Genomic DNA, 72089 nt, shown 5'->3' with positions numbered 1-72089 from the left:
TGAGGTATCTGGTCCAGTAAATGGCTGGGTCTTGGAACTTGGGTGACTGGGTACATTTCTTCCTCCCTCATCCGCTGCAGTGACACAATCTGCTGTGCCATGCCCATGGCCAGAAGGACCCTGAGGCTGCCCCGTACACTGCCTGAAAAAACATCTACGATGGGCATGTGGCTGTCCACTGCCACCACAGGATACTGGGCCTGAAGGAGAAGGTGAGTGATTTTGTTGTCCCTGCAAATCAAAAGAGTAAACAGGTCAATATTGCATTGTACTAATAACTCTTTCTTATCTTTGCAACAATATATCATTATTACCTGTTAATATGTTTTGGACTGTTGATATTAAACATTTAATACCTTTTATTATGTTTCATTAACTAACTGTATGAGTATTATAATGTAATCATGTAATAACAATCTTCAACCAGCAATAGCCCACATTTTCAAACAATGCACCCTTACATAAGTCTATGAAACAAAAAAACAAACATCATAAAACAACAGCACCAAAAACGTAAAATACTGTCCTGTACATATTTTATGGTAACTGATATCTTAATGCGTTACTATATCTAGCGGGTTGCGCTGTGTTGACGGGTCTGAGAGAGGTGTTCCCGTGCTGGGCCCTGACCTGAAGGACATGTAGAACTGGTGCAGGGGGAGTTTGACCAGGCCCAGCAGCCGGTCCTCACTCTGACCGCCCGCCTTCAGCCACACCTCAATCACCATCATGTTGTTCTTCATCCGCTCCAGCAGACGATGGGTTAACGCCACAGGAGCTACCTGTACCACACACACACACACACACACACACACACACACACACAGACAAATACACAAACAAGAATTAGTGCATTAAAATAAACAATAATAAACTAACTAAATAATTATACAAAAATAAACAAGCAGATCAAAAAAGCACAGAAACAATTCATGAATTACAAACTAATGTACGAACACACACACACACACACACACACACACGCTCGTGCACGCAGAAAATAACAGACAATTCGCACACTAATACTGTAGACAAGCAGGGACACATCCAAACGCATTCATTCATCTGTGATGAAAAACATCTTAAATAATTTTCATTGGCCGCGTCCACCGGAGTATTTTGCATTACATCATATATTCCAATGTTAATGGAATATTATTTTGGAGCCCCACTTGGCCACATGCTGTACTGCTTGAGCAGAACTTTCCTGGCAGGAGAGATAGCGCTCCGGGGGGAATATGAATCATAATCCTCCATCATATGCTGCCAAATGGCAGTGGAGCAGAGGAGACCAATTGCCAGCAGCGAATACAGCAATGACACAAATTGCACGATAATCCACTGACGTGCCACTCATAATAAGTGGTAATTAGGTAAACAGCACTGCTCACCTGTATGAAGCTGAAGGCGGGGTTGGTTTGACCCCAGCTGACTACCGATCTGGCGGTCTCGTCCGACCCGAACAGCTTACAGTTGAGGTAAACGTTGGGAGGCTGAAAGGAAGGACCACAGCTCAAGTCCTTCCCATCAGGCACCATGAGTAAGGCGTGCAGCAGCACCTCGTTCTCCTCCTCCTCCACCTCCGCAGGCCCCCGTGAGGAAGCCCTCATTCCCGGCCGAGGTGGGCTGCTCCTGGGGTGGGCTGGCTGGACGCCCTGGGCGAAGGTGACGATTGGCGCGGGGCTAGCGTCCCTGCGAGATGTCCTGCCGCCCTGCTGCTGCTGCGACGGTGCTGGAGGGTCGCGCTCAGCGCCCAGGGCAGTGGACTGAGGTCTGGAGAATGGGTCTGGGTCCGGGCGATGAGGACTGAGGGGTTTGTGTGGGCTGAGAGTGGGTTTGGAGCCTGCTGAGGGCTTCTTCTTGGTGGTGAAATCCTGACTGTCCACAGCCAGATGAATGGACACCTGAATGGACAGGGCACAAAGGGGCTGTGACTCGCACTTGGGGAAATGCAGTGTTCCTACTACATTATGAGTCACTGCTAGATTATGAGCGCCGCCGCAAAGTGTTCACATGATCAATAAAATCATGGACGAAGTAATGACATTAACTTGCACACTTGTGAAAGCACAACAGCCATTTTGAAATTGTTTTTTGTTTTGTTTTGTTTTGTTTTGCATCCATGAGTAATAAACACCTGTTGTATTTGATACATTTCTGAAGTGTGTGTGCACACTGTTAACAAACACCAATGTTCTTATTTACATCCCTTTCCAGTACCAGGATTAAGCCTAGTCCTAGACCAAAAGCTTTGTTTCTCCACTGAAGTGCCCTTTTAGTCCAGGACTAGGCTTAATCCATGTACTGGAAATCAGGCCTTAAAGTCTAAGACAAGTCATGCAGAATAAATGCAAGTGCATGAAAGCATGCCAGTGAGCAGACACTCCGCTTTAATTTCAGGACTATTTGGCACCACCTGAGAAACCCTGGGACACTAATGCCACTTCACCGCTCTTTAAAACTAACGGGCTAAGTGTTAGGGTCTAAGAGAGTGTGTAAAAATGAAGAGGGTTCATAAATAACCTACTGAGGCCATTTTGAAGACACACAGAACCAATAATGGGAGAGTAATCTGTCTGAGTAGCCTGATACCTTTAGAGGGCCAACTCCCTGTTTGGCAGCAGATCCCTCGACACTTTGAACAGGCAATGAAATAATATGGCCAAGGTCTTCACTCTCTAATACAGGCCGCAATGGAAAGGCTGCTGTACCTAGGAGAACAGGCTGGAAAAAAAAGACATGAGAATTACTCAATAAATAGGTCTCTTTCAATATTTCCAGTTCTATAGTTTGTTCAAAATGCCCTTATAAAGGGGTTATGTTGGGTTATGAAGGGGTTATGAAGGAGTCATGCTGGATTATAAATGGGACGTGCTGGGTTATGCTGGGTAATGAAGGGGTTATGTTGGGTTATAAAGGGGTTATGTTGGGTTATAAAGGGGTTATGTTGGATTATGAAGGGGTTATGTTGGATTATGAAGTTATGAAGGGTTATGAAGTCGTGCTGGGTTCACCAACCACACCTTCATCTGAGAGCTCTTCCTGGAGTATATTTTGAGGGTGAGGTCTGTCTGCCACCACTGCTCTAAGGCAGCTCCGCTGAAGTGAACAGGAAACACAGTGCGCTGCAGAAACTTGACAACTGTGACAAACAAACAAACAAACAAACAAACAAAAATACTTTTATCAAGCAAGTATTTTAATCAATTATGACACTTCAACACCACATGTTTCACCAGAGGACTTAAAAACAGATACAGAGCAGCAACCAACTACAAACAGAAAAGAAAAACAGCAACTGTAGGTAACCAACCCACTTAAGTCAGAGAAGGAAGGTGCCGCAAACTTCGAGTAAATGAAAACAAATGTTTAATAGGCGATAACGTTTCGGCCTACAAGGCCTTCGTCAGATCCAGAACCAACCCACTTAAAACAGTTTCAGAGCAGCCACTACCCGGTAAGGTGGAAATTAATTCATAAAAGGCAGATGAATCGTATAGAATGCGAACACACTCACCTCCTCCAGTGACTTTGCTGGAGACGACTCGAGTGACCTCTGCTGGTGGAGTCTGACTAGATGGAGACTCGGGGAACACGTACTCCACAGAGTAGGAGCTGAACCAGGAGGGCACACAGACAATAAAACAACAGGGTCACAACTGAACGCAGATGTCACCTTTTTATGGAGATCGGCCTGCTGTGTGCAATCTACGCTATTAGAAATCAGAAACGCACACAAGGATAGCTACGGGTTTCATTTTCCGAGTTGACAGGGTTCTACTTTTCAGCTGTGTCTTCATGGCTTCATGGCTTTTAGCAGGGACTTCTGTACTGTTATGATTGTGTTGCTGCATTGTACATCTGAACTGTTGTACAATTTACGAATGGTGAATACTAATTAGGCTATTAGGCTAATTAGGCTATAATGTTTCTTACTTTATTACTATTTATCCTATTTATTGATTTTTACGCTATAGTGTATGGATGCTGCACACTTCATCTCGTTGCACTTGGGCAATGACAGTAGCGATATTCTATTCTATTAAATGACTGAAATCAAAGGGCAGTACCATCTCTTGCTGGAGACTGGTCTGGGTGGCCTCCCTTTGCCCGTCATCTTCTGTGGTGTTGTGACGGAGCTATCTGCCGGAACCGCCAGGGAGTGGACGGTTACCCGTGCTAGTCGCATCCCTCCCAGCGTGGTGATCTGATCCAGGCTGAGCCCGGCCAGCACGTTCCTGCCCTCTGGAACCCGTTGGTCCTCTGGGACTCTGTGTGGAGTTCACATAGAAAACATCACATCAAATGTATGATTTTTTATTGAAATCCGTTGTGTTTTTTTTCATGTTTTTCTATGCGCCATAATTACTCATTAATGCCCTCTTCGTTCTATGCTATGTTTTAACGTTTTTACAGAAATGTTTTCACAACTGACCTGCCCTGTTTGGTGCGTTCTCTCTTGCCTCGGAGGGACTTCCCACCATCCTCCAGTTCACCATCATGGTCACTTGAGTCAGAAATCTAGAAAAGACCAGCCAAAGCAAAGTATACAGTTTACCGTGCAAAGGGCCTGGCATGGCATACTATGCTCAAAGTCAGAGTATGTTTGGAGACCGTATAAACGTGCTTGACGCTACATCAGTCCCATTTACTGACAGGACATGTTGTATACTGCCCAGAGCTTAATTAACTGACTGGAGCTTTGGCTTACTGACCAGTACGTTGGTTTACTGACCGGAGCTTTGTAAAACAGGTTCTCCAGGAGGCTCTCGTCATACTGCGGGTCGTTGAGCTCGCTGTCCAGACACAGGCTACTGTAAGCGGACAGTGATGGAGGAGGGGAGCCCTCTCCATCCCAAGCATCCAGCAGCGAGCCATTTATACTGTAGAGAAAAACCAGGGATAGATCAGGACGCAGGAAGTTGCTCCATAATCTCAAAACGTAACTAATAACGGGAATATGCATTAATCATGGGAATACGCATAAACACAGAGTTCATTCATTCCGTATATGAAAACAAATTAATTTCAGTATTCCTTTAACTGTTTACATAATGCAGTTCCATCTCGATCATCTCACCTGCCCAGCAGCAGCTCCACAGCTCTGTTCTCATTGTCTGCGGTGCATTCTGGGATGTCTGGGGCAGTGGGACTGTGTGGGCGTTGTGGCAGGCTGATGCCAGAGCTCAGGAGTTCATGAAATAACTTCCCAGAAGAAGGCAGAAGCGGCCTGAGAAGGAGAAACGCAAGAGATACTTATACACAAGCTTTACACCTAAACCAACTGCACTGTACTCACTGAACTGTACTAATCGAGAAAGGTAATCGACTGAAAATCTAAACCCAAAACATATTTCCAATTTCCTGTGTAGCACTATGATTTTTGTTTAGCATTAAGTATCCTGAAAAAATAAAATAAAAACATCAAAAGTCATCATGATCAATACAGCCTTGGAAGATGCCTGACTAGAACTATAAAGCTGTGATTCTACTCACGGTAAAGAGGCAGATCTGATGTCTTTTGGCAGGGGTAATGCTGTGTCCTTCAGCACTGGCTCACAGTCCAGCTGAGTCCTCAGTGATGACATCACCATGGCTTCCCGCAGTTTGCTGCCACGCTCAAGCAAAGCTGGACAAGGAGAGATCATTTCAAGGTGAAGCAGCACAACACAGTTTGCCTACACCAGTGAGTGACATAACCATTATTGCAGCTACAACAATACTCTAACATGTTCAATTTCATGATGGTTCACATACTACATTGCATTGCATGTCTTTATTGTATTATGAACTGCACTGTATGAAATCACCTACTGTAAATCATTTGTAAGTGAGGGATCACATTCTACTGTGCCACTGCTGTGACCAAGTGCTCATCTAACCCAGCAAGTGTTCTGTTAGTGTATATCAAAACCGGTACATTTAAAGATGCACTGAATGTATCCATGTAAATATAACATATATTATGTCCATGTAATTGGCACAACATGTATGAAACACATGCGCTTTATGATTTACATGCAGCATTACTATTATGTTACAATTAGATTACAATTACGTTACTTTTACATTATTATTACGTTTCACTCTTGCAGCCTAACCTGTGAGGAGGTCGTTTGGTTGTTGGTTCTGAGCAGAGGCGAGGGGCCTATCTGGAGCTCCTGTAGGTCTCCCTTCCTCTGGTCCGAACTGACCATGACCCAACAGACCTCTCGAATTTTCCGGAAAGTATAGGTGATCTACTCCCCTGTAATGATCCACAGCCAAAAAAGGAGTCACGATAACAATAATCATCAATAATGCAATAAATAACATAACATTACTGGTAGTTCTGCTTACTAAAACAACAATAATCTTCAGGAGACACTAGCTGGTTTATAGTAATGCAATTTCCACCATTCATATCAAAATTAAGATTTCTTCACATATGCATTTGACCTACTATATGTCAAACTATAACTGAAAAGTAGTACACATAAACTCTTATTTCACATGGTAAATAAATCTATATCAAATACTCTTCTCTGTCATGTTCTCTGCTAGATGCTATCGTCCCTCTGGATTGCTTACCGTGGTGTATTAGTGCCGCTGGCCAGTGACTCCTTGCCGGAGAGAGAGCGAGGCCTGGATGGCACCAGCAGGACATTCTGATCAGGCAGGGTCTTCGGTGCAGCGTCCAGGCTCATGTCAGGGGTGGGGAATGAGCTGCTGCTGTCATAGGACTCCGCTAGAGGCTCCAACGCAAGCGCCACCTGATGGAGGATTCATCACATCACATTGCATAACTACATGTAGCCGTTAAATAAGAGAATATTTGATTTGCATACTACTGTAGATGTTGAAACGTAATGTGTAAATCAGTTCTAAATGGAACTGAATGCACGGAATGCTTTGAGTGACCCCATCCTCAGTGCATAGCACGCACCAACACTGATGACAGCCAATGTGTAAGGCACAGATTTCTTCTTTTGGATATTTGATTGAGTACACTATTTTTAAAACATTAACATGTAAGAATAAAACCATTTTCAATGGGCTGTACACGGGAATTGACTGAGACCTACACACGGTAACATATCAGTACACTAAGATTTCTGAGATAAAATAGTCTAATCCCTCATCCTCACACACCTGTAGTTCTCCCATTTTTTCCGATGTAGGCGAAACCACTGTGAAGAATCCACCAATGGAGTTGGACAGGGAGAGACGTGACAGTCCAGTGATCTGAGCTCGGGCCACAGGCAAGTGGTCAGGTTTGATCACAACATCCAGAACAAGGGTGCCCATATCTGCATCGAGACAGAGTAGAATTAGTTCAACAGGTTCAATCAACAGGAGTTCCCAGCATTTTACATATGAATTCACATCACTGCAATAAGATAATAACGTCCACAGAGCACGAATATGCTTGCACATAAGTGGAGTGCAGTGATGTACAAGCACAGAAAGAGAGTGCCCTTTCAGGTTTACCTGTCAAATAGGATGCGAACTGCTTTGGTCCACAGCGAACAGGAAAGCGGGCAGTGGACTGAATACCCTTCTGTGCCACAAGAGACCCATCCCTTGGACGGAACAGGGTTCCGGAGGACGACTCTCCCCACCATCTTATCCTGATCTGAGGGTTCTGTGGAGGCTTGGTAATCGTCCACAGGACCCTGCTCACGGTCACTCGGAGAAAGCACCGCAACTGTCCCTCCACAAGCGGTGGGAGACTTGTCGAGGGAGACACATCACTGGGAACTGAAAGGAGAGGTGTCATTCGTTAATGGCAAAGGCAGTGGGCGTACAAAAAATGCATTCGTCCATTTATTCTGAACCTAAGCTTACAGTGAGGATTTGTCTTCTGCATTAACAAAGACCATAGTTTAGATGGCTAGCTTCTAACTCCTAAGCCAGATTCAACACTGTTGGTATACGTTACGTTAGATTTTGACAAACTTAGCCAACACTCAAAGAAGTCTAGTAAGCTTTTTTTGAGGTCTCGTTACGATATAAACTGTTTAATGTGATTAAACTATCCTTGAAATGCTTCTCACTGCAGATTATTTCTATCTATAGCATGTTCGTTTGTTAGCTTGCTATCACTTAGCTTAGCAACTTAGTTACTTTACCTAATGGCAACAGCTAAACAATCTCAACTGTTCAATAGCTAACCGCTACGGATGTTGGATGTCGAGGGTGACGAATGTTAACTTGCCTTTCTTTCTGTTGACTCCAGTCTTTGTAGATTTAGATTTTTTATTCTTCATTCCTTGCAAATATACCTAACTTGTGTAACAATACCATAATCCTTTAGCTTTTGCTTATCGCTGAGTGATGTGACAGTTCATACAAACACAGCGCGCAACTGAGCAACAACTTTTTTTTTTTCTGGTTTCGTCCTCCAATGAAAAGACGAGCTTTTCACTCAAGGAATTATGGGAAAGGCTCTTTCAAAACAGTCGCGCCAGCTGATTGTTGTGTGACTGTAGGCTAATGCAGATTCGTGATTTAGTCAATGATTGTTTCTGTTTAGCCCACTATAATCGAATATAAATGAAGATTATAAAGATAACTGTCTGAATCATAGACTGTATATATAGAACAAGCAACATGTCATTACACACTTCCATTTCCAAAGCAATGTAGGCTGCAACAACTTAATATCGCACATATTATTGTTAATATTATTATATCAATATAGCTCAAACAAGCAAGGCTTGTAAAAGGGCATTATGAGAATGTAAAAGATTCAATGCGCTTAAAGTGACAATGAACCATAAGTCAAACAGCGTTTCTTCAGAAATTAATGTTTAAAAACACACAGTAATGGTCTGTAAATTATAGGCCTTTTATTTTACTTAAGGTGTTTGAGTTATCATTTTAAAGTTTTAACAATTTAAGATTCATCACAATCACTGATGTTCCGGATTCAAATCTTAACAACTATGCAATGTTGTGTAGCTATGTGAACATGTTTTACAGGGGGTCGTTTCTAGAAAGCATCATTTGCTAACTTGCGTCGCAACCTTGGTAGTTCGCTGCATCGTTCTTGGATTTGGTGTTTCTAGAAAGGGTAGTTCGAACTCTCAATCGCAAACAAGGACGCAAAGTTTGGTCGTTTTAACCATAGACATAATATACATAGACGCCGCATTGGCTGCTGGAAACAAGAAATGCGGCCGCCATCTTGGACCTGTCATACTCCTCATTGCGTTGCAGCAGAAAACACAAGATGACAGCACTGTGCAGCATGTTCCTGCTCAAATCGGCGGACCATACTCGGGGGGATTTACTTTTCACAAGTAAGATTTAACATTACCGTACTATTGGTTGTATTTTGTATTTTCGAACAATGTGGCCTGTATCATAGCTACATGTATGACCTTTGCAGCAAAAAAAACCGCGTGAAAATCTGTTCGGTATTCAGTGAGATATGATTAATTAAGTGTGCTGACAGCTCATTGCACCGGCCAAACAGATTACACTGAGTGGAGTGGATGACCGGTCCAAGATGGCGGCTCCAAATCTCGTCAGCGCTAGTAGGGAGCAGCGGTCGATACGGCGTCTATGTATATTATGTCTATGGTTTTAACTACTGCCCCTAGGCAGTCGCACTTGTGTCGTTCCTTGGTAGTTCCTGTTGGTGTCCGGAGCGCCTAACCAAAAATCACAACCGCCTAACCAAAATTTGCGAAGTGGATGTTTATTTCGTGACTCAATGATTAATCTATCCTGTAGCTTAATTTTGATGAAGACACTGCTCCCCTACTTGGCTCATTCTTGCTATTTATGTTAATTAAAGTATTGCCTTGCTTTTAGTATTATAATCTTCACAGTCCCTAACAACAGCAGTGTTAAGTGGTGTAGTGGCTAAAGCAGCTGACTTGTTATCCCAACGTTGTAGGTTCGATTTTCTTATGATGTGAGATTGTCCTCTTGCTTCTCGCTACCTGCAGGTGAACTAGTGTGACACGTAGACAGACATCCCAAACTGCAAAAAGTCCTTTCAGGGAGGTATCACAACCCCCCCCCCCCCCCCCCCAAAAAAAAAAAGTAAATTAATTAATTAATTAATTAATTAAAAAATAACAATACTAAAAAAAAAAACTTTAACCTACTTAGATACTGAAATACAGATTAATATGTTTGTTCAATAATGTATAGTCAGTACACCAAATTGGGAAGGCCTATAGATAGTCATTGTGAAAATAAAATATGTAGATCTTGCAGTTTGGTCTTGTAACCTTGGCAACTAGCCATCTAGTATAGGCCTGAATAATATTCACATGAATTGACACTAGTTAAACTCACCTCAACATGTTTTTGCAATCATTTAACCCACCATGGGCAATGCTAACACTGTTACAAACAGTGCATCGTGCAAGACTAGGCCTATCATTATTTTTTACTCTTATAAACAAGCACTTTGAAATGGGTCTTACATGTTCCTTTTTTGGGGGTGACTCTGCACTGACTCTGCCGTGACTCTCCTGTTCCTAGATACACTGAACTGATTTAGTTCGGGAGAAAAGAGATTAAAAGCCCGCTGATTGGTTGATTTAGCGAAACAGGCCAATCAGGATGCTCTATGTCTTGGATGCGCTCAGACACACACGCGCCACCCCTCTCTCTCTCCCCTGTCGTGTGCGCGCTACACTCAGAAGCACACGCGATTTTAGGTCTCCCTCTCGCTTGCGCGCTCTTGATCGCTCGCACTAGATTCCGGGAGATTTGATCTAATTTGCGGGCGTCAGGGAGACGCTATCAATATGCGGGAGACTCCCGGAACTCCCGGGAGACTTGGGATGTCTGCGTATTCAATTGTTTTTGACTGATGTATACCTACCTATTGTACTCTCGATGTAGAGTAACTATATACATTAATATGTATGGTCAAAAACTATTGTTGTGTCTCGTAGGCCTACTCAGAGATAAAAAGAAGAGCTAGGATGCGAACTCCGCGCTGCCGTTAAGCCACGAGACAGTTGATAACCTATGGGATACCCAGATATTTGTCCAGGCTATATATTTTTTTCAACACAGATATTTAACACAAATAATGACTCATATTGGTCTGCTTAAGTTAACTGTTTTATATGCTTGCAATAGGTTTAGGTTTTGGCTGATGGCAATGACAATACCAGCATTAGTCACTCGGTTTAGATTAGAAACATGTCGACATAGGCCGTGACAGAACATTTCTAGGGGGTGGGGTATTACACGTTTCCACTGTTTCCACCAATGATATGTATCGCTGCATCATCAACAACGTTGTTGGAACTATGGTGTTCGAACGTCGGAGGTAGCGACTTGCGACACAGGTACGATGCTTTCTGGAAACAGGTGCAGTGTCGTTGTTTGGTCGCAAGTTGCGTCGTACCATGGTGGTTAAGCAACGTCGTTGCTAACCTTTCTAGAAACGACCCCCAGATTGTGAATGATTTTTTACAGGGGTTGATTTTGTCATATTCAAGTTTCTTGGTGTTTTATGCCCCCAACGTTGTCTTCAAGGCAGCGCTGGCTGGAAGGCGCTAGGGTTAGGCATGGGTTAAGGTTAGGGTGGCAGCGCTGCCTGGAAGACGACGTTGGGGGCTTAAAACACCATCGAGCCATATTTAAGGACAGCAAAAGTTGCCGAAACACCCAATTCTGTGAATTGTTTTTTTAGCTGTTTGACAAAGCCATCTGTTAAATAAAAATAGTTTTTAGGGACATCTGTGATCCAAGAGTGGTGATTCCATAGCATCCCTACTGTAATGTCACACTTATTCGGAACGTCACCAAAACACATCACAAACTTGAAAAAAAGCTATTTGGCTTTTAATCATGCATGTAAATTAACCTCATATCTAAGTATGCCAAAAGACAAATACAACCTCTCAAAGTCCTTGACACGTATGGGCCCTATTTTCGTGACGCAAAACCTGGTGGAAAGCGGATTATTATCCCAACGCAAAGTGTATTCCTATCTTGCACGTCTCTTTTTTATTGAGCAACGCGCCAAGGGGTGTGGCAATTAACGACCTAAGGAGGGTCTAGCGCGTTATCTAAAAATCGCTATCGTACACTTCCTAAAATGCATTACTGTACATATTGTTAAGTTTTGCTGTGGTACCATTCTCTCCATATTTGTGAGCTCAGAGCTGTGTGCATATTTTGCATAGCAAAAGCTACTATCACCAGATCAGTTCTGGTAATTTTGATGGAGGATGAATGAACTCCTACTGCTCATTAAACTGCATGTTCTCAGTTGTTATACTAAAATAACAAATTTAATCATAGACACCCATAAAGATTCCCACTCAGTAGTGCTCAGTGATTCTAGTTACAGATTTGAATGATTTTCCAGTGCATGATATTTTGTTATGTTATTGTTTTTTTGTGGATTCAATCTCAGAGCTTAATACATTCATCTGTTCATCTTCAGACTCATCAGGATCTAAAGACTCATCAGGGTTGTCAGACTCTTCAGGGTCATCTCCATTATTGTCATTGCTTCCCGCTGTTCTGCTTCCCGCATAGCCATTGTTGGGAGTTTTTTTATGGTTTGCACCTACAGCCAGGAGTCCGCCCACAATAGCCCCTATAGTACCACCTTGGGGCAGCCGTGGCCTACTGGTTAGCACTTCGGACCTGTAACCGGAGGGTTGCCGGTTCGAACCCCGACCAGTAGGCACGGCTGAAGTGCCCTTGAGCAAGGCACCTAACCCCTCACTGCTCCCCGAGCGCCGCTGTTGATACAGGCAGCTCACTGCGCCGGGATTAGTGTTTGCTTCACCACACTGTGTGCTGTGTGTGTTTCACTAATTCACGGATTGGGATAAATGCAGAGACCAAATTTCCCTCACGGGATCAAAAGAGTATACCTGCAGTTCCCACGGTGCACCTGCTGCAGACAACCCAACTGCTCCTGTGCCAGGCAGGAACCCAAACACGCATTAACACACATAAAAGAAAAACAAACAAAAAACAAAATGTAAGGAAATTGCTTTCTTAACATCACGGTTAGATATGAATACGTTTTACTCAGTGGGCCCTATCATGATCTAAAGCGCAGCGCAAAGCATATAATCATCATGACGCAAAGCTTATTCCTATCGTACACTCAAGTTTTTCGCCATGCGCTCTTTTATTGAGCAATGCGCTAAGGGGTGTGGCAATGAACGACCTAAGGGGGGGGCTAGCGCATTATCTAAAAATCGCTATCATACACTACCTAAAACGCATTACGCCACTGACCAAGAGAAACCTAGTCAGAAATCTATGGCGAGTTGTTTATATGTTTTAAGAGCTTTTTCAACAGTGATATGGGCGGGTGCATAGCTACACCCTGCTTCTCTCATCCACAGAAACGCACACCAGCGCACATCCATGCAACACATTACAAATTACACAAGATTACAGTGTATTACAGCATTGTCACGAGATATAATCAGCAACTCCTCTGCAGGATAAATGTCCTTAGGTTTTTTATTACACTATCATACAGTTCAATTTCTAACACCACAAGTTTTCAAATGCACTCTTTCAGAGGCATCATTTGACACTACTTTGAGTAACTTCAACACCCGTAATAGTAACTTCTGCAACACTGAAATAATAAAATGAAAACTCTGATTCAGTGTCCTTTCAGCACCTGATAAGGTAAAATGTACCACTTTAAAGATAAATATTATCTCCAAAATATAAAGAAATACAGATTTTGAGAGTACAACTACTCTTATGCAGAAATTATGCAACACTGTTAGGTTTGTACGCTCACCAAAATAACATTTAACACCTATGACTACAAAACAAAATTAATTCATTTAGAAATTATTTTACACCAATACATTTAGACAACAACTCAAGGTTCAACATATTTTATTTCAAACCTGCAAGACAGTGTCAAAAAGCATTATAATGTTTGGATAAAATCCACAATCTAGTTTGAAACAATACAGCTGACATTCATAAAAAGCAATATACTAAAGGCATTACATTTGTTCCTCATTATTTAAAAAAAAAAAAATCCATACATGAATTGTAACAATCATGTCTAAACATCAGGAAGTTCTGGCAAAATATAAAAACATGTAGCCTACGTACTGGACTGGCGTATTTATGTGATTGTCTACAGTGCACTGGGGTAGTGTATCCACATCTCAGCACCTTCCGTGGCCAACAGGCAACATGTGAATACATTGTGCCAATCATGTGATGTGTTGTGAATACACGGTACCAATCATGGGTTGTGATCTCGCCGCTGGAGCGAGGTCGGTGTTGTGAAGCCTTGCACACACGCAGTTCTGCCCGAAATAGATGCCCGATAAGGGCCCAAAATGCGTTGCATATGGCCGCAGATCATAAAGTGGTGTTCGGAAATCAAGAGTCCAACATGGGTGTCTTGGTGAGGTTCTTGGATCCTTTGATGATTTCTGGCTTCAGAAAAATTCCCCACTTCCATAAATTGAGAGGAAATATCTTCTCCAAACAGTAGCTGGAAGTCCTGCATACCACCAATTTGTGATTAAAGTCAAAATATGCTAGACCAGTGGCACATCCGGGAACTTTAAAGGGACACCAGGCAACGTTTTCGTGTTATTTAATCATCTTCGTAAGTCAGTATATGGTTAAGTGACTCATTAGGCTACAGGGTGAATGAAGGCTCTCTCGCCCGCCCCTACTGCCTGTAGGAAGAATATCCCACTTGCAAGTTCAGTGTATCTACCCGCCGACCTTCAGTCTCACAAAGTCTCAGACATCGCGAGAAGCAGGATCAGTTTACATCCTGCATCCCCAGCACAGAGGCAGGCTAACGAAACGCTAGCAATTGTTGCAAACGTGTGTAAAATGGCAGAGCCGGAGAAAAAGCATGCGAAAACCCTTGACGGAAGATGCAAAAAAAAGGAAAAGAGCTTCAGACCGAGCGATGGCTCGCACGCGTACAGACGGTAGGGGGAGCTTCGTAGAGAAAAAGCATCAGGCTTGCCTGGTATCCTTTTAAATTTGCTGCACCACGTCCCCGCCCCCTTTTCGGGGAAAGCAGACCGCTTGGATTGAATGGAAACCTGTGGAACTGCATCCCCGAAATAGAGGCATGGTGCAGAGAAGTAAGAAGTTGTGAGAATGAAAAAAAAAGCAGTAATTTTTATAGGTTTCTCACCTGCAGACTGGAGCACAGCCACTAAGCTCCCGGCTGCGACTCCACCTCCATTTAAGAAAGCGGCCGCTGACATCATGCTGGTGGCGACAGAGCCTGCCGAGATGCCAGCCGCCGTGAAACCAATGGCTGTCAGAGCTACAGGTGTCGCGGCAATAGTAACAGCTCCAACTACAAACCACAGACAAAACTCACATTTAAATCAGACATTAGGCCTACTGTATTTAAGTGTTCATCAAGCCAATCCAACTTGTGGGAGGTGCTTCAGGAAGCGTGGGGTGACATTTCTTCAGATTACCTCAACAAATTGACAGCTTGAATGCCAAAGGTCTGCAAGGCTGTAATTGCTGCAAATTCTTTGACGAAAGCAAAACAAAATTATTATTTCAAATAAAAATCATTATTAGGGGTCCGAGCAGCGTAGCTGCAGGACCCCTATTGTTTCTGTACCGTTCATTTTTGGCCAAAATTCTGTAAAAGTCATACTGCTGCCTAAACCGTAACTCCAAAACTCTTCAAATTTTCAGGTATGGTTACCAGTACCCCCCTCTGCCCATAACCCAAAATTTGGGGTACTGCACCCAAAGGTGGCGCTGTTGGAAAAAAAAGTTAATTATGCTAATTTCTCCTTACCAGATTGACCTAGACTCAAAATTCTTTCATAATATTAATCTCTAAACTCAGATGCATCTTTTTGGCCCTGGTCTTATGGTCTAAAAATGTTTATTTTTGACACAATTTCATGGAAAAGCCAAACATTATAAAAAGTTTCACACTCTTCAAAAATAATCAAATCTTCACCAAAATTCTCACAGACAATGTTTAGACCAAGCCTCACAAAAGTTATGGATCAGAATTTTGATATTTTGTTCCATTTCAGAGATATAGGCTAATAAAGTTAGACCACTTAGGCCATTTTTCCTAGATCACCTATATTCCTATAAACCGTAAGTCCTAGAAACTAAACATTTTCAAGTATTGTTACCAGTACCCCCCACTACCCATAACCCAAAATTTGGGGTACTGCACCCAAAGGTGGCGCTCTTGTCAAAAATGCTTATTTCTCCTTACCAGATTGACCTAGACTCAAAATTCTTTCATCATATTAATCTCTACATTTAGATGCATCTTTTTCACCCTGGTCTTATGCTCTAAAAATGTTTACTTTTGCCACAATTTCAGAGAAAAGCCAAACATCATAAAAAGTTTCACATACTTCAAAAATTATCAAATCTTCACCAAAATTCTCACAGACAATGTTTAGACAAAGCCTCACAAAAGTTATCAAAAGAATTTGGATATGTTTTTCCATTTCAGAGATAAAGACCAATAAAGTTCGACCACTCAGCCCATTTCTCCTATATCACCTATATTCCTATATGAGTAATTTTTTTTCCTTGGTGAACAACCATACAACCATCATTATGTGGATACCATTAACAGTGCACATTTTCAGATCTGTACTCTTTTTTATAAAGCCCTTAATTCTATTGTCAAATGTATGCTAGGAATTTTCTTGATGTTGTGTGTTTGCCAACACACCTTTTCACCATGTGAATGTGACTGCCAAATATGTAGGATTGTCAGTGGCTCAGTGGGATAATGCCTAGTGCTGATGTTTGTTAGGTTGAGAGTTCGAATCCCTGGTAGTGCTTTAGGCTCTAGCTCGAATACTATTGGTTATTGAAGATTCACATCATTGAACAGCACCTGAATGACATCAGGCAATCAACATACACAGTCATTAGTTGCCAAGAATCAGAATGCCGAGACACTCTGACATTTAGGGGAACTTCTTTGTTCACTATTTTTCCTTCATCATTAAGTCTATCATATTTATATTTCATCCATTAATGTTCTTCTCTACAAATGTCTAATTGCCCCAGAATTTCAAAAAGATTTCAGGTGTACTGTTTTAGGAAAGCCCTTCATTTTATTGTCAAATGTATGCTTGGAGTTTTTCTTGTGTTTACCAACACACATTTTCACATGTGAATGTGACTGCCCAATGTGTATGATTGTTAGTGGCTCAGTGGGATAATGCCTTGTACTGGTGTTTCTTAGGTTGAGTGTTCGAATCCCCATTAGAACTTCAGGATCAAGCTGCACATGCTATTGGTTATTGAAGATTGAACAGCACCTGAATGACATCAGGCAATCAACATACACAGTCATTAGTTGCCAAGAATCAGAACACAAGACACTCTGACATTTAGGGGAACTTCTTTGTTCATTATTTTTCCTTCATCATTAAGTCTATCATATTTATATTTCATCCATTAGTGTTCTTCTCTACAAATGTCTAATTGCCCCAGAATTTCAAAAAGATTTCAGGTGTACTCTTTCAGGAAAGCCCTTCATTTTATTGTCAAATGTATGCTTGGAGTTTTTCTTGTGTGTTTACCAACACACATTTTCACATGTGAATGTGACTGCCCAATGTGTATGATTGTTAGTGGCTCAGTGGGATAATGCCTTGTACTGGTGTTTCTTAGGTTGAGTGTTCGAATTCCCATTAGAACTTCAGGATCAAGCTGCACATGCTATTGGTTACTGAAGATTCACACCATTGAATAGCACCTGAATGACATCAGGCAATCAACATACACAGTCATTAGTTGCCAAGAATCAGAACGCCGAGACACTCTGACATTTAGGGGAACTTCTTTGTTCATTATTTTTCCTTCATCATTAAGTCTATCATATTTATATTTCATCCATTAGTGTTCTTCTCTACAAATGTCTAATTGCCCCAGAATTTCAAAAAGATTTCAGGTGTACTGTTTTAGGAAAGCCCTTCATTGTATTGTCAAATGTATGCTTGGAGTTTTTCTTGTGTGTTTACCAACACACGTTTTCACCATTTGAATGTGACTGCCCAATGTGTATGATTGTTAGTGGCTCAGTGGGATAATGCCTTGTACTGGTGTTTCTTAGGTTGAGTGTTTGAATCCCCATTAGAACTTCAGGATCAAGCTGCACATGCTATTGGTTATTGAAGATTCACACCATTGAACAGCACCTGAATGACATCAGCCAATCAACATTCACACTCATCAGTTGTCAAGAATCACAATGCCGAGACACTCTATGACATTCAGGGGAACTTCTTTGTTTACTATTTTTCCTTCATCATAAAGTCTATCATATTTATATTTCATCCATTAGTATTCTTCTCTACAAATGTCTTATTGCCCCAGAATTTCAAAAAGTTTTCAGGTGTACTCTTTTAGGAAAGCCCTTCATTTTATTGTCAAATGTATGCTTAGAGTTTTTCTTGTTGTGTGTTTACCAATACACATTTTCACCATGTGAATGTGACTGGCCAACATGTAGGATTGACAGTGGCTCAGTGAGATAATGCCTTGTACTGGTGATCCTTAGGTTGAGAGTTCAAATCCCACTTGAAGCATTAGTGTTAGAATACTGTTGGGTTGTGGATGTTAGCATACTACAATAGAATGCTGTTGGGTTGTGGAGGTTAACACACTATTACATTACAGCTACTTGTCAATATGGACTTGTAGTGTAACTGTATAATTATAGGCTGTTTTTCTTATTGACTCCGACACAGCTGTAGCCTATAATTATTTGTTATTCTTATAATATTTGTCATTTCTTATACATATTTAGTCGGCAAGTGTGTTGTTCCACTTGACAGAACAACTCTGTATCGGTTAAGGATGTCACGCATGAAACAATGCTGCAGAAACACGAAAATACGACTTTGAGTTTAGTAGGCTATAATTTTCAGTTCCTGTTTATCTATTGCACGATGGGTAATAATTTAAAGGAATCGTGTTGCAGTCTTGTAAATAGTGACCCTGCAAGATCCCTAGTCATTGCAAAATCATAGTCTGTAACTTAAAACTCTACTACTTGTCTTTAGATGTGAGAGGGTCTGAGACTGTAATCTTTCAAAAATCTTTTCCAAATCTTTGCAAATCTTTCCAAAGTCTGTCAGTGTAAGGAGGGCTTGTGGTGAAAGTGCTGTGGAGAAATTGCAGGATCTAACCTAACCACACCCAGTTTACCTGCTGGGAAACCCTGTAGCTCCGGAGCAGGGGCTCAGACCAGGATAAATTGTTTGCTCGCCCTCAGTTCACTCTTTTGTTCATCTCAACCCAGCACTCCAGTGTGTCCTGCTTTGTGTGCGTCTTTGAGTTAACGCAAGTCATCACTTTAATGACCCTCACTATGACTTTTGTGATGTTTATCAGTTTGTAGAGTAGCTCTGCCATCATGTGTAAAGTTAAGGTCTTTGTTTGTTGGTTAGGTGATGTTGGTTGACTTGGGATGTCAAGTATTGTTTAGTTGTACCTTATATAGCCATATGATTTTAGTTTATTGTTCAAATGTCAATTGGTTTGTTTGTGAGTTGGGATCTGTACTGATTTACCCCATTTCACTGATTACTCCATTTTCTATTTGTTTCCTCTTTGATGCAGCACACATACAAGTAAAGAACAAAAGAACAGATGAATTGAAACTCAAAGTTCACTTGTGTTGCACCGAAACCTGCCATCTCCGTGTCATCACTTCATACCATTTAGCCTTCTGACCGAGGCTCTGCCTGCTCGCCACACACTCACTCTACCTCGACCCACATCGCCCCCTACAGTTCCTTCAGCTGGGTTGTGGAGGTTAGCATACTAGAATAGAATACTGTTAAGAATACTGTTGGGTTGTGGAGGTTAGCACACTATAACGTTACAGCTACTTGTCAGGACTTGTCGTGCATGGCAAGTATAACTGCATAATTATAGGCTGTTCATCTTATTGACTCCAACACAGAACCCACCCCCACCCCCCTTCACCTACCACCACAAATACAATTCCATTCTGTGGGAAACACTGCCTTCCATTAACAGATAGCATAGTCCTGTAGAATAGAGTATTGTTAGAATACTATTGAGTTGTGGAGATTAGCGCACTAGAATACTACTGTTAGAATACTGTTGGGTTGTGGAGGTTAGCACACTAGAATAGGGTATTGTTAGAATACTATTAGGTTGTGGAGGTTAGCACACTATAACGTTACAGCACAGGGTAATCCTAATTTTATGCATCAAATTTATTCCAATCCAACTCAAAAGTTTTGAACAACACAAAGTGAAGGTTTTATCCAGATCAAAATCAAGAATAGATTATGTGATCTAATCCAATTTCAGGATCCTTGTTTCCCTTTGAACAAGCCATTTTCAAGATTTGATCCAATCCGATAGCCGAAATCCGGTAACTGAAATCCGATAACCGAAATCCAATCGCGTTTCTTTTGAACAATTGGGCCCAAACAATCAAAGCATATGTAAAACTAAAAAGCTATGCTACCTCATGTTCGTTTTGCTCGGACCCCGTAAATCACCGCTTGCGGTTATATTTTCTAAATAATGTTCTATTCATTTTGCAACTCATTTGATGAATAAAAGTGTGCTTTCATGGAAAACATGAAATTGTCTGGGTGAACCCAAACTTTTGAACGATAGCGTATATGTAAAAGAGGAAGTTTAATAGGGCAGGCCAGGCAGACAAGGGTGGGTGAATATGGCTCTGGAAAGAAGCTGTCCCTGAGTCTGTTTGTCCACGCCGTAATGCATCTGAAGCTTCTTCTAGAGGGCAACAGGTCAAACAGGTGGAAACCGGGGTGAGAATGATCCTTTGCAATATTTTTAGCTCTGTTGCATGGAAGGGAGTGGGTAGCCAACGATCCTTTGTGCGGAGTTAATTATCTCTGGAGATTCTTCTTTTCTGCATTGGTGCAGCTGGAATACCACACTGTGATGCAGTAGGTGAGCAGACTTTTCACAGCCTCATCCTCATCAGCGGGACTGAGGTGGAGCGTGTCACCAGCTTCAAGTTTCTGGGTGTCCACATCTCTGAGGACCTCCCTTGGACCCGGCGGTCATATAGGTTTAGTCAGATTTTTTTTTTCCTTTTTCGCATGGCAAATTTTCCGTCAAGGATTCCCGGAACACTGAAAGACCGGGGTACACAAAACTTGGTGGGCATGTAACCCCACATGGATAGCATGGACCCATCATTTTTCATTTTGATCTGTAGCCCCCCCGCTGGACTGGACCCCCGAAAGGAGGGTAGGGCAGACACAGTTTTCTGTGAATATCCCGAGAACCTTAGGGTTTAGGAGGACCACCTTTTTTATGTTGATCTTAAGGGGCCATGTCAACCCATTCCATAACCACTCATTTAATGTATAGCGCCACCTAGTTAAAAATGAAAAAGCAAAAAATTAGGTGTTTTAATCACAATATCTCTGGCTGACATGGTCAAAACTGCACGAAATTGAATGTGTAGGATCATTATGACACCCTCCGAATGCATGCCAAGTTTCGTGGACTTTCGTTCATGGGGGGCCATACAATAAATTAATTTATGTGTACATTTAGTGACCGTACACCAACAGAGTTTTCTGTGAATATATTGAGAACCGTAGGGCCTAGGATGACCATTTCTTTGCGTATGTTTGCCCCCAGGGGTCATGTTAACCCATTCCATATGCACACATGTGCATAAACAGATACACATGCACACACATACACAGTAATCATACTTATGACACATACTCACACAGTAGACATATGTACGCATGCATGCACACACAAACAGGCACATACACAGGCACACACACAAGCACAAGCACACACACACCCAGACACACATAAACATAAACATGTACATGCACACATGCACACAATTCAAGAATTTCTCAGAATTATGAACAGGCAAGATGGGGGTGGGGTTGTATAAAATGTATTTTACATGGGAAATCTATGAACTAATCATGTTTTGGTACTTGTTGTCTAGCAGATACCATGAGAATTGAGTGTGCATAATGCAAATCAGTGAGACTAGAATCATATATGCCTTTCAGCGTGACTTATTTTTGTGGAAAAAATGTGCTGGACTGGGCGGCGGTCATATTTTGGACCGCTCTGCGGTACATCTAGTTATTAAGAAATTATTCAACAGGCTTTTTAGATCTTTGAACTCCCATGCTGCACTGAATACAACAGGAAAGCCCTGCAGCGCATAGTGAACACAGCTGGAAGGATTATTGGTGCTTCACTCCCCTCCCTGAAAGACATTTACACCACCCACCTCACCCGCAAGGCGACCACAATTGTGAGTGATGCAAGTCACCCCACTCACAATTTGTTTGATCTACTGCCCTCTGGGAAGAGGTACAGAAGCCTGCGCTCCCGCACCACCAGACTCACCAACAGCTTCATACACCAGGCTGTTAGGATGCTGAACTCTCTCCCCCTCTCCCCCCTCCACCCTCAGCTACATAACATCCTGGACTTTGGACCCACAATGGCTGCCTTGCACTACTCCACTTGGCACACTTTGCAACTTGTTGTTGTTGTCCTGTTGTCCTGAAAACACAACACTTCTGCTGCTCTTACATAACTTGCACCACTATGCCACTTGCTTACTTAGGTCAAACAGAACTACCTCAGCCATATTGGCCTGACTTTGCACTATTATATTGACTGTCTATGCACAATTGCACAATTTCAACCCAATTTTGCTGCTCTTATTTCTTCATTGTATGTGCCTTCTTATTTACTTTTTATTGTTTACTTGAATGTTATGTTTGTCTGTGGACTTAATTAGTAAAATATGTCTTGTCTTCACCGTGGGATAGTGAGAAACGTAATTTCGATCTCTTTGTATGTCTTGGCATGTGAAGAAATTGACAATAAAGCAGACTTTGACTTTGACTTTGATAAAGGCAGTAAGTTGAAACATTTGCTCCCAAGGCTATTGTTTAAAGAAAGATGATTAGAATTGATCATCTTAGAATGATTTTTTTTTATATGTGGACCTACTCTCTCTTCCAGTAGCAGTAGGAGCAAAAACTGTAATATATCAATACATTGGTGGTGTACGCCACTTGCCTATACTGTCTTGTGCCACTGGTCCACTGACTCAATGAACATTGATTGTAACTGGTTGACATGTTAGATTGATTGTTTGAATGTCTGCACCTGCTGTCTAACACACACATATCGCCTGACTCACCACATGACTCACTGACTCACTTCACCACACCTCATCACTCTTTGTTAACTTCCTGAAGAAGGCTAGATGCCAAAATGCGTCTAAGTACAAAATACGTCTAAGTGTTTTAGCATGTACATTTGCCCATTAAAATAAAGGCATGATAACCACCTCTTGGTGTTGTGAAAATTAACAGTGTGCTTAATTAAGTCTTACCAGGCGTTTTTGAAGACAAATTGTGTGAGAAATCCAGTGTTCATTCCTTCCCAGTTTCTTTCAAGCTCCAACAGCACTCTCTACCCACTGCTATTTGACTTGCTCTTATCTTTGACTTACTTGTTTTATTTATTTATTTCAGGGACCATGTACAAAATACAGTAATCACATAAAGGGAGGAGATGCTTAGTTCCAGATTTAGCTAAAAGCTGATTTCTGTCTGCAGTCCCTGGGCACCCTGGGTTGTAAGAAAAATTAATAGATGAATGATAGGTGCTCTTTGACTTGTACCCCTTGAACTCCCAGACCTGTAAGAACAATTAAGAGATTCATTATAGCTGCTATTTGACTTGCTCTTATCTTTTAGGATGCTCTTGGTTACCACCACCCAATCGATAGGCTGATCAGCAATGTATACAGTAGTACCTCTTGTCTGGTTACTGGTAAGCTGAAACATTTGCTTCCAAGTTTTTTTGTTTTAAAATATTTCTTTAATGACCACTAGATGGAAGCATTTACCCCTGTGTGTTATGATGTAGTTCTATAAAGGCAGAGAAAGAAAACCACTTGAAGTGACATAATTCTGTTAGCATTTTGTTACGGAAAATCTGATAAACATTTCCCTTGTGTGTGTGTGTTAAATTAATAGTATTTAATGGAGAAAAGCCACTTAAAATGGACATAAAACGTATTCATTAAAGACTATTATAGGAAGTATTTGGATGGTTTGCAGCAGCAAGCAGAACCATGAAAATAATGACATCTGAGACTATTTTAAACTTGTGACCCTTGCATGACTCATTTTTGTCCTGTAACACATGCACTTTACTACATTGTATGGCCTGCTGCCTAGTTGGCTGCGACTTGCAAGTTGTTTGCATGTAAAGTTGGTCTCCCCAACCAGTTTCCCATATGTGAAATTCTATGCTGGGTTGGTAATGCGACTATTCCCTTGCCCAAAACTGACCTCAACTGCGGCTCAGTCATCAATTCTCCACAACCTCTGTCTTCGGTGTGGACTCTCTGAACCTTTGTGTCTCCATGGAAACATAACAGTAGACCCACACTGCTGTGCGTGAATGGGGCTTACAGGTCTTTACTGACTGGTCAGAGGATGGCCATAAAAAAGGCTAATTAAAGGGTTAGCTTTGGATTAACTAGTATGTATGTCTACTGTATATTGTCTGTGGAAGAGAAACGCTATTTCAGAGCACAAGATTCAATTCCTTGCAAGACATGGTCAGCTATTTAACAAATGCTATGTCATATTTTTCTCTCTCAAGGCATCATGAAGTATTTTCTGTAAAGACTATTTCTTCAACACTTAAACAAATTAGGACTGTGTATGAAGCCAGACATAGCTATTACATTTAAAAGGTCTAGGTGGAATTGATGGTGGGAGTATTAAAAAATTAATTCAATAAAAATGAGTGAGATGTTCACATTTTTTCACACAATTTAGTTTGAAAGTGATGTTACAGCTGCTGAAGTCCAATTGCAATAAACCATCGAGTGGAAAGAATGTGGAAAACATGAAGGAATGTATAATATGTGACAGATATTAAATATATCATATAATTTAATTTAACAGACTGCTGATGAAATCTATTGGTGGAACTCCTGGAAACACATTAGAGGGCCAATGATCTCATGGGACTGACTTCATCAAAACCAAGCAGCTTTTATGAGCAATACTTTCTGTCACTGAGACTCGTGAGCACAAAGTAATTACTTACAGGGGTACTCACTCACACAAACAGGACTTCTTAATGCAAGTCTTGTTAATGGATGTCACATGTCCCTGTGGTAAATAGTGACTTTAATTACCACGCTGTTTTAAGTGATCAATATAATTCTTTTCAACCAGGTACATTGTGACAGCAGAATAACTTTATTTTTGCACTTATAAACCTTACTTTGACACTTTATTTTTACATTAATCACCACAGAAAAAAAAGTTTGGAAATATGTGCACATTCTTTGAAGAGGAGATGGATGAGGTAGAGGGTCTGCCTGAATCACTTCCAACATACCGAAGCCTCAAACTGTTCCATGAATTAACCAACTAGTAGGGCAAGGCATGCAAAACCTTATATGTTTTGCAAACAAACTTATCTTGAATCAAGTCAAGTAGCTACCTGTCCGCTTACTCCAGAGGGACAATAACATGGTATCCATAAATGCAGCTAAAAGCATGTGGCATTCCAACAGTAATGAAGCCTCTCAGTCTGTATGTGTACAGGAGAGGGAGTGTTTCACTAGAGGGAAGAGTGTGTGTGTGTGTGTTAGAGTGAAAACTTCCTCACTTCCCTTCAGGCTAAGATACAATCCCTCTGCCAGCCCTCGGCCCTCTCAGCAAGCCCTGTCAGTCCTCTGGGAGGGGCCCATGGTAGACACACAAATGCACGCACACACACACACACACACACTCATGTACATATGCACTCCTGCAAATGCACTCAAAACACACACATGAGCACACATGCATGCATACACATTCTCATACACACTCATGTGAAAATATAAGCAAACATACACACACCCCTGCACACACATTGACAGATGCACATGACTGTGCATGCGTGCACACACACATGAACGCACACACACACACAATCCTGCACACATTCACACACGCATATGGCTTTGCACACACACACACACACACACACACACACGTGCACACAGAAGCCATTTGGAGCCTATAGCCCCTGCATTTCAGCACAAGCTCATCACCTCATCCCATTTGTCCACATATGGAAAAGTGCTGATCGCGCTCTTCAATCCCAAAAGGATTCCTGACCTACTTTTGCACGTTTGTCTTTTGTTCCCCTTGAGTGGAACCTGTGGACCCTTGAAAAGAGCAAGCATGACAACCAATGAGCTACCTACCAGTAGAGTTCTGCACACCCTCCCTAATACTACATACTGTAAGCCCCTAAAGAGCAGGAGAGGAGAAGAAAGCATCTGACTCCAGTTTACAGCTGACACAGTGATTGAAGGGGAGACACACTAACGACCCCATCATCAGTGAAGCGTAGGAGACATGACACCCCCCCCCCTCCTCTGACTTACATCTGTATATGGGGGCATGTGCTGAGCGAGACCATTTGCCTCCATGACAGCCCAAAGGGACAGCCAAATGAAGGGAGAGATTGTGCTAATCCATACGGAAAAGAGAGAGACACAGATTAATCCTTGGATTAGGTTACATCAGCATCGGGGAACGGAGCGCAATCGTCTTCAGGGTGAGTCATTGGTCAGAGGATATTTTATGTCCACTTTTGGGGAAAAACTTCACTCAGTCACTTGTGCTAAACACACCACAGGAGTTACACTGTGGCTGTGTGCGTGGGACTTGGGGAGGGTTGTGTGTGTGTGTGTGTGAGGGGGGGGAGGAGAGGGGGCTGGAGGCCCACTGCAAGCCAGCAGCAGTGTCTGGGGAGTGGGGGCCAGAGGCCAGTTTTGCCCCCTTGATGGGTGTTTGCCAAATGCCTGCACACTGATCAGGCTATCCATTCCCAGCCCTGCGCAAACCTCCACATGCACACTAAACATACATCTCACACACACACATACTGACACACTCACACACACATACTCTCACACACACATAGATGGACTCATACTCACATACGCACACACATACTCAAACACACACACACACACACACATACTCACTCACTCATACATACTGTACATACTCACACACACACACACACACGGATACTCACACACTCTCTCTCTCACACACACACACACACACTTACACACACACATACTCACACACACACACACACACACACACACACAAACGTGCCTATGCCTATATGCACACACTTGAACAGACACAGAGACACACATTGCGCATATGTGCCCACACAGACACAGACACAAACACACACACTAAGTTAGTCACAGACAATGACACAGACATTAGACATAGACACACACGTGTGTGCACATGCCCCACCATTCTGTGCCCCTCCGTCATCCTTAGGCTGTGTCCGTGTACACGCCTCTCTCTCTCTCTCTCTCTCTCTTGCTCTCTCTCTCTCTCTCTCGCTCTCTCTTCCCTGAGGGTGAGTGAATTTTCTAAACACTGAGAAGGGCAGATAGCCAGCTCTCCTCCCCTCCTCTTCTCCTCCTCCTCCCTTCACTTCCATCTCCTCTGGCCTTCTCCTGTCTTATTACCTCTCCCTCTCTCCCCTCCTGATGCACTACTCCTACTCCATTGTGGAGGCTGGCTCTTGTACTCCAAGCGGTCCCAGATCAGCTCCTGCTTCTCTCTCTCTCTCTCTCTCTCTCTCTCTCTCTCTCTCTCTCTCTGCTCTCCACTCCCTCTATATGACGTAGTTCCTTTTCTTTCACTCGTCAGGGTTGGGACTGCAGCGCCGCTGAAACTCTTGTCCATACTCGTGGATCCACTTGTTAGCCACTGCAGAGAGAGAGGGCACAGAGTGCACATAAGTTACTTACAACAGACTACGAACAGCTGAGTCAGACTGTGGGATCAATTTGTTACTACACTATATGTAGTTTTGGAGAGAATTTATATACTGTACTATGATCATTTCATGCGCAGTATGAGTTTGAAATGAAGATTTCTACAGGAGAGACATAATCTTAATATTTACATTTCAATTCTAAACCATGTATAAACAAAAAGGAAATGGCACACTTAAATAGATTTTTTATTGTCTCGTTATTGATCTCCATTTAGAGGATTATTCACAACCACCCAATAATTTATGACTCAACAGACTGAGACACAAATAATTACAGTAGAGTCTTGCCTAAGTGCTTGGCGGATAAAGGTGTAGGTTTTTGAACATTCTAACATAAGATTCCATTCCGCAACAATTGAAGGTTCTAAATTCAATGAACCCAGGTATTCTTTAGAACGTTCATTTCCCAACATTCCCATCACACCGATGTGACGGTACACCTTTAAGGGTTAACCACCCTAGTCTAAAGAACTCCACTATGAGTGAGCAGACACATTTAAAGGTTTTTGCCTGTTCCTGTCACCCGACTCCTCTCTGTGTGAAGTTGCATGTTTCCAATCAGACAGGGGTCAAAGAAGACCCCCTAAAGAGAAGAGGGGGATTACAGAGTTACTTTCTGAGTGTCTATTACAGATGGACCTCCACACTGTCCTGCACAGGCCACACCACCCTTTCTCTTGAAGTGCTATTTGCTTAAACAGCCCTTACACTCGCTTATATGGCCCTATGAAACTTATCAGAGCAGAGAGTGCTGCACATGCTCAGTGCATCATTGCTAAGCTGAATTTGATGTCTGAGCAGATCTCCCAGTCATCCCGCACTGTGTGTAATGGACCACAGATGTTGCTGTTCCGCGCGCTCTCCTTTATGAAAGACATGCGACCCTCCACCTCTCCCTCCTTCCCTTCACCTCCCAAAAGCATTCCAGAATGATTTTGGATCCCTTTCAGGGAAAGCAAATGAATGCATGGGAAAAATTATGCATTCTTGAAGGTAGTACGTGATGGTATGCTTTTTTATCAATAACTCATGTTCCTGATATCGAGGTTCATTGTTAAAAAAAAATAAGCTGTCTTCACTGCAAAAAGGCTGAAATAATTGATGTTCCAGCTAAAAGTGATTTGAAATGATTCTATGTGATGTGGGCTTATATCTCTTTCTCTTACCCCACTTGTCCCCAACTAGGACAGGGCATCCAGCATGCAGCGTGTCTCCGTTTCCTTGTCCATTACGGTGAAGGTTCCACCAGAAGAGGGCGGCATTCTGGAACACACACACATACCCCCGACCCCACCACAACCACCATCACCGCCAATGTAATGGGGCAAAATAGCTTTCTAGTATTTTCTCATTTTCTATAATCACTCTCTAGCAGAGTAAGACAATAAGAGCTAGATAGATAGATAGATAGATAGATACTTTATTGATCCCCAGGGGAAATTCAAGAAATTAAGAAGCTAAGAAGAAGCTAAGAAGACTACATATTTTTAGACACTTTTAGACAATTCACCAATTCAGAACTGAGCATTCTACACAGCGGAACAGACAGTAGGTATAAAAAGGGTTAAGTATGCATGTGTAAGCACTGATTTCCCACAGAGCATTATGCTAAAGTGGGCCCAAATGTTCCCTGCATGAGACATGCTATGACAACACCTATCAGCACAGGGGTCAAAGGGGCTAAACCCCCTGCCTGAATCCTGTAAAGTGTCAGTGCTGGGTCATTTATCAAAGACAACACACTCTCCCACAAAAAAACAAAAGCTTCCTTGTACCGAAGGAACACACACACACACACACGGCTACTGCTGCACTACCACAGAAAATAAGATATTTGTGTCTATATAGCCTCTTTGCATTGGAAATCACATATCACTAATCATACAGCATTCTGACAGATGTGAGGGGAGAATAACTTGGAGGAAACAAGTCCTGTCTTGAGGCATTCTGAAGGTGTGAGAACATCAGCTCACAGGACCGAGGCCGACAAACACTGAGTCTGACCCGACCGACTAGAATTAGTACTCTTTGACCTCCTCACATTACTGTAGAGGTGGTCCATCTCAAAAGGTCTCCTGACCTACTTTTGCTTGATTTTGTTATTGTTCATCAATTGTAAGTCGTTTTGGAGAAGAGTGCATTTGCCATGACTGGACAAATGAACCCATATATGGAGCAGAGCAGAGAGGAGCGTACCTGCACAATCGGAATGCTGAAGTTGGCGTAGATGAAGGCCGTCGATCCACCTGCCTCCACCGCGCTGAGCTGGGGGTGGCGACAACGTTCGCACTGAGCTGGCTCCGCGAGCCGTGTTTGCACATGTCATAAAATTACAGCCAGCGCAGCCCAGGAAAAGCAGCAAGAGTGAATGAGCCCTCCAAAACCAACAGACCCCATGCTCTTGTTCTCTATTGGAATGTTTTTGGCTTACGGGCGAGTCTGGAGATTATTAGATCATTTTCACTCAGGCATTGGAGATATACTGAGGTACTATTTGACAGATTTGAATAATGCACGCCTTACATTACTGCGAGCCGAAAGCATTTTTTTGTCAAACAAAGCAGCCAAACATGTCCATCTTGCCAAAGGGGGAACAGAAAAGTCATTCACTCACGTATATCATGAAGGTAGCTACTCGGTTCCCAGTTTTGAGTCTGTAAAGTGGACTGGACTTTGACTAGAAAAGGGGTTGAGAGAGTGATAGCATAGTTAGTCACAGTTTTCATGTAGTATTGATAATGGCATCGGGAAAACCCCAACACATTCATCAAAACTTCGTCAGAAATGTGTCAAAGCAATTAATTTCTCCTTTTAAATTCTGACTGCAGACAAGGTTTATAACATGAACATTTTGGCACTCACTGAAACAATGAGAATTGTAGTTAATTGTAAAATATTATTATTTACTGTTGCATGGTCAAAATGGGGTTCATAGTGGCCTCCGATGCCATAGTTGACCACCTGAAGGTACTCCCCATATGGATGCTGCACATTCAACCCAGTCAGCGTGTGAATGCGCTCATCTAGTTTTCCAACTATGGGGTGGGCCGTGTCCTTTAACCATGCACTGCACACACACACACACACACACACACACACACACACACACACACACACACACACACACACACACACACACACACACACACACACACACAAAACAACATTAGAACATTCAGGACATTCAGATTTAATGCATCTTTGGGTTAGTCAGAATTACTCTATTAATTTGACTTTTTCTTGTAGTGTGCATGCTTCATACATAAAAACCATTTGTTTGAGGAATACCAGATTCAAATTGTCTCAGAAAGTGCAAGAGGTTAACTGTGCAGTAATTGTGTCTGGTCTGGCCATTGTAATTCATGTTAGAATTAAACTATGGTCAGGCAATGGGCCATGCTCCAAATAATATTACGTCTTATTGAGATGTCGGAAAAAGTGAAAACAAAAGTCCAGAATAATTCATGGGTCCTATACAGCTAAGGCCGGCCGTACCTTTTACTGATGCGATAGTCAACGGTGGTCTGATTCTCACCAGATGCCACAACAGACCTTCTCAGCTGACAACAAAGGAAAACATCCCATTAGATAACCTGGAAAGAAGGCCTTTTATCTAGATTTCTCAAATGATTACACTTAATCACAATTTCCTACTTCAATGACACTACAATGCAGCTATGAACTGAGCCTTATCACACAACTCATTGTTCCAACTTGCATGCAAAGATGCATCCCAAAGATCCCATTCCTTGGATCTTTAGCCCGCGATTTTGTACCACAAGTATGGGAAAACCCAGTGGTTAAAAATATCAAGAGAAAGCTCAAGAACCGGCAGAGAAAAAGAGGGAACAAAGAGATGGTAATCAATGATTCAAGTCCAGTTTGCCCACATACATAAAAAAATGTGGCTAATGACCAAGTGGCTAATGACCACAGATGGCTCGCCAAGACAAAGCGGAACAGATGATTAGCTGGGGCCCCGCTGGAGAGATGAGAAATCTGCCATGTCTGCTTTTAATTATAGCGAAAGACTGTCGTCATACAGTATGTTGTCTTAAGTGGTTAAATAAGTGGCATGGCTTTGCACTTGATCAGAGCTGTGGAAAATTCATCCCAATAGTGCCGAAACCCTCACAGACAAGACTCGTCCAGAAGGCATCTCTTTAATACCATCCCTGTGATACAGCGTTTACGTGATTCACCACATTGTGGTACAACACATTGCTTAAGTCTGTGGGTATTGAAAGGCAGTACATATTTTTCCATGAGCCATGTCCATAAGGGATCACCAGAGCTGTCCTTTTCAGCAGAGCTTTCTACAGAGGGGCAGAATGAAATCCAGCCAATGGTTGGAAATTGGTTAGCATTCATATCTGACTCTACAAGAGGTTATCTGAAGGGTGTATTTTGCCAAATGATGAATGCTTAATACCATTAATAAAAGGAAACAAATTAAACTGCAGTATATAAACACATACGTACAGACATACATACTTGCACAACAAAACCCAACAAAACAGGGGTGCAGGACAAGCAATACCTACAGCTGGCTGAGCCACTTTTTTGATGCTCTCTGCTTCGGCATCTGTGATGAAGTTGTGGTAGAGCACCAGATAGGGCTTAAAACTCACAACCTCTCGCCTCATCGGTTGCAGGAGCAGCGCCGGGCTGCCATTGGTGAAGTAATCGCAGAACAGCTCCGGATCCTCATAGTGCTTTGGCTACAACACACACAAAACATACGAACTTCATTACTGCAGGCAAAACAGGATCAGCCAAACAGAAACACAGAGAAGAAAAGCACCAGGGTTTTATTTCTCTTTATTTATCCTCCGCTAAACATGGTCTGCATATTTACACATTACAACTGGGTGGTCAGATTGTTTTTTTATTCCTCTTTTGGCCTGATTATTTGAAGCGATTATCACGTTATTCTCAAAAGAATGTATCTTGGTTGGATTTAAAAGTGAGGTTGAGGAACGCCTCTCCAGCTTGTGCATGCAGGGTGACATAAAAAACAGCCGGCAGGATGTGTTCTGGTAAACACATGTGTCTGATGCGTCAGCGTCTCCAAGCGAATAACATCACCTCATCCTCAGCCTCGGCCAGCAAGTGTGGGCAGGCTCCAGACGGCGTTCAAACACACCATGATGTAAGCACATCCCAAAGATGATTAGTCACTCTCTGAGCCTCCATATGCTTATATTAGCGTGCTCCAGTTTAGGGCTGCAGCTATCGATTCTTTTTGTAATCGATTAATCTAGCACTTTATCGATCGATTAATCGGATATTTTTTTTTTTTTGCATTTTTAAACAACCAAAAACAAATAATGCATAACGAAAATGACATTGCTGCAAAATGATCAAGCAATTGGCACAGAGGTATTTATTCTAACTCCAACATTTGGCTCCAAAACTAAGCCCATTTATTGCAATTTACCCATTTAGTGTTTATAAGTGCCAGTGCCAACAATTAAATAATGTTCAAAATGCTCTCTGTAAAATTGCAACCTCTTGTGCATGACTTAGCTGGGCGAACAAAGCTGTCCATACTATGTTGTGAAGTGATGGGAGGGAGAAGAGGGAAAGCAATGTAATGTATTAATATGCACAACAAGTTTCATGCTGTAATCTAGACCTGACATCAAAGTAAATATCTGTTTTATGTAGATTTCTACACCTGCAGCATTTGGCATTAGGCTACTAACAAATAATTTTACCATTAGGCTACTAAAAAAAAAATTCTGGGGTGAGCCTATTTGCTATGGTAACCTAGCAACCTGTGTGTGTACGCGTGCGGTGCGTGAGGGAAGATGAGGGTACATGCATGTGTATAAGGGGTTCTTTTTTAGTCATACTGTCTTGCAATTGAACGTGAATAAGTTTACTACTTAAAAGCATCAAAGCTAAACATTATCATGACATCACTACAAATACAGTATGTGATTAAAATCAGCCAACATCAATGTAGGCTATAGGATAGATAGGCTAGATAGATTGATAGATAGCCTACTTTATTGACGCTTGGTGAAACAGCATGGAGTGCGTGTTTTCGGTTCAGATGCTTGTTCTTTTCCTTTTTGAGTATGTAATGATCCCAAAACTTTACTTGAAAACTTTACACATTCTCTGACATTTATGGACATCTTGACTCCGCAATCGTGCCAGCTAATAAAAATTCAGAATGCATCACGATTCACGCGCTAGTGGTGTGCTTCCTGAACAACGGTCCGTGTTGAACAATCAGATCCCTGCGCGCATAGTGCGCTTCATAGGAATTTAACGAGGCTCGAGTAATTTTTGTAGAGTTATTTGAGTAACTCGATGAATCGTTTCAGCCCTACTCCAGTTTATACTCTTTGTTAACATGCTGTGGTGCAGGATCAACAGAGAACCTTGCTAAGATTTTATTTAATCAGACATGTTATCATTTTTCACCACCGGTATGCAGACACAGAATTAGAGGTACATTCCTTGATTATAATCCACTACACTTTCCATGGAAGTGGAATTTCCTTTCAGCTATCCGTCCTTTGTGTGAGCTCAAAAAAAAAAAAACATTGGTGCTTGCATTCCTGGCTGTGAAGATGGGATAGAAGCAAAGTTGCTTGGACTGAGCTATACTGTTCCATCCAATCAACAATAGAGTGTCCCAGTGACGCCACTTCCATTTGCCTCCATAGAGCTGGTAAGTCCCGCCCTTTCCGCTGGACCTCTAGATTGAAAAATCGTCAATGCAAGTGAATGTGAGAAAATAATTATTTTCTGGTCCCGTTTGATTTGTGCCATGAATGTGAACATATGTTGTCTGTGAATTTTTAATATAAATTTTCGTGTAAAGAATGCTACAATTGAGCGGGTAGAAGTTTGATGCGGTTAAACTTTGTGTGAGAGCACTTTGTGGACTACAACTTTCCGCTAGACGACAGATCACTAGTTTCCCATAATCAGTTGGTCGAGATGTAGAGGGTTATTAAGATCGACTTTGAACACCGTGAACCATACAACTTTACAATCACACTGTATCGTAGTGTTAATGTGTTGAGTGAAGCTAGACATGTTTCAAATATTTTTGTTACCATGTGTGTTTATTCCTGCCGTTACAAAAACTAGCATCTCAGTTAATGTTAGCGATTAGAGCTAGCTCAATGTCTTTTCCACAACTGATAGCCGAAGAATCATATAATATACTGTCAAACTCGTAACATGAAAAATTATATTAAAAATTCACAGACGACATATGTTCACATTCATGGCACAAATCAAACGGGACCAGAAAATAATTATTTTCTCACATTCACTTGCATTGACGATTTTTCAATCTAGAGGTCCAGCGGAAAGGGCGGGACTTACCAGCTCTATGGGACCTATCTCAAAAAAATTTGAACGCGAATGGCGAAAAAGAAATTATTTTCTGGTCCCGGTTGACTTGTGCCTTGAATTACCCATATGATGTTTGTCAATTTTAAAGACAATTTTTCATGTAAAGACATTTGCAGTTTGTTTCGTAACTATTGAATTACAACATTGTGAAAGATCGTAATTCCAACGACTACAAACCCATCAGTCGCGCTAGTGACGTTAGCTCATTCACAGCCACACTAGATTGTACAAGCATACCAGCAACAGGTCTTAATTGGGCTTTCCTTGCCGATGAAAATACCATGAGTCAGAGGATTAAACACATCAGGTAAGTTGTATTCATCCATAGACTGTACATTAGATACTGTTAAGTGACATTGCAGGCAGCAAGATGCAACCGTTAAAGGTGCCATGTGTAAGAATTGAGGTAAAAATATCCAAAAAATGAACTACACTCATCAAAAGAATGAGAAGAAATTAGGGCGATGATGTCATTTAAAAAATGACAAGGTATAGTGCTGCAGAGATATCAACCTGAATTAGCATGCTAAATTACTAGCCACAGCCCGACAGGTGTCATAATACCAGTTTCGGCCATGGGAGGCGGTATGCGGGCAACATAACCAGCCAAACTGCAATACACGTGTCTCGGTTGTTACTCTAGGGTAGACCAACTCACTTTCTGGAGGTATACTGCCCCCATCTTTTATGGAATGTGGAGTATGAATTGATTTTTTGGCGGACATTACACATGGCACCTTTAACTAGCATAATAGCTAATCTTATCGTTAATTACGTTGGTGACGTACATCGTTCGAGACGAGAGATGTAGTCCACTGAGCGGATTCGCACAAAACCAACATAACTTTTGAAGTCTATCGAACAACAGTACTTTCTTGACGTGAAAAATGATCTTTTAAATTCACACACATCATATGTGAAATTCGTGGCACAATTCAAACTGGACCAAAAAATAATTGTTATCTCTCCATTAACTCCCGTTCATATTTTTTTAAAAGATAGGTCCCTTGTAGCGGAAGTAAAACGGAAGTCACTTGGACACTCTATACTGGCAGTCGCTCCAACACTGCTTGAGGTATATGAACAGGATGGGTGTATTTTATTGGCTGTTCAACTCAAATATCAACAACATTTCACCAAAATCAAGGACTATACCTTTAAAGCAACACCAAAGAACTTTCTCTCTGTCGCACGCACGCTATTCGTTTATCCAGCACTGGCTTTGCAAATAACAATGTCCACAGACAAGGTAGAATATGTTGCATGATTTATGCATGATGTATTGCGACATCAAACGCAAGTCAAATTTGTAGTTTCTAGTGCTGTCAGTTAAACGCGTATTAACGGCATTAACGTAAACCTATTTTAACGGCGTCAATTTTTTTATCGCGAGATTAACGTTCTTTTTGCTGTAACAAACTTTGCAGTTTTTTCACAAGCTGTTGCAACAACTAGTAGGCCTAACGTTAGAACAACTACAACACCACACTGGATCTAGCTAGACCGTGCTGCATGTACACGCCCACTTTTAGGGGAAAGGGAGCTGTTTGGATAATGGAAACCTATGCTGCATAGAAGTGGGGAGCGACAAGGGGTTATACTTAGGCTACTAAATCTTGAAACAAACGTGAATAAAAGGCACAAAATAAGGTTGGTGTAAGAGTTATCTGTGTGTTTATGGGATTAATGTGACCATTATGTTCCTATTTTTTGCTCTTTCCAGTTTAGCCTACTAACAGGAGTGTCACGAATGTAGGCACAGTCAGCTGACTATAACTAAGTTCGGCAAGCTTAACTTTACATGTCATAACATCAACTAAACATAAGTCACACATTCATTCTATCACTTGTAATATGAACGTAGCCTTTTTATTACAACTAGGTGAGATAATTGGCTATGCCTGTTATAGCCTACTGAAGTTCCACAGTTAGTTAGCTAGCAAGCTAACCGTTTTACATGGGATATGGTAAGTGTAGCTAGTACTGTACGTGCTGAATGGGTTGTAATGTAGCCTACATCGTTTCGACATGAGTAAGTTACATACACATAATTCTTTATAACTGCCGTGTTAGTAAAATTATTGAATGGCCTGTAAATTAATAACAAGATGTAACGTCAAGGTGTGATTAGGCTATCTGTCTTCCCATTAGAATCAATGATATATGTATGTTAACTTGTTTTCCGCTAAAATGGGGCATGATGCAGATTAAATGTAGCCTATCTTTATGATGATGCGCCTTTAGTAGGCTAGGCTACGTAAAGGCATGCTGCACACACTTACTTGTTTGGGCTTACGATTCCGGCCAAAGAGTAGATTCGTACAATAAACACCAACACAGTTCTGAACTCCCGGTCAGCTGAATGGTGTTTTAAATTGCTGTGGACACCGATGCCGACATAAGTGCGTTGCACTCTGCTTTCGACATTCATTTACTGTACATTAGATTCCATTCTTTTCAATACAACTCTGCAAACCAGCATCGCACTTTGCCGCCGTGTAAATCACGATTCAGTTATATTTGGTCGACGCCGCTCCATAAAATCCATTGTTCATCCAGTGTTTGCGTGTTAAAAACTTCAGCGCTGATGAGTGTGGCAAGTGACAGTGCACCATAGACTGTAGGCCTATAAAATGGCAGTGCGCTCATGTTGAAAAGTTCCTTATTTTCAACTGAACTCAAAGATAATGAATATAGTATTTTATGTTTTATGCCCTTGATTAGCTATATTTCTGAAGAATATATTGTGTTGCCTCAGGTCTGCTGCACATCTTTTGAAATTTGATTTGAAATAATCAAATAGACCTACGTCTTAAAGTTAAGTTAATGAAGTAACTTGCTTTGCTTTCATTTGAATCCTAATCAAGATACACAATAATTGCTTTATATTGTTAACATGGACTCCTGGAAAGTTCAGAAATGCAAAATAATAGAATTTTAATCATGCGATAAAATATGTGATTAATCGTGATTAACTATAGGAATTCAGCGATTAATCGTGGTTAAAATTTGTAATCGTTTGACAGCACTAGTAGTTTCTTATGTCTCATTCCATCAAACTACAGATCCGCTACCCGATCTGGCAAACTTACATAGTGCAGTTATAGCCGATAGAGGGCTGCGAAGCGAATGCAGAAGTGCCGTTCACCCTGTCACAAGTTGATGAACCACTGAAACGATTTTGGAAACATTATTTTAAGGTACAAAAAACTCTTTGGTGTTGCTGGGACCATGTTTCTGACACAGCTTTAACAGAAAGTCAAAGTTGTTTAATCGTCCCCTTAGAATTACAAGGTTCTATCTACGTTCTGAGTAGTTCTGAGATATTGAGCTTCATAGTCTTAAGACTTCCATAGTTATACCGACAAGCGGAACAAACCTCTTTAGATATAATGTCCAAAAATGCATACAACTACAAGAAACACCTCATCTCACCTCACCTTCTTAAGGTGTCAAAGAATAATGTCAATAACTCAATTTTGACAAAAATGTCAGATAGAACCTTGTGTTTTAATCAGAGATGCAGTCTCTAATGCCAAAGCTGCTAACCCAGTGCACCAAAAGAATATGACAGAGGGTGCACCTGAGAACCTTGCGTCTGGCAGAGCCTCTCATAGGTGTTCCTGGTCCTCAGGTAAGTGGTGGAGGGTCTCTTTAAAACACCGGCAGCAGTGGCCTTGTATGGATTCTCAACGAGAAGCCTCTCGTACTTCTCTACGTTGAGCAGCACTCTTCCATTTAAGGGATCTTTGGAGGAGAATATGAGAGAGACCAAGGAAGTGTTACTGGTTATAAAACGCATTCATAATTGAAGAAAAATAAGCTATAGCAGTATTGGCAGTGAAGCGGCTGTAATTCTGTTGCCAGAAAACGTGATTTATACAAAAATACAATTTATGTTTTTGATTCATATTATTTAGAGCAAACACTTGGACAAGAAAGAATTGCGTCATCATGATTGGCAGAATAAAGACAACACAATCTTCTGTGCAGCTTGAGAATCGCAGCTCCAATTATTTATTTTTCTCATGATATAAAATACAGCTGTTTCAAAAATGTGGGTATTTTTTTCTGTCAAGCTATGGGCTGCTGCTAAATTGTTATGACTGGAAAGACTTACCGTGACGTAGCAACTCCTGCGAGAGACTCAATGCATAAGAAATGTTTCCTGTCTGAAAAAGAATAAAAAAAAGATTCAGTGCACACTACAAAGACATCTGCGTGTGTATGAAATCCAAAGTACTTTACTGAAGAAGACACATTAAAACCCTTATCCACACTGAGATAAAGTCATAAACCCATAGACCAATATGACAAAGGATTAAATCTTTTCTCCTGTTTATGTCAGTGAGAATTTGTATTACAAACAATATGACAAGGCAAAATGTTTTACCCTATTTTTGTCAGTGTGGTTTTATTGACTTAACTTTGCTTGAACTGGTATTCAATTCTATGTGAGTGGTAGGCTACTCATTACTGCACTAAAAAAGTCCTAGTCTCACTGTACCTTGATTGTTCCACTTTTTGGTAAATCGCTTTGGACAAAAGCGTCAGCTAAATGACTAAATGTGAATCTAAATGTCTAATACAATACATCACCTTGAAATGCGAGAAAGCCAGATGGTCCAGGGCGTCCTCCAGACTGCCCTCATCCTCAGGCCTCCAAGCCAACTCTGACCCCCTGAACAGTCGGACCGACTCCTCCAGCCACTGCACCGAGTGGTAGTAGTCCTCAACGTCATAGGCAACCTGCTCACAAACAAATTTAAAACAGGGCAAGTTAAGATAAGCGGTGCTAAGAGAGATTATGTGACAACTAGTATCTACCCGTTGTCTTCACTTTTCAACATCAAGGTCCCATAGGTATCAGGCTGTCATGCACATTACAAATTGACGTTAAAGGGGTACAGTAATGAAGAGGGTCACTTCTCTACTCTAGGACACCAAAGAAAGGCTCCATACTGTAGGGCGATACTAAGTGTTCCGATACCAATGTGATACCAATGGCAATGGTTGCCATTCTCCCTATTATGTCAGTGTAACATCAAAATGATTTTGAAACCATTTTTCCAGGTCAAACTGTTACATATTGTTGTTTTACAATACAAAATGACTCATTTTAACGTCATATAATATATTGGTTTCTGTAATTTTCTACCAGCAAATATCTCAAGATTTTTAGGCAACTTTAATGTACCCCATGCAAATCCCATCTGTTCGGTGGGGATTATGAGTTAGTGATGACTCGCCCCTAAATGCCACCAATGACACTGCATGCTGAAGCCTTTTGGCAGACTACACTCTTCACTTAGTCATCAGGTCACTCATCGGGTCACTGCCCTCAGAAGATCTGGAGAATGAGAATATATATTGTCAGCGGCCTAAATGGAAAATCTGGGAAGCGTTGAATGCAGCTACTGTGCAGACAGCCTTCTCCCAGATCCCCCACGCATGAATAAGTAGCAGTGGCAGCCACACAGGAATAGACAGGCAGACAGACAGACAGAGAGAAAGAGATGGAGAGAGAGAGAGAGAGAGAGAGATTGTTGTGGGACACTGAGGGCAGTCTGTTCCACATCAGGACTAGAGGGACATGCACGAGCAGGACTCTGAGTGTGAATCCCTCAACACTGCGTGAATGAAAACTCATCAACTCCTCCTCCACCACCACCTACACCCCCCCTACATCCCCCCACCCACCCACCCAACCAACCGCCCCCTGCCTCCGCAGCCTCACCATCCCAACCCCTGCGTCTCACGCAAAGCATGTGAAAGGGGTGTGCTCTCTAAATACTACTTACTCTCAGTGGGACACCTACATGCTTGGTCAGAGCACACCAGATGAGAAAGTCATTGCTCATCCATCCTCCTGCTGTGTTATTCTCCCATGTTCGGAGGAAGCCCTGGCGTTGGGTTTTCCCCTCCGTCAGCCGAGCCGAGCCGTTCCTCTCCACCCCACAAATGGAAACTCCATTTACGGGGTGGAAAAAAAAGTGATGGAGACTATTTTGCAGTAGCCTCCTTGACACCAGACCGCATATCTCAGTTGAGATTGAGAGTAGGTCTGGAAAGGCTTCATTGACTTAGGAAGCTATATAAATGTGCTATATAAATAAACTGACTTGAATTGACTTGACTTGACTTAAGACTTCCAGGGGCATAACCAGCAGTGAAATTAAACTAACATTGGTGCATTAAACTCTTACCAAATCGTTTCAGAAGTGCAGCAATCAAATCTTTCTTGTAAACGAAGGTTTTAGATGCAGTTGTTTACTTAATTCCAAAGAAAAGACATGTTCATAATATCTATTTAACCCTGTCGCCATCAGCACAGCCACTGGTTGTGTTGAATGCACTGCTCTCTCTGTCATCATATAAAGCCGCCCCATGCCGGATAAGCGCTTGTGACTGGTGACTGGAATCTTGGAAATGGGTGTCAATGGCCTCCTTGCCAGACTGACTGGCAGAGCAAATTCAGATTCGCTAACAGGTTCGTCCGGGTTCTCCCAGGCCTATTTCTAATTTTGCAGAGGATTCAGAAAAAAAAAATCTCTATACTGGAGAAGTGTGATAGTCATTTTCACAGGGAGCAAAACAAAGCTGATGCTTGAACATGTGCATCTCACAGAGTAAAAATTATGCAATAGCAGCATCTGCTCTCACTGAGAGCAGATGAGGGGCCATGCCATCCCCCTGAGAAAAACTCTGCTAAACCACCCCTAGTTCATCTCCTTTTGAATTACAGTTGATAACAATACATATTAAATATTGCCTAAATAGACTAACCCCTATGCTTTATTTTCAAGACAAGTAGTAGTAGTAGTAGTAGTATACCTTTCTTTAACTCAGAGTTCATCAACGACTGTGCGAAGGTGATCAGATACCTACTTTGCCCACTAGGAAGCAGTCGTCTCCCGAGAGAGGGATGGACACGCGAGGGCGGTAGATGTCCACAGTGTTGCCTTGGTTGGTCAGTCTCTGGAAGTGTCCTCGGACCAGCCCCTCCACGTGCAGCGCGTACACATCCTGCAGCCTCATGAGGCCCTGGGCAGCCCCCTGGATGTCCTCCTGCTTGGGCAAGCTCCCCTCCACATTCCTGTAGCCAGATCTGAGGGCTGGGCCAAAAACCAGACACAACAAAAGGTTGAGAGTATAGCCACAAGGTCATAATGAGAGGGCCATAAATAAGGGACATAAAACTGAAGGGATGGGGAAGGCTGCTCCAGTTGGAGACAGCTGTTGGAGTCAGCTGTGTGTGTGTGTGTGTGTGTGTTTAGACAGGGTTGTTAAGAGCTGTTGAGCTAAAGCACCTTGGGTGTTTTCCTGGGCTTCTTCGCTGTAGACCACATTGGGCCATTCCGAATGCAGTCGCTTGATCAGAGTGAATGCCACCAAAGGATTCGCAGCTGCCGCACCGGTTAGTCTGCTGTAGACCGCGCTGTGCAGTTGGGAAACTTTTGCGTAAAATCTGTGGAAACACAAAGCTGGTTTTAAATCTCAACATCACCTAACTTTCTTTCCATTTATCCGTCTCTTTTGAAGATGATCTGTCATATTGTGCATTGTGTGTGATTGACGGTTCATCTCTGGCTATATCAGTTCTTTTAGACAATCCTCTGTCGTGACCAGATGTTGATCTGGGTATTTCCCACAACAATAAATAAATCATTTTTGAGAGCCCACACCGGAGTCGTAACCCACATGGCTTTCTTGCGCGTTCTTGCTGGATAGCCTACAACTGGATGCCCAGACATTCCCACGGAAGTCGCAGCTGATGCAACCACCCACAGCACCCAAAAGTACACTAAACACACGTGAAGAATGCACCTCGCAAATAAATATCAGCACATTCGTCTCGTGCACACTGAATGTGCACTGAGCATGTTTTTTTATTTGGTAAAAAGTGCAGACACGCAACGCACTGGACATTTAGCACAGATAACACATTTTCTTTGTATAGATGCATTGTCCTTTTGTTAAACATCATGAGTAACCTACAACCGAAAACTACTACATTTGAGCACACGCTCTATAATCAATAAATTAATTAGCCTACCAAATAAGGACAACATATTGCACTTAATATAACATTGCACTTACCTTTGAATATCTCTCAATCTCTCAGTCTCTTGTTCTATGTATGCTTTTAGATGATAAATTAGTTTCCTTTCAGTATCAATAGCTTGCTTTACGTTCATCATTGACGTAAATATTTCACCATTTGTGGAAATTACAACAAGACCCGTCACAAACCATACCGTCAGAAATTTTAAATAGATTGACATTTTCGATCAATATCGCAACAGAAGAAACAGCTCACCATGTACCATGGGCCTAATTGGTCTCGGACAAATCTTAACAAAGACTTTATAAAGATGACAAAATAAAGAATTCTAAAGTTCTTTCAGCTCTTTCGCTGGTCCGACGAGAGTTCTAACAGTTGCGCCGTTTGGTCCCTGCAGTGCGTTCTACGGCAGAGCACACCCCTCTCACTCGTTCTCCCACGCTGTGCTATGGCTGAAAGACATTTAGTGCTTTCCATTCAGAAAATGCAGCACACCCATGTATTAGATAGAATTTTGCTTTATTTAGGTCTATATCATCATCATCATCATCACCATCATATCCTTCCTCTTTCATAATCAGTTTGCACATCAAAAATTATTGCAGCTTATAGGCTGACATCATACTTTTCACATTATCTATGGAAAGTAGTCTGTAGTTTATGGATCGTTTTTTTCCCTAACATTTGAGTGCATAACTCATAAATGTATTGACAGGTGGTACAGAAATACCAGATTAGGCAACATTTAATTGTGATATACTATAGGCCATTCTAAGATGTTCATTAGACATTTGTTAGGATACAGACATTACACATTGTTAGGATACAGAGTGGGTCATTTCAAGTAGTGTTGACTCAAAGATGTAATACATTTTATCACTCCTAGATGGCGGTTTTGCACCACAAACCCAACAATCTGAATGGGGGAAAAAATGTCAGAAGCTGGTCCACTCTCATCAAATACATATTAACCAGTGGTGAAAATATGCACACGAAAGCAAATAAAAACCCAAGCAAAATGTTTTACATGTGTGTGGATTGCATTTTTTTTCACAACCATTCTCCATATTCCCACAGCTAAGACCACACAGATTCTCATGGGTTAGCTTCAATGGTGACCTGCATGGAAAGAATTCCAAACCAGAGTCAAACTGAATGCATTAGACTGAATGATGTGCATTTTAAATGATAGGTCAGATCACATATGTATCCCAGATGTGTCCCAGGATTGGTGTGGATCAGGCAGCATTGCTGGGGTTTGCACAGGCCACAAAAACTCAGTATATATTAATTAAGTCATTTGATATACTCATGTACAGCATAACAGTGTAACTCAAAATGCATTACATGGTTTCACTACTTGGTGGCAGTTTTTACATCACCCTGTCATCAACAGGGTGTTTCAATTCAATGGTGGTAGTGTAGTGGGTAAGAAGCTGGGCTAGCGTGCAGTAGCCTACAGTAAAAATTGTGATTTCAATTCCCAGCTTTCACTGTTGTGCCCTTGAGCAAGGCACTTAACTCCAAATTCCTCTGGGGACAATGTAAGCCCTTGTAATATAGTTGACATATGTAAGTCACTTTGGACAACAGTGTCTGCTAAATTAATAAATGTAATCATCAGTTAAAGAGGAAAAAGTACACAAAGTTAAATTAACAGGTTTGGTGACAGATGTCACCAACAATAAGAAGCACAAGAAAGAAAACAATGGCAAATAATTTAATTAAAAAAAGAAACAAACAAAAACATGAATTACATTTTTAGAATTACAGCTATAACCCATAACAGGGTTAGATGTAAGTGTCATACAGAATAACCCACAAAATAAACGGCACACGAGTACAGTATGTTCAAAAGCGCTCCAACTCAAATTGTATTTTTCACTGCTCAACAAATGTCAGACAGCAAGCTGTCAAAATGACAACATGTTTACACAAGGATTTACAGAAATTCTTATGGATGTCCTTACACATCATTATGTAATAGTTTACAGTGATACCATCTGAGAGAATCCACTGGTCAAACTACAGTGTAGCTTATATCACAAGACATTGCACATGTGTACATTTCCATTTTGTAATACCCCCACAGACAACAGTCATTTTTAGTTAAAATACATTTGAATGGATAGCACACACTCTTCCAATTCAAAGCAACAGAAGTCAAAGCAGGAGAAGTAAAAGCAGTGAGAGCCTCTGATCACTTTCCCGGGCTCTTGCCCTTTGACCCCCTGTGGCCGACTTTGCTTGACCCGCAACCCCTGGCGGAACAGCAGAGCGGCGAGCGCCTCATGTGCGTGCGCAGACTCTCGTCGCGCAGGCCATAGATGAGCGGGCTGAGAACGCGCGGCATGACCACAAAGCTGACGTAGTTGAGGAAGGACATGTGCTCGCGCAGCCAGCCCACGTGCAGCACGATCAGGTGCTCGGTGAAAGGAATGGTGAAGGCGCTGGTGCTGAGCAGCAGCTGGAGGCCGTGGAGGAGGACCGTGTGCAGGGCCTTGGACACCGACGCCCGGTCCTGCCGCATGGTGCGCGTGCCTAGCAGGATGCGCACGTACGTGAAGAGGATGACGGCGGCGACGACGGCGAAGAAGAGCGCGTTCAGCACGACTTTGAAGAGCATCTGCGCCGGCGACACGTTCAGCACGGCAGTCTTGCACTGCACCGGCATGGTGAGGACGTCGGCGGCGCTGCGCGGCTTGCTCAAGACGAAGTCCACCACGGGCTGCACGCAGCTGAGCAGCCAAATGGCCAGGATGATGAGCCAGATGCGCTCGGCGCGCCAGGCGGATGGACGGCGCATTGGGTAGAAGATGGCCACGTAGCGCTCGAGCGACATTACGGCCAGGATGAGCGGCGTGTTGAGGAACGTGGCCGTGGAGAAGAAAAGCAGTGGCGCGCAGAAGACCAGCGCGAATTTCACCTAGCAGGCAAAGCAAAAACAATTTATTTAAGAAGCACATTTAAACAGAACTTTCACTGACCAAAGTGCTGTACTAAATATATACAAATAAAATCAAATAAGTTAACAAATAAATACAGTATGAGACCTGCAACAGCAGACAGACACAGATCAACAACATCAATGACTGCAACAGCAACAACAACAACAAAACCAAAAACAGTGACTGCAGCATCAACAACAACAACAATGACTGCAGCAACAACAACAATAACAACAATGGCTGCAGCAACAATAACAATAACAACACTAAGGACCTGTGCCATGACGAAGAGGAAGAGGAGCACAGAGGTCAACAGCTGCAGCGTGTCGTTGGCCAGCATGTAGGTGAAGAGGATGTAACGCGGGCTCTCCAGGAAGTGCCGGTGTGATGCAAACGTGTGCAGCATGAGGATGATGAAGTAGAGGAAGATGCTGAAGATGGGGATGACCACGCACACCTTCACGATTACCGTCAGGCTCCGGTCAGACGTGGCGTTAATCTGAACGCTGCTCAGGTTTTGCATAATGCAGGGTGGCACGCAAATGTGCTACTGATGGGGGCTGCAAAAGAATGAGACTATTTCTTTACATATACATATACACACACTATTTAAACACATAGATGACAATTCAACAAAGTACATGAGCACACAAACTTTGAGACTGTACAGTTACAGTACATTATCACAAAAGAGATATTACACATTCCAACCATCAAGTTCTAATTTCCTAAAATAGTATATAATATAGACAAAACTTTCCCAATTGAACAATATTGCATATCCCTCCAACACACAAAACACAAATAACCAAACCAATCACAGGTGAAAGGGGCACTCTGCAGTCTCACAGTCACATTGTTCAAGGCCTCACCATGAAGCGTGCTGGGCTGGCTCTGTGGGGTTCCGTTGTGTGGGTTTGAGTCTTTTATCCACTTTTCCACTAAGCAACGGCTGCAGTCTCCAAAAACAGTCTTTTCTTACCGAGGGCAAACATGTCACTTGTAGTTTGATTTCTCAAAGGGCAAATTAATTTCATGCTATTGTCATGGCGCATTAGTTTGATAACTAGTGCTGGGACTGTTCAAGACAAAGTTGTCAGTTTGTTTTCGGATGTTTTCCTTTGTGCCCAATAGAACAGAGCCCACCAGTGGCTTATGGTAACATGTCAGAAGTTGTTGCCATACATGTCAGTAGTACTCATTTCACAACTTCATATCCTTGGCAAATATATTTAGTTTATAGTTCTCTTTTTTTGTTTGCTTTGTCAAATGTCTCAAATAAATGTGATAGCTTTTGTAGCCCGATTTCACCTTTTTTCTTTTGCTTTCTCTGCCAGTGAATGAACCAGTCTTTGCTATCAGATATTGGCCTTTATTTACAATATTTCTCCAAAACATGTAAACACATTGTATAATATGAATAATTCACATTGTTATATTGTATAAAACTAATACAAAATATTAATATTGCGTAATAATATTTGTTCCTGGCTAGTGTAGGAATGATTTATAATCCCTTTCCTACTGTATTTAGTTTGACCTCAGGTCTAACAGGAACAGAAGTCCATTGCATGCTATTTGTTGCCATTCATGTACCCTGATGCACAAAACACACACACACACACACCTGCTTATGCATGCATGCACACACACACACACACACACACACACACACACACACACACACACACACACACACACACGTTCTTATGCATGCATGCACACACACACACACACACACACACACATACACACACGTAGGTACCCAAGCATGCACACACACAGACAAACACACACACATACACACACACGCACAATGCATCAATATAATGTAGCATTGGGACATTTACTTATAAGTTTAACATGGGTTGTGTTTTATGAAGATGCATTTGATGTTGTCATTAGGTGGGTTTACATGTATAGTTTTTTGTCAATCCGATTAAACCAGTCCGATTGAAAAATGCTATCCGTCTGTTTACGGTAAGTCCTATTCCAATCAGGTGGATATAGGTGCTCTAGAATCTTTGATCCGAGTAGCTGTTGTTGCTTTGCTTTTACTTGAGAAGATACAGCAGGCAATCCGATTGACCGACTGCATACATGACTGTTCAATCGGAATGAGAATGGAGTTCCGATTAAAATTTTAATCAGATCAGTAGTTTTATTCCAATCAAGGTGTTTATATGTTTCATCGAACCATTTTTCAGATTCTAATTGGAATAAAAGTGTCCATGTTAACCGGGCTATTGTTGGGTGCATTTCCAAGGCAGGCCCTCACATGTTCTCCTGCAATGTTATTGACCTCCAGGAAATGCTGTGCTGTGCAAATGCTTCAATGACTGACATATACTATGGCCGACAGGGGTCTCAGCACCTCTGCATCATAGTATTTCTTACATCACAAAATGGTCACGTGAATGCACACTTATGCAAAACCTAAACAATTCCAGGGAACCTTTTCAGAAAGGCCATCCTACTTTCACTGATGGTAATCATGTAATACAACTTTATCTTTTGGGACTTCCGCTTATTTAAGCGTAAATAGATTGGAATAGCAATTGGAAAACATGTTATTCTTCACTTTCATTAATTGGGCTCAAGTGATTTTCCCTTTCAAAGGCAGATAAGTGGGCATCCTGTCTTCAGAGAGTCGTTAAGGCTCCTCTCATTTCTCCCCTGTTCAGTCATTAACGAGCTCATTAATCATTAACTCCAGGCCCATGGGCTCTGCCTTAATTGCGCCACCATATTTGTCTTGCTGTGTGACAAACAAGCTTTGCTTGCCAAGATGGGTTGACCTCAGTGGATGTGCGTCACTGACAGAGTCAGCGAGGCTTTGCAGTCCAAAACACTGAAACATTGCATCGTATTTCCACTTTGTTGGACATTGACCTTAGACTATGCCGACGTACCAAAAAAAAATAGAAAATAAATAAATAATGTGTTTGGTATGTGCAGATATTGTGCTGAATCGTCAATCATGGTCAGCCAGGGTCCTTAAGTCAACTCTTTGCTTTATTTACTGATTTCAGTCATGCGTATGCTTTTCCGAAAGCCAGTGTACAGTACAAGATGTATGTCTTCACCATTTAAGGTGGTAATCAATTTCTCACATATGAAATACACACATGTATTCATACAAAACAGGCCTATGAAGGTAGGATTGTACCTACCACACACACACACACACACACTCTCTCTCTCTCTCTCTCTCTCTCTCTCTGCTTCTGTCAGACTCTGCCTTGTGTTTGTACAGACTGCAGAGCCGTCTGCATGGCCTTTTTGTTCACCTCTAACCTGTACTGTCACTTTATCAATACACAAGCAGGTAGAAATGGCTAAACTCATTACATACAGTATGTGTACACATAGATTTTACACAAAATAATTGCTTGAAAGGTGCAAACTATAATGCAATCAGCATGTGCAGGTACATTTGATTAGTAGCCCTACTGACTTCTTTTATGCTTTTTAAGGAACTAGACTAGCTTTGTTGAATGTAGGATGAACTTTCTTATGCAGTCCAAAAACTGCATAGGACTGAGACATCGTGGGGCAATGAGAAAAACCACAAAATGGAAATATCTGACTTTAAGAAAAAGCATGAAATTGATTTGAAATATGGCAGATTCAGCAAAGGGGCAGATAAACTGAATCAAACACAGCAGAAGCTGTATTGCATGGAGGATCACAGTCTTCTGGCCTTTTGACATCGACTTCTTGCTGTCTGAAGCCACTGCTTTGGCAGTCTTGACTAGGCCTATTTTGAAATAGGTGAAAACAATAACGGCGGACATCTACAGGAAGTACAGTTCCAGGACCTCGGTGCGCAGGTGATTTTTCAAACTCTCCAGGATGAGCCTCTCGGCCGTGCAGACGATGCACGGACTCCGCATGATCACCCCCGCGGAGGACAGAAACAGGAAGAGGATGACCAACGCAGGGATGGCGCTCAGCCACCAAATCACCTCCAAGCCCACCAGGCGAGTTGATCACAGTACAGTCACAGTACAGAGACACAGAGTACAGAGGCTCAGAGGGGGTACATGGCGACATAATTGGTTCTGCGGGGCTATGCCATTGATTCGACGCAGAAGCATAAATCAGCCTTAAAACACACTAAACAATTCTAACATCCAAACATCTACAACATAACATTCAAATTTATCAATGCAATTAAGGTAATACATGATTTTGATATTCACTAGCATTGGGGATGGCTACTTCAAGAAGTACAAAAAAATCCTCTACTTCTTGAGGGAAGGCACACATCACCCTGTCCCAGTGTGCCTTCAGACCCAGAGGGCTGAAATGTGGTCAGTTTAGAGATGCTTGTAATCCGGCAGAAAGAAAAAACAATATTCTAGCCTCTGTAACTCTGTGTGAGTACATAACACAGTTATGTTGACTGTTTCCTATGAAAACTAAAGGTTCTCAGATTTCTATAGAGGTCCAACATTTGATGGTAGGCCCCAGAAGAGATGGGAACAATGCCCTTGTAAATAGGCACAGTGCAATTTCAGGCAAAAACTTGAAATTTGTATTGAGAGCTATGTGGTTTTAACATAACAAGCAAAATAATTAGAAAACCCCTGAATATGTCAGTAGAGTCAGTGGTGTAGGCAAATGTATGGATGCTTTGAGTAAATGTAGGGGTGCTAAATAAAGAAAGGAAAGAATGACCAAAACCTAACAAAACCAAGACTCTGATCTGCTGCTGCCACCAACATCCCTATGACCCGCTCTCTAACCCACAATGCATCGGTGTACTTTTTAAAGACAACATGGTGCAGTAAGTATATAATTACTTATAGTACAGTTTAAAAAGCATGTGGGATAAAAGAGAGTTCATGTTTTTTGGTTCTGCTCCTAGATGTAACCAGTTGTAGAAGTCCTAGTGAGAGTAGAAAAACCACACTCTCAAGTATTTTCTCTTTATTTATTAATCATCGTCAGTGTGTGGCTTAGGCCGATACGCGTCTGTGGACATGGCATTAATAAATAAATAAAGAGAAAATACTTGAGAGTGCGTTTTTTTTTTTTACTCTAAGTTGTCATTTTATAACTCGCACCCGAAATTGTTGTGATATTTGAAGTTGAGCGCGCCTGTTCTCACTACTACTAGAAGTCCTAGTGAGAAACAAATGCAGGGGGAACTGTCACAAATCACAAATAACAATGCAGGGACAAAAGCCCACCCTGGGGTACTTTTGCTGGCATGGACGGATTTTGAACTTTCGGGCCCCTGGGCCTAGATGTATTAAGGGCCCCCCACTAATTGTTGCATATGTGGAAGGGGGGTTTGGGGGTCGGAAATGTTTTAATTTGTTTGATGTGATTTCCTGTATTCTGGTGCATTTTTGGGATGGCCAATACTAAATTCAATCAGATTCATAGCCTACATCCTTATGTGTTGATATTGAGGCAATGATTTCATGCAAAGGCTTGGGCTTCAGGGCCCGCTGACCCCTTGGGCCCCTGGGCCTGGGCCCGGTATGCCCGTGCAGTAATCCATCCCTGCTTGCTGGAACTGGACAGGGAAAGAACACGCAGGTACGCCACTGTTCTCTATTACTCAGATAACCCAGAGGGGGCGCCTAACATTCATGTCTGCTAGTGCTTGGAGTAGTTGATGGTGATTTATTGTGTCAAAAGCACGGGAAAAATCAACAAACGCTGCATGGATGTCCATTTTTGGGTTATTGTTGAGTGCTTCATGCCAGGATTGGAGGATCTGAATCAGAGCAGTGACAGTTGATCTGTCCGTCATAAAGCATGTTGAGATGGGGCAATTTTCGGGCCCGAGTCCTTTAGGAGAGCATCCTATAAGATCCCCTCAAAGACTTTGCCAACACTGCTGACCAGTGAGATTTTACAGTAGTCACCATGGAAGTTGGGTTTTGCTTTCTTGGGAATATTTTCACACTAGAACTGTGTGGTAGAAACTCCATCACTAGAACATCCAAGAGTTAGGCTACGCAATTGAACTGCACTGACTGTATTACAAGACCGTAAACAATTAGTGGTTATTAATGCAAAGTAGAGAGATGAAGTTCTTGAGTGAGTGGTGGCATGACAATCCTGTCATTTTGCCTATCAGAGCACAGTATAAAAAAGACCAAATTAAAACAGTGGCCTCACTGTCACAGCCAGGGGAACAGGAACCCTGACATTTAATGTAAAACCTGGATTTTCCTCATTTCTGCTACTCTAGAAATGTGGGAACATAGGGGCTGACTCCGATACTACAATGACTTATAATACGGAGAACATAGTCTTTGACATTGCCAAAAGGTGCTCAGAATACTTGATATTGCACTATGTAACATCGTTGATCGGGTAGGATCGGGTCATCCATGTGCGACGTGACATGCTACGTCATTACGTTGCAACATTGAGCGTCAAATTAGCTTCGTAGAGTGGTCTTAATGGAAGAAAATTCGCTAATGTTACATGCTTGCACTTTCTGCTTGTATCTCTATCTCAAATGCTTGCATTTAAATGAAACTGCTGTTTTGCACTTTCTTCTTGTATCTCTGTATCTCTAACAACATTGTGAGTGTGTAAATGTAAATCTGTAAATGTAAATCAGGTTTCTCAGCCAGGTATACTTGCGTATTCAAGGAATTTGGTCTCTGCATTTATCCCATCCGTGAATTAGTGAACACACAGAGCACACAGTGAACACACAGTGACCCGGCACAGTGAAGCACACACTAACCCGGAGCAGTGAGCTGCCTTGCGGCGCTTAGGGAGCAGTGAGGGGTTAGGTGCCTTGCTCAAGGGCACTTCAGCCGTTCCTACTGGTCGGGGATCGAACCAGCAACGCTCCAGTTACAAGCCCTAACCAGTAGGCCATGACTGCCCCCCGGTTATATACTGTAGGAGGTCTTTACAGAAGTAAATTCGCTTCGTAGAGTGGTCTTAATAGAAGAAAATTTGCTATAACGTGTCCCAAGGAGAAAAAGTATTACCTTAAAACTTAAACACACGTGGGGAAACTGAACAGTCCAATCAGTATTACATTAATACACAGGATTAGATGTTAAAAACTCTACGATACCCACAAGGCTACACTGCTTAAGCAGCGTGGGACTCCGAGCCATTTTCTGACAAAGGAGTTGATCTTTGTTTTTTTTGTTTTTTTTTTCAACCTCTCTACCTTTGACAGAGGAACTTCATAAACTGTCAATGGCCACATTAGCCGAGGCAACAAACCAAACTGCAAACACCACAGCTTGAGCTTACCTGGCAGCCCCGACTTGTCAATTTTTGCAATACCTTGCCTAGTGACCTGTCTCAAGTCTTCAACCTGTGATTTATCACTAAGGCTTGCATCATACCACCTTCCCAGACTCTTCACTGGTTTCTCCAGAACTGTGGGAATCACCTCCTTATTTATAGCAAACTTCTTATCTGTTACCTTCCCTTTAACAATTGAGAGACTCCTAGACTTACTTGATTTCACCTTCATTCTGGCCCATTGCAGATTACTATTTAACTTACCCAGCAACCTGTTGGTGCATGGAACGGTTGACGTCAAGGTTGTCATGTCGTCCATGAAAGCCCGAATCGGGGGGAGGCGTGGCCCTCCCTGCAACTTCTCCCCACCCACTACCCATTTTGAGGCCCTAATGATGACCTCCATTGCCATTGTAAAAGCAAGTGGGGAGATGGTACATCCGGCCATGATTCCTATCTCAAGTTGTTGCCACCCTGTGGTGTAATCAGCTGTAGTAAAACATAATTGAATATCCAGAAAGTATGCTTTTACTAGGCTTTTAATGCTACCTGGGATTCTGAAATAATCAAAGGCCTCCCACAACAGACTATGCGGCACAGACCCAAAAGCATTAGCCAAATCCAAGAACACAACGTGCAGGTCTCTCTTCTCACGCTTTGCTAATTGAATTTGGTGCCAAATCATGCTGGTATGCTCTAAGCACCCGGAGAAGCCAGGAATTCCAGCTTTTTGCACCGTGGTATCAATTAGTTTATTCCTTTCAGGGTAATTTGTCATTCTCCGTGCCACCACACTGAAGAAAACCTTCCCTTCAACATTCAGTAGTCTAATTGGCCTAAATTGATTAATCTCCACTGCGTCCTTTTCTTTGGGAATAAATATTCCCCCAGCCCTCCGCCAAGCCTTGGGAATACTCTGCTTTTTCCAAACTATCTTCATTAATTGCCATAAAAATCTTAAAACATCTGGTGCACTCTTATACAACCGGTAGGGCACTCCATTAGGTCCCGGGGCTGAAGAGGCCCTTGCACGTTTTATTACTTCTTGCACCTCTTTCCACCTTGGTGGACTATCGTCGCATTGGCTACTTAATTCACCAATTGGTGGGATATCAGCAGGAAGTACCATCTCTCTGAACCTCTCCCTATCTTTGTGCACTCCCTCTAAATACTCCTCAAGCTTCTGCTTAGGTTCCAAAAGACTACCACTCTTCTGCATTACGAATAAAGACTTAACAAACTTAAATGGGTCTTTATAGAATGCTAGTCGAGCTCGTGATTTCTTCTTCCTATTTTTCCTAATATTTTCAGCTTTTCTTAGCACTGCCAACCGCTCCCTCACATCTGCCTGTAGACAGTCAATACCTTCCTTCTCATCATCTGTAGCTTTTCTCCACTGCTTCTTAAGCTGCCTCCTCTCTTTGATAAGTTTATCTATCTCCTGCTGGCGCCTAGATTTGACTACCTCATGTTGCCGTTTTGTCCTTATCTCAATAGTCCCAAATCTTTCCTTACCATAGCTATAAATAATGTCTCCCATTTTCTCTAATTTGCTTTCAGCCGTCCCCTTGAGCTGACCCAGGATACTGACCAAATCACTATTAACATCTTCCCACATTCTACATTCTGCTGCGCCTGGCCATCTAACCCCAGGCCTATGACCATTAATCTTCTCCCTCCTTGGCTGACTGGCCTCTCTTTCTGCCTCAGTGCTAGAACTTAAAATAGACAGGCCATCTTAGACTTGCTTAATGTATTTAAAGCCAGTTACCCACATTCCCTCCTTTAACATGTCAGGGGGATGAAGAGGAACTGACAGACACATAGACAGTAAAGCAGACTTGATTTCTAAAGGGAGAGAGTAGCACTGTACTCAAACCTCCACCGTGGACTAATAGGTATTGATGTCCTGCGAACTGTGGGTTTCTTCCTGTCGCTGAACTTCAACCGACTGACTTGATGCACTTCTTAAGAAATAGCTATCAATGCGGGGACCCTGTGTTCCCCTCTACCAAGCACTTCTTTTTCCCTTGATGAATTTTCAGGCCCTTTAGACTTGTAACCTTCTGCCAACCACACACACACATCTGCAGCTTTTTCTCAGTTTTCTCTGAACTAGTGGCTTCCACAAACATGTTTTCCTTACTCGTAATCAAATTCGTTCCAGGGTCAGTAACCATGTCTATCACAAGTGAGTAGACTAAGTCAGTAACCATGTCTATCACAAATGAGTAGACAATGATAAACTAGGCAACTAGACTAGGCCTATTTTGTTTACAATATTTCCAGGCTTCAACCAGAGCTGCTGACAGCTGAAGCTGTAATAGAAATAGTACTACCTAGGCTATAATCTGCATTATGTATGCGGTCATGAATATCAGAAATTCAGTATTTTGTAGTTCATCAGTTGTTTGTAGTTTTGTAGTTAATCAGTTGTTTATATATCAATATCATTTTAATATCATATAATATTGCATATTATCATATACAATTTATGTATATACAGTATGTATATTCAGTGTTCAAATCAGTCCAGTTTATACAGGTTTTCAAATATTCTAATGTTCTAGTGTTTCAAATTATTGAAATGTTATATAATGTCTAGCATAAATATACATTCTTCCATGGTGTTGCTTTAATGTCAATGCCATACAACCACAAATTAAACAAATCAAGCATTAATAGAACTGGTAGACTACCACAGAATTTCAGAGAGCTAAATAAATTATTGAGAAAGCCGTCTAGTTAAATTCCCACCCACGAAAGTGAGATCCACTAGTGGGCTTTAAGATAGGACAAGATGCAAATACTGAAAAAAAAAAACTTTCCTTTTAATTCACTGTTTATTTGTTAGGTTGAGGTGATGTATGACAGCCAGAGACCACCAAACAAGGATGAGCTATCACTCACTGTATGCCATAACCCTGTAACACTGAATCACTCTAGCAACATAAACAACTGCACGATTACAACAAGCAAATTGAAATTCTGGTGGATACATGAAGGATGCCAGTGTACATGATGTGCATAGGTCCCCCCAACACAGCTGAATACGGTTGAGACTAGCCTAGGCCTACAGTTATTTCTGACCATAGTGTAGAAAATAGGTAAACTGTAAACTAAATTGCTCTTTTATGACCACATATAAAATGTCTGGATATTACAGGGGTTGTGTGTGGTTCTGTATTGAAATTAAATGAGACAACAGTATTAAAGAGATTTATTGAAATATATCAATAATATGAACAAGACATAGCCCTTATAACTTTTTTTTAACTGTGTGAACGTTCATTCCCTCCAACGGTGTGTTTAACTATATCTGAATATATCATTATCAAAAGTCCAACAGCATGGGGGAGCCATACAGCAGTGGTGTCAGCTTGCAGCAACACATATGGGCCCCACCCTCATGGGGACCCATGTTCGAATCTAGGCATAAAGGGATAAAAGGCTTAAAAGCCCACGAATATAACTTAAACAGTCAAGAAAGCATCTTGGCATTCATCTTTGTAGCCATGCATTGTATTTACATATCTTACATCAAGCAGGATATAAGCAGTGATGTAGTACTCGAGTCCGGTCTCGAGACCGATTTCTGCTTTCTCGGACTCGACTCGGACTTGTTCCTTCAAAGACTCGGTCTTGACTCGGTCTCGGACCACAGTGGGAGGAGAAGGACTTGTAATTTCAGACCGAGTCCTCGAGACCAACGCATTTTTTTTATGTTCATATAAAAAAAAAATCTAAATGAAATTTCACGGCGGCCACGTCTTTGCCCCTTGTTGGCCTTGGTGCCCCCTTCTTTCAATATTCTGCTTTGCGTCCGTTTAATAGCGGTTTTTATTTAGCCTATAGCCTGTCAAAATAATCTTAGCATCACAGCGCAAACTAATTCAGTTTTACACAATGGAGAAAATGACAGCGCATGGCAAGACAGAAAGTGCGTCCAAATTCACCCATTCTTCTCAGTTGAAATACTCGCAATCGCTAAGCCTACTCATCACACAGGCACATGTATCACATCACATGAAAGAACTTTTTCTCAGCTTTTAAACAATGTTAGCCGCTAATTGCTGTGGTGAACGGTTCGCGACAAACCATATATCAGAATAAACAGCAGACCTTACCGAACACAAAGGTGTAAAGCAGTCCCCTGTACGGTAAGCCGTTCCAGAGTATTCCGGTTAAATTAAAAATGTAATCTGCAGCAAGGTCTACATTCATGTCTCCAACTTTGGTCTTTAGGTTTCAAAATGTGTTTAAATCGTTCTTCATGATTTCATAACAGGCCAAATACAAAATAAATGTTACAAATATTGCCTAGATATAGGTAAATATTAAAATCAGAGGATATACAGCTGAGTAAGAGTTTGTGAAAGGAGTCTTAATGATCAAAAAATGCTAAGCATGCATCAAGTTTGCATCAGTTTCTTAAAGCTGAGCTGTGCTTAAATTGTTCAATACATGATTCCATAACAGGCCAAATATAAAATAAATATAAATATTAAATATAGCCTAGACATCTAAATATTAGATGATCAGATGATTTTCTATGTAATATGTCATGTTTCATGTTTTTGTAATGTTTCATACAGTGATTCAGGTCTACTGCTGTGAATAGGCTAAATACAACTTTGATTATTTTTATAGCCTACTACTGTATAGTTAACTTTGGCCTTGGTGCCCTGACATGTGGCCTTTGTGCCCCCCACCAAATATGCCCAACTGAAGGCCAAGTGGCCTTGCCCCTAAAATGGTGAAATTCCAAGCCTGGGCCTAACTGTTGATTATTAATTGGGGTGATATTAAATCATATGAAAACTGACATGTTTTTATGGTCTTGGTCTCGACTCGGTCTCAACTCCTAAAGGACTCGGTCTCGAGTCGGACTTGCTTCCTCAAAGACTCGGTCTTGACTCGGACTCGACTGTATTTGAAAACCAACGGACTCGGTCTCGACTCGGTCTCGACCCTTCAAAGACTCGGTCTTGACTCGGACTCGGCATAGGCGGTCTCGTCCCCATCACTAGATATAAGAGATCATTATTTGTTTGGGACATGATGTACTTTCCTTTTCAATGTTACATATATTTTCATCGATGCCAGGAACTTTTCATCCCTGAGGCCATAGATGAGTGTGCTCAATATCTTAGAAAAAATAGAGAATGCCAGAAAGTTAAAAAAGCGCACAACGAGGTATGCGTCTATACTGACTGCTATAACCTGGGACTCCACATAAGGGCACATGACCTCCAGTGTGCACAGGAGGAGCTGGAACAGGTGGAGCAGTATGGTGCGCTGGCCCTTAGAGGCCGACTGCTTGTCATCACCAGAGGCCCTGCGGGCCACGACAATGATGGAGACGTAGCAGAACAGCAGGATGCTCAAAATCATTAAGCAATCACCGATGTAATACATTGACTTCATCTCCATGTGCCAATCCTCGTAAAACATGATTTCATAGTAACAGAAGCCAAGCTCTTCAAAGTAGTCTTTTGTGGCAAAGGCGAGCATGATAAACAGGTCAACGATTGTCATGAGAAAACACAGAAGCCAGATCAGGGCTATGTAAAGAACAGTCCTATTGGGGGCAAAAATGTCAACATGCCTTAGGGGCATGCAGATAGCAACATACCGCTCTAAACACATGGCTACTATAATGGTGGGTGAGACATTGGATAAAACATCCATGAGTATGACAACAGGTATACACAGCCAAATAGGCAACAGAAGCGGTACATAAATGGTGAGCACCACAAAATCTGTCATTACCAGAAGGCACGAGTCCGCAAACAGGGTCTGGGCGAAGAGCACATAGCGTGCCTCTGCCCTGAAGGCCTCTCTCTTTAAATAGACAAAGATCATGAAGAGATCAACACTGAGAAACGGCCACACTAGGACCTGGACCAGGGCCATGAAGACGTTCAGGCGAACAGGGTCAGTGTCCATCAACAGCACCTGCCCATCACTCTCGTTCCCAGGCTGGCTATCCATGATCCTCTCTGCTGGAGTACAGACTGTACAGACAGGGTGTGGCCCAGAGCAGAGGCACTGAGAAAAACAATGTACAAAATAGTCTATTAGTGGCCAAATAGTTTTTTCTTAATTCACTATAAATAAATCACTGTATATATTACATTATAATGTTATATTATAGAAGGAAGGCATAATTACATTGCTAGACAAAGTGCACTGAATTATGAAATGAACTACTTACAGGCTCATCATTCACATCAGGACACAGAAGCACTGATTTTCGCCTCTTGCAGCCTGATTTTATATTACTACACCAGAGATCAAAATTTTCCCATGTTAAATGATTATTGCAGGTTGCCATGCAAAGATCGTTCTTCACCTGTCATCTGGGTCTGAGGTGAAAATGAGATGGCATGTTGTTTTTATACCCTTTGATATGGGCTCTGGGGTCTGTTATGTTTTTGGCATGGTGATGACCACACCAGTTTCGTGATAAATTAAAGGGACAATATCTAATTAATGACACTGATTAAGGAATAACATTGCACCAGCAGATAATATTGCTTGAAACATGGCTGCTTATCAGAGTTGGTGAATAATGGTCATAATGAACTCATGGAGCAGTGTAACATTAGTTTATATAAAGTGAATGAATGAAATAAAACACGCCAACATTTTGGGATATTAGCTCATTCACCATCTCCCCCAGAGTTAGATAAGATGATATATACGCTCGATGGTGTTTTAAGCCCACAACATCATCTTCCAGGCAACACTGCCACAGTCGACTTAAAGGTACCTTATCCTAACCCTAACCTATGCCTAACCCTAGCGCCTTCCAGGCAGCGCTGCCTTGAAGACAATGTTGGAGGCTTAAAACACCAAGAAACGATATATGCCCTTTAAGTCTCTGTGCGTGTAGTGACCGAAGCACCCACAGTTAGCATAGCTTAGCATAGCTCATTGAGGTTTGTAGTTCCAACTAGCCCAGGGGTCGTCAACCCGCGGTTCCGGAGCCGCATGCGGCTCTTTGATCCCTCTGATGCGGCTCAGCTTTTGAAAATAATTAATGAGTATTTAATTAAAATGTATTTTATTTTAGTTCGTTCATTTTCAAAATCTAATATTGTAGGTCTATCTGAGTAATTTATATAACTTTCCCCCTCACTTGACTCCGTAACCGTAGCCTGCACAATATTGTTACCATGGCGATTCTTCACCTCACTGAATATGAGCCATAATTGGTTCTGCGGGGCTATGCCATTGATTCGACGCAGAAGCATAAATCAGCCTTAAAACACACTAAACAATTCTAAAATCCAAACATCTACAACATAACATTCAAATGTATCAATGCAATTAAGGTAATACATGGTTTTGATATTCACTAGCATTGATGTTGGGGATGGCTACTTCAAGAAGTACAAAAAAATCCTCTACTTCTTGAGGGAAGGCACACATCACCCTGTCAGATTTCATTTATTGGTTTGACATGGTGTAACATCCTGGCTCGAGGACGGGACAAAAACAAGGACACACCGCGGATAAGTTTAACAATAATTTATTAAAAGAGTGTTTAACATAACAAGCAAAATTATTAGAAAAGTGGTGTAGGCAAATGTATGGATGCTTTGAGTAAATGTAGGTTTGCAAAATAAAGAAAGGAAAAAATGACCAAAACCTAACAAAACCAAGACTCTGATCTGCTGCTGCCACCAACAACCCTATGACCCGCTCTCTAACCCACAATGCATCGGTGTACTTTTTAAAGACAACATGGTGCAGTAAGTATATAATTACTTATAGTACAGTTTAAAAAGCATGTGGGATAAAAGAGAGTTCATGTTTTTTGGTTCTGCTCCTAGATGTAACCAGTTGTAGAAGTCCTAGTGAGAGTAGAAAAACCACACTCTCAAGTATTTTCTCTTTATTTATTAATCATCGTCAGTGTGTGGCTTAGGCCGATACGCGTCTGTGGACATGGCATTAATAAATAAATAAAGAGAAAATACTTGAGAGTGCGTTTTTTTTTTACTCTAAGTTGTCATTTTATAACTCGCACCCGAAATTGTTGTGATATTTGAAGTTGAGCGCGCCTGTTCTCACTACTACTAGAAGTCCTAGTGAGAAACAAATGCAGGGGGAACTGTCACAAATCACAAATAACAATGCAGGGACAAAAGCCCACCCTGGGGTACTTTTGCTGGCATGGACGGATTTTGAACTTTCGGGCCCCTGGGCCTAGATGTATTAAGGGCCCCCCACTAATTGTCGCATATGTGGAAGGGGGGTTTGGGGGTCGGAAATGTTTTAATTTGTTTGATGTGATTTCCTGTATTCTGGTGCATTTTTGGGATGGCCAATACTAAATTCAATCAGATTCATAGCCTACATCCTTGATGGTTGATATTGAGGCAATGATTTCATGCAAAGGCTTGGGCTTCAGGGCCCGCTGACCCCTTGGGCCCCTGGGCCTGGGCCCGGTATGCCCGTGCAGTAATCCATCCCTGCTTGCTGGAACTGGACAGGGAAAGAACACGCAGGTACGCCACTGTTCTCTATTACTCAGATAACCCAGAGGGGGCGCCTAACATTCATGTCTGCTAGTGCTTGGAGTAGTTGATGGTGATTTATTGTGTCAAAGGCACGGGAAAAATCAACAAACGCTGCATGGATGTCCATTTTTGGGTTATTGTTGAGTGCTTCATGCCAGGATTGGAGGATCTGAATCAGAGCAGTGACAGTTGATCTGTCCGTCATAAAGCATGTTGAGATGGGGCAATTTTCCCCATCAGGCCCGAGTCCTTTAGGAGAGCATCCTATAAGATCCCCTCAAAGACTTTGCCAACACTGCTGACCAGTGAGATTTTACAGTAGTCACCATGGAAGTTGGGTTTTGCTTTCTTGGGAATATTTTCACACTAGAACTGTGTGGTAGAAACTCCATCACTAGAACATCCAAGAGTTAGGCTACGCAATTGAACTTCACTGACTGTATTACAAGACCGTAAACAATTAGTGGTTATTAATGCAAAGTAGAGAGATGAAGTTCTTGAGTGAGTGGTGGCATGACAATCCTGTCATTTTGCCTATCAGAGCACAGTATAAAAAAGACTAAATTAAAACAGTGGCCTCACTGTCACAGCCAGGGGAACAGGAACCCTGACATTTAATGTAGAACCTGGATTTTCCTCATTTCTGCCACTCTAGAAATGTGGGAACATAGGGGCTGACTCCGATGCTACAATGACTTATAATATGTAGAACATAGTCTTTGACATTGCCAAAAGGTGCTCAGAATACTTGATATTGCACTAACATCGTTGATCGGGTAGGATCGGGTCATCCATGTGCGACGTCACATGCTGCGTCATTACGTTGCAACATTGAGCGTCACTTAACAGAGGAAAATTAGCTTCGTAGAGTGGTCTTAATGGAAGAAAATTCGCTAATGTTACATGCTTGCACTTTCTGCTTGTATCTCTGTCTCAAATGCTTCCATTTAAATGAAACTGCTGTTTTGCACTTTCTTCTTGTATCTCTGTCTCTCTAACAACATTGAGTGTTGAGCGTGTAAATGTAAATCTGTAAATGTAAATCAGGTTTCTCAGCCAAGTATACTTGCGTATTCAAGGAATTTGGTCTCTGCATTTATCCCATCCGTGAATTAGTGAACACACAGAGCACACAGTGAACACACAGTGAGGTGAAGCACACACTAACCCGGAGCAGTGAGCTGCCTTGCGGCGCTTGGGGAGCAGTGAGGGGTTAGGTGCCTTGCTCAAGGGCACTTCAGCCGTTCCTACTGGTCAGGGATCGAACCAGCAACGCTCCGGTTACAAGCTCGAAGCCCTAACCAGTAGGCCATGACTGCCCCCCTGGTTATATACTGTAGGAGGTCTTTACAGAAGTAAATTCGCTTCGTAGAGTGGTCTTAATAGAAGAAAATTCGCTATAACGTGTCCCAAGGAGAAAAAGTATTACCTTAAAACTTAAACACACGTGGGGAAACTGAACAGTCCAATCAGTAGACTATGATAAACTAGGCAACTAGGCTAGGCCTATTTTGTTTACAATATTTCCAGGCTTCAACCAGAGCTGCTGACAGCTGAAGCTGTAATAGAAATAGTACTACCTAGGCTATAATCTGCATTATGTATGCGGTCATGAATATCAGAAATTCAGTATTTTGTAGTTCATCAGTTGTTTGTAGTTTTGTAGTTAATCAGTTGTTTATATATCAATATCATTTTAATATCATATAATATTGCATATTATCATATACAATTTATGCATATACAGTATGTATATTCATTGTTCAAATCAGTCCAGTTTATACAGGTTTTCAAATATTCTAATCCTCTAGTGTTTCAAATTATTGAAATGTTATATGTCTAGCATAAATATACATTCTTCCATGGTGTTGCTTTAATGTCAATGCCATACAACCACAAATTAAACAAATCAAGCATTAATAGAACTGGTAGACTACCACAGAATATCAGAGAGCTAAATAAATTATTGAGAAAGCTGTCTAGTTAAATTCCCACCCATGAAAGTGAGATCCACAAGTGGGCTTTAAGATAGGACAAGATGCAAATACTGAAAAAAAAAAAAACTTTCCTTTTAATTCACTGTTTATTTGTTAGGTTGAGGTGATGTATGACAGCCAGAGACCACCAAACAAGGATGAGCTATCACTCACTGTATGCCATAACCCTGTAACCCTGAATCACTCTAGCAACATAAACAACTGCACGAGTACAACAAGCAAATTGAAATTCTGGTGGATACATGAAGGATGTCAGTGTACATGATGTGCATAGGTACCCCCAACACAGCGGTTGAGACTAGCCTAGGCCTACAGTTATTTCTGACCATAGTGTAGAAAATAGGTAAACTGTAAACTAAATTGCTCTTTTATGACCACATATAAAATGTCTGGATATACAGGGGTTGTGTGCGGTTCTGTATTGAAATTAAATGAGACAGCAGTATTAAAGAGATTTATTGAAATATATCTATAACTTACATGAACAAGACATAGCCCTTATAAATTTTTATAACTGTGTGAACGTTTATTCCCTCCAACAGTGTGTTTAACTATATCTGAATATATCATTATCAAAAGCATGGGGGAGCCATACAGCAGTGTTAGTGTCAGCTTGCAGTACCACATATGGGCCCCACCCTCATGGGGACCCATGTTCGAATCTAGGCATAAAGGGATATTCCTTTGGAGCTAAAAGTGTTACTGTCAGACTCTCTGAAACCTATTCCCTTTCTCCTAATATACATGGGCGTAGATTTAGGGTGGGACGCTCATGAATAGTCCTAACCAATATTTTAAGATGACAAAATTGTCCCCACCAATATTTTAGCGAACTCATTTGTGCTGCTGATCATTCCGACAGCCAGCACGACAGTACAAGAAACGTCGTCATTTGATTGGCTGAAAAACCGAGGGGGAGGGGGAAGGGTTATCTGACACGCATGCTGAACACACATTGCTTTATTCTTGCACTGGTAGTCAAGCGAGCAGGTGTGTCAACGACAACGGTAGGCTAAGTTACCAGGGTTACATAGGCCTACCCCATGAAAGGCCAGAGTGAAACATTTTGATATTCCCTTTTCCCTTCAGCATACATACAAACCCCTTTTTGTGGTGTGTAGATCAGCTATGCCACCCAAGAAGAAGAAAGGGGACATACAAAGCTTTTTCATAAAGCAGAGTGTAAGTAAGCAAAATAACTAGCCACACAAGCTAGCAGTGGTAGTCATAGACATAATATACATAGACACATTGGCTGCTGGAAACAAGAAATGCGGCCGCCATCTTGGACCTGTCATACTCCTCATTGCGTTGCAGCAGAAAACACAAGATGACAGCACTGTGCAGCATGTTCCTGCTCAAATCGGCGGACCATACTCGGGGGGATTTACTTTTCACAAGTAAGATTTAACATTACCGTACTATTGGTTGTATTTTGTATTTTCGAACAATGTGGCCTGTATCATAGCTACATGTATGACCTTTGCAGCAAAAAAAACCGCGTGAAAATCTGTTCGGTATTCAGTGAGATATGATTAATTAAGTGTGCTGACAGCTCATTGCACCGGCCAAACAGATTACACTGAGTGGAGTGGATGACCGGTCCAAGATGGCGGCTCCAAATCTCATCAGCGCTAGTAGGGAGCAGCGGTCGATGCGGCGTCTATGTATATTATGTCTATGGTGGTAGTGACCAGGCTTTCAAATTATGCAGATTCTATTATGTGGAAATATAGTATTAACTGGTGATAGCATATACTATACAAAGCTAGTCTTTGATGAATAATATCCAAATAACACTATCATGTAGGAGGGTTAAACTCGCTAGCCAAAGGATAGGGACTTTGTATGCAGGAAAGACGGCATCAAACCACTACAGATGGATGGCAGGTTGAGGAAACAGCATCAGGGCTTCAGGTGAGGTTCTAATTATTAGCCTATGTCAAATTGTCAATTCAGTTGGAGTCAGCAGCATTGCTGTACAATATAATGTGATGGAGTAGATTCACTTCTGATATTCTGTATTGCCAACAGCAGACATCCCGAGTCTCCCGCATATTGATAACGGCTCCCTGATGTCCGCAAATTAGATAAAATCTCCCGGAATCTAGAGCGAGCGAGCAAGAGCGCGCACACGAGACCGAAACTTCAAATCGTGTGTGCATCTGAGTGTAGCGCGCACACGACGGGGATGGAGAGAGAGAGGTAGTGCTGTGTGGCTGTTCAAGACAGAAAGCATCCTGATTGGCCTGTTTCATGTTCAGTTCAGTAGGAACAGGAGCGTCATGGCAGAGGCAGAGTGCCCCCCAAAAAGGACCCATTTCACATCAGACTACACGAAAGTGTTGTCTCATAAGAGTTCAAAATAACAATACACTGTAAAAAAAATAAGACTTCCATTTATTTGTGATAACTTAAAATTAACTGTCATAATAACTACAAAATATGGGAATTGTTGTGTTAACTAGTTTTTTTGGTTTTTGAGGTCTGAACTCTATGAAAAGTTCATTAGACCTCAAAATACTATTTGACTGAAATTAAAAATGACAGTCAAAACAATCTCCAGATGAATGCTTTTGTGATTGGCTGGTTCTTCATACCTAAGCACTTGAACAGCAACAGCAAAGTTGATGCAAGCACCTGTCCGACATTTTCTCTCGTTCACTACAAGGCGATCTGAAGATCTTTTCTACTGCGCTGGAGAAACTTCAAGACTAATAAAGTAAGTAACGTCAGTAACTTAAAATTAAACAGTTATTAGCTTGGTCTATTAAAGTAACTACCTGAAATGCTGTTAGCAGCTAAACTGCACAACACATACATGTTCTAACGTTTCTATACATAGTTTAAACCTAACGTTTGTTTAAAGCTAACGTTTGTTAATGGAGACTGTAAGTTAACGTTAGACTCTTTGCTGTAGACTGTAGTGTTAAGATTCAAAATTGCTGTGTTAGCTTTATGTCTTGTTTAAAACGTGTATTGGTTGAATAGGGAAATTAACACCAGCAACGACGTGCAAAACAAATGAGTGGACCACTATGTGGCGTTTTATTACAGTCTAGAAACGTGGTAGTTGAGTCATGAAAAAGAAAAGGGGAAACGCTAGCTAGCTAGTCGACATTTTGTCCTTGTGTACACTTGTTGGTGAGTTAACATTACTTTTATCCTATCTTTTGTATTTCTATGAAGGGGGTTGTGTTAGCAACCAAAGCGTAGACGTTATCAAAAAAATGCCACAATGCAAGTGACTACTTCATTCACAGCATTTGTGTATGTTAACAGTTAGCAGCAGTTAGCTGCTGTGGACATTTCATGTAGCCAGAGCCCGTTTTCTCTGATGTAGCCTACAATCCAGTGAGGCAGCCATGGTTTTGCTAGTCATGTTTTAACTCAGTGGAGCAGCTTGTCCCACTTGGAAATTAGAGAGGGAGACAATCTGATGTTTTTCCATAATTAAATATTAGGTGACCAAACCGATTTAGAAATTGACACTGATATTCAAGTCAGTGATACACACAGGTGATGTTTAATCAGTTTACCCTTTACACTTGTGACACTTAGCCTAAATCTATGAAATGTTTTTTTTTTTTTTAAGTTACTTGAAGTTTTGGAACTCATTGCCATTGTACTAATATTAGATTTTTTTTCTTTCAGGTCCTGTTCGATAACATTGTTTCTTCACGAATGAGATGGCTATGTAAGTTTTGCACTTATGCCACTACAAATCACCGTCAAATTCTTAAACAATATTGATCCAGTCATGGTCATTATGAAAGAAGATTAGCTCTCCCCTGCATTTACAGACACATGCACATACTACTTCCAGTCACACAAGTCTCTCCGAAAGCATGTGAGGCAACATGGATCGAGCAGCAGTGAACACGTGACTTTATTACACGGCTCTTCATAATGCTGCAGAATGCTCCATTCACTTGAATGGGCCTTCCCAACGTTCGGTGGTCTGCTAATTCTCAATAACAGACCGATCTGATGCCATTTATGTGACTTTGAAAAACACTAAAATATATTTTCATCTTCTTGGCACACATTTTAAAAAGTAAAGAAATTGTCCATTGCCCATTTAGCAGTTGTGATTTTAAAACAAGTATAAGTTATAGTTTTACAGCTCACAAAAGTCGATACCATAACTCCAATTCATTTCAAGATTTTAAAACCGAGCTTCTTCTAGGCCACATTTAGAAGGGGAGGTTATAAATAGAACAGCAGAACTAGATAGTACTAACACACAGTCAGGGGGTGAAGAATATGGCCATATCCAGTCAGATGATGGCAAAGATACTGACATTGAACAGAGCAGTGATATAAAGAAAAAAAAAGAGAAAACTTTGTTTGTTGCTTTTACGGGTGCAAACAATTTTGCATGTGTCCAAGTCAGCAACACAGGAAATTGTTGATGGATTTCATGAAATTGTTTTAGCTGGTGAACTTTCAAAAACTACAGTAGAAGAAGTTATTAAAGAACACAACTTGAATATTGAAGATGCTAGTTATTGAGCCAGTTGAATATGTATTAGACAATCTGCACAAGAGAACATTTGTGTATGTCCCAATTTCAATTCTTTTACCAAAGTTATTGCATAGGGGTGATGTAATTGACAATTCCAGTACATCTCAGTCTGATGACCAATAAATCATTTTGTGATGGGCTTCACTCTTTTCAGGAGGTGAAGACTTGACCATTTCTATAGGATTATATGTTGATGAATTTGAAATATGTACAAGATTGTGGAAATGTACAAGATTGGTTTTGTTGTGCTCTTACTGAAAGTCTGAAGATTTCCTCTTGTGTGTGTATAAGGTGAAATGCACCTCTGTTTTTTTTCAAAATGTTTGTATTGCAGTAGAGTACTGTTGCTGTTACTATAGTATTGTAAAACTCTTATTGTGTTATTCAGTGACCAGTATGCTGCTCCGAGTCATTTTCAACAATGATGACATCAGGAAGATACAGATCGATAGTTTGCCAGAGACACTTGAGGAATTCTTGTCATTGCTGAAATCTAAATTTGGAGTGAAAGATGACCTGATAATCCAGTACGAAGATAGAGACTTTGACAATAAGCTGTGCAACTTGACAAACTTGTCTGATCTTCCTGAAGGAAGGGCGACATTGAAAGTAACTGTCAAGGACACTGCAAGTTTGCCCCCCTCCACATCTTCTTGTGAGGGCATTTTCAACAGACGACAGCCTTGGCCTGAGGTATTTGAGATACCAAGATTTTCAAATGCTGTAGAGTTGCAGCTTAAAGGGGGAAACGAAGCCTACCAGAAAGATGGAACTTTGCTATATATAAGGAAAGACACTAGAAGTGAAATTCTTGACACGCTGGCGGAAAGAATGTGCACATACGCTGCCTATCCATCACAAGAGGAGTACGACATTGTTGCACAAAGTCTCATCAAAAAACATCCACAGTCAGTTGACAAAACTATATTATTTACCTTCCAAGCTTAAGGGTTTGATGTTTTTACTAAAAAGTCTTTTGGTCAAACTGCAAAATGTAGGCTACCATTTTTGTTGAGCACTGTTTTACTTAGACTATTATGCACTTATTCGCACATTCTAGTATGGCCAATGGCTTAGCTTTCTGTTTTGGGACCAAAAAGATGGAGAACTCTGTTGCAAACACCCCATGTTGAGGCATTATGGTCTCATTTGTCAGTTACGTTCCGTCAATTAAGTCCCGTGGGACTGATTTAAATCTACACTTAAGGTTGTGTTTTCATGGGCAAAAAATGTACTGTTATAGCACATCGCGCATCTCTGTATGTCATCTCATTCAGCCTGTGAGGTCTTTACTGAAAACTCTGAGATGCCGTTCTGTCATTAAGCTGGAAAAGAACTGTTTTATTTTTTTGATACCTAGAAGTGATACTAAGACTACGTTTACACGAAGCAGGGTATTTTCCTAAACGAATATCTGACCATCTACGTTTGCAAATAAAACTGCATGTACACAAGACCGTTTTTTTTTTTAAATGTGTTTACACGAACCCGTGTACATACATGCTGTCATGAGCACGCCAAACCACAGTGGCAGTCTAACGATAGCCTCAAGCTCACATTAACCAATCAGAACCCTGAAAAGTCGCACGTGAGAACATGTAAATGTAAACATTGGTCGCACATTTGGTGTACTTCTGTCGCATACTGTGACTTTGGCTGCCCAAAACTCCGTTTACCACAGTTTAGAACCAAACGCATAAACGGAGTTTTAAAAAAAAACACTTTGGCCGGAGTTTTTTTGGATAACCGTTTTACGGGGCGAATTCTCCGTTTGCGTCTAAATGAAAGGCTCAAATGTAGGGAAATGTCTTTGTTTATAAAAATACACATGCTCGTGTAAACGGGGTCTAAGAAGCTTGAACTTATTGAGGTTGAAATTTAGCCTGCCTCTTTTGTTGATCTTTGTTTAACTCTGACTGTTAGGCTTATGTGCATATTTGCACACATTGTAGTATGGCAAATGGTTCAGTGTAATGTTTTACCAAAACTCTTAACCAGAAATGTCTTACATAGCATCCACTGTCACACACACGCCGTAGTTTAAGTTGAAGCATTTTAGTTTCATTTGTTAATTACAAAGTCCTGTGGGACTGTCTTGATTTTACACCTTTTTTTTGTTATTCATTGTATTGTGTTGACGGTGTTTATTGGTGGACATTGTGGAGTTGGGTTTTTTTCGCTTATAAGGCAAAACATTTTCTGTGATGAGCACAAACACACATACACTGGCTTGTCTATCATCTCATTCTGCCTGTATTGAAAACTCTTTGAGATTTTGATCAAAGGTTATTTGTATTACCTTGCCGCTCTGTTATTAAACTGGAAATGGAACTGAATCGTTTTTTGTTTTGTTTTTATATAGTTTGTTGTAAGCAGTAATGTCTGATACAGTGTACTTGTATGCTAATATAATGTGAGCTGGAGCATAAAGAACTGGAGATTAAGTATTTTCAGCTTTAAAATCTCGGGTGAAAGAAGTAGGAACAATTGACAGTTAACTAAATTGAGATCAAGTTATAAAAACGAAAGGGTTTAAATACACCTGAATTAATATCATGTTTACTTGACATGGAAAGTTAGTTTGTTTTGAATAATTAAAAATCACTTAAACTTGTTTTCTTAAGTTATCAATACAAAAGGATTGAAGTGTACTTGAATTAATATCTAGTTCATTTAACTTGGAAAGAGTGTTTGTTTGAAATATTTTAGAAATCACCACAACTCATTATCTCAAATTTGTTCAACTGAAAATAGTTAGGCAGCCCGGACACTAACTTTTTTAAGTTAAAACCATGTTTTATTTTTTACAGTGTAGTCTTGCATGCTGCACTGTTTGTAGGCTAACAGTGACTTTGGCGGGTTAAATGATTGCAAAAGACATGCTGAAGTGAGTTTAACAAGTGTCATTTCATCTGCATATTATTCCAGACTAGCCTACTGGCTATTTGCCAAGGCTACATAAAGACCAAACTACCAAAATCTACATATTTTATTATCACAATTTCTAATAGGCCTTCCTTATTTGGTGTGCTGAGTAGAGACAATTAATTAACAAACATAGGCTATTCATCACTATTTCAGTATCTAAGAAGGCTAAAGTAATTTTTTATTGATATTTATTTTATTTTTTATTTATTTACTTATTTTTTTTTTGGGGGGGGGGCGGGGGGGTACCTCCCTGAAATGGCTTTTTGCAGGTTGGGATGTCTGCAACAGTCTGAAATAACAAAGGAAATCGCCATTAAGGCACTGGTATCTTACAGCAAAAGAATTCCAATTACAGTTAAGCAAATACAAATATAATTTAGAGTCGCATAAATTCATAGACATATTCAATCCTAAACTATGGTGCATTTCCATACTCAGTAACATAAATAAAATACTATATAACTATATGACTATATGATATATATGACTATATAATCTGGGCAAATTTAAGATATGCTTAGCTTCTGTTACCTGAGAAACAAAATTGGCATCTAGTGGTCAAACATTTATTTACGTTTAAACAATTGTACTATTAGT

General features: G+C 41.4%; 4 protein-coding genes across 4 annotated transcripts in view; all 4 read right to left on the bottom strand.

Annotated features, from left to right (window-relative positions):
* Window positions 1-8356, bottom strand: part of c2cd3 (C2 domain containing 3 centriole elongation regulator) — a 26216-nt gene extending 17860 nt beyond the window's left edge. Inside the window, exons 1-16 of the mRNA XM_042063209.1 lie at window positions 8198-8356; window positions 7471-7740; window positions 7132-7289; window positions 6571-6752; window positions 6102-6247; window positions 5497-5629; window positions 5081-5230; window positions 4736-4883; window positions 4436-4521; window positions 4071-4271; window positions 3518-3615; window positions 3024-3142; window positions 2593-2724; window positions 1392-1904; window positions 631-782; window positions 1-231 (exon numbers count right to left, since the gene is read on the bottom strand). The exon at window positions 1-231 is cut by the window's left edge and continues 13 nt beyond it. Coding sequence (XP_041919143.1) covers window positions 1-231; window positions 631-782; window positions 1392-1904; window positions 2593-2724; window positions 3024-3142; window positions 3518-3615; window positions 4071-4271; window positions 4436-4521; window positions 4736-4883; window positions 5081-5230; window positions 5497-5629; window positions 6102-6247; window positions 6571-6752; window positions 7132-7289; window positions 7471-7740; window positions 8198-8249 — 2771 coding nt within the window. The 5' untranslated portion in view covers window positions 8250-8356. The remainder of the gene's footprint in view (window positions 232-630; window positions 783-1391; window positions 1905-2592; window positions 2725-3023; window positions 3143-3517; window positions 3616-4070; window positions 4272-4435; window positions 4522-4735; window positions 4884-5080; window positions 5231-5496; window positions 5630-6101; window positions 6248-6570; window positions 6753-7131; window positions 7290-7470; window positions 7741-8197) is intronic.
* Window positions 8357-12228: 3872 nt separating this feature from the next.
* LOC121683462 (interferon alpha-inducible protein 27-like protein 2A) lies at window positions 12229-25531 on the bottom strand. The gene is made up of 4 exons (XM_042063096.1): window positions 25501-25531; window positions 15128-15295; window positions 12849-12892; window positions 12229-12240 (listed from the first exon to the last, which is right to left on the bottom strand). Exons 1-4 carry the CDS (start codon window positions 25529-25531, stop codon window positions 12229-12231), a joined length of 255 nt encoding a protein of 84 aa, XP_041919030.1.
* Window positions 25532-27115: 1584 nt separating this feature from the next.
* Window positions 27116-43685, bottom strand: p4ha3 (prolyl 4-hydroxylase, alpha polypeptide III). The gene is made up of 13 exons (XM_042063825.1): window positions 43354-43685; window positions 42564-42721; window positions 42142-42368; window positions 39853-40002; window positions 39374-39425; window positions 38837-39000; window positions 32415-32591; window positions 31366-31430; window positions 30778-30937; window positions 30485-30547; window positions 30067-30135; window positions 29037-29133; window positions 27116-27800 (listed from the first exon to the last, which is right to left on the bottom strand). Exons 1-13 carry the CDS (start codon window positions 43536-43538, stop codon window positions 27730-27732), a joined length of 1638 nt encoding a protein of 545 aa, XP_041919759.1. The 5' UTR covers window positions 43539-43685; the 3' UTR covers window positions 27116-27729.
* A 1833-nt stretch (window positions 43686-45518) lies between these two features.
* On the bottom strand, window positions 45519-46789 carry or95a1 (odorant receptor, family 95, subfamily A, member 1). Its single transcript, XM_042063095.1, has 2 exons — window positions 46541-46789; window positions 45519-46244 (listed from the first exon to the last, which is right to left on the bottom strand). The coding sequence occupies exons 1-2, from the start codon at window positions 46787-46789 to the stop codon at window positions 45519-45521; spliced, it is 975 nt and encodes a 324-aa protein (XP_041919029.1).
* Window positions 46790-72089: the final 25300 nt, after the last annotated feature.

This window comes from Alosa sapidissima, chromosome 15 (genome assembly GCF_018492685.1).
Source record: "Alosa sapidissima isolate fAloSap1 chromosome 15, fAloSap1.pri, whole genome shotgun sequence".
In the NCBI taxonomy this organism is placed as follows: domain Eukaryota; kingdom Metazoa; phylum Chordata; class Actinopteri; order Clupeiformes; family Clupeidae; genus Alosa; species Alosa sapidissima.
This window is presented reverse-complemented; position numbering and strand designations above follow the sequence as displayed.

Bases quoted from the DNA above. Each gene is read 5' to 3' on its own strand.
- LOC121683462 (XM_042063096.1), bottom strand. From the start codon at position 25,531: ATGTTATTGTCCCTCTGGAGTAAGCGGACAG. The intron at 15,296-25,500 runs GTAGCTACTTGA...TGTGGTTTGTAG, and splicing joins CCTCTGGAGTAAGCGGACAG to TTGGAGCTGTTACTATTGCC. The intron at 12,893-15,127 runs GTGAGAAACCTA...TGCCTGGCACAG, and splicing joins GGCTGTGCTCCAGTCTGCAG to GAGCAGTTGGGTTGTCTGCA.
- p4ha3 (XM_042063825.1), bottom strand. From the start codon at position 43,538: ATGTCAATCTATTTAAAATTTCTGACGGTATGGTTTGTGACGGGTCTT. The intron at 42,369-42,563 runs GTGCTTTAGCTC...TTTTTGGCCCAG, and splicing joins AGCCCAGGAAAACACCCAAG to CCCTCAGATCTGGCTACAGG. The intron at 39,001-39,373 runs GTAAGTCTTTCC...TCTCCTCCAAAG, and splicing joins GCAGGAGTTGCTACGTCACG to ATCCCTTAAATGGAAGAGTG.
- or95a1 (XM_042063095.1), bottom strand. From the start codon at position 46,789: ATGCAAAACCTGAGCAGCGTTCAGATTAACGCCACGTCTGACCGGAGC. The intron at 46,245-46,540 runs GTCCTTAGTGTT...TTTGCCTGCTAG, and splicing joins TCCTCTTCGTCATGGCACAG to GTGAAATTCGCGCTGGTCTT.